This window comes from Camelus ferus, chromosome 4 (genome assembly GCF_009834535.1).
Source record: "Camelus ferus isolate YT-003-E chromosome 4, BCGSAC_Cfer_1.0, whole genome shotgun sequence".
NCBI lineage: Eukaryota > Metazoa > Chordata > Mammalia > Artiodactyla > Camelidae > Camelus > Camelus ferus.
The window spans coordinates 32,612,264-32,684,127 of record NC_045699.1 but is presented as its reverse complement, the minus strand read 5'-3'; the positions used below and the strand labels follow the sequence as shown (position 1 = coordinate 32,684,127).

The 71,864-nt window shown below is 41.7% G+C and overlaps 1 protein-coding gene and 1 long non-coding RNA gene across 4 annotated transcripts; one reads left to right on the top strand and one right to left on the bottom strand.

The window, feature by feature from the left end:
• Nucleotides 1–18,647: 18,647 nt before the first annotated feature.
• LOC116663138 lies at nt 18,648–22,231 on the bottom strand. Its single transcript, XR_004319233.1, has 3 exons — nt 21,349–22,231; nt 19,779–20,535; nt 18,648–19,517 (listed from the first exon to the last, which is right to left on the bottom strand). It is a non-coding gene; the product is annotated as an uncharacterized LOC116663138 (long non-coding RNA).
• Nucleotides 22,232–22,889: 658 nt separating this feature from the next.
• DMRT2 (doublesex and mab-3 related transcription factor 2) lies at nt 22,890–29,779 on the top strand. 3 transcript variants are annotated; one of them, XM_032477772.1, is made up of 6 exons: nt 22,890–23,021; nt 23,200–23,344; nt 24,084–24,652; nt 26,254–26,356; nt 27,971–28,051; nt 28,436–29,779. In XM_032477772.1, the coding sequence occupies exons 3-5, from the start codon at nt 24,128–24,130 to the stop codon at nt 28,024–28,026; spliced, it is 684 nt and encodes a 227-aa protein (XP_032333663.1). In that variant the 5' UTR covers nt 22,890–23,021; nt 23,200–23,344; nt 24,084–24,127; the 3' UTR covers nt 28,027–28,051; nt 28,436–29,779. The 3 variants fall into 3 exon arrangements, with proteins under 3 accessions (XP_032333663.1, XP_032333661.1, XP_032333662.1); XM_032477770.1 differs by lacking the exon at nt 27,971–28,051; XM_032477771.1 differs by lacking the exons at nt 22,890–23,021; nt 23,200–23,344; nt 24,084–24,652; nt 27,971–28,051 and adding an exon at nt 24,768–24,786.
• The last annotated feature ends 42,085 nt before the right edge of the window (nt 29,780–71,864 follow it).

Below are 71,864 nucleotides of genomic sequence, written 5' to 3'. Positions count from 1 at the left end.
CCCATCTCTCAGCTTTAGTTTCTCCAAACTGCTTTCAGGAAGGGCTCTGCATATCAGCCATTTACCCATGTGTACATTTGGGGGGTTAGTCTCTTTCTAAGGAGGCAGGGTGGTGTAGTGGTTCATGTACTAGCGCCAGCCTGCCTAAGTCCAAATCCTTAATAAATGAATACATTTACTTAGCCGTCTTCCCCTTGTTACTCTTCCTAGATTGCTTCCAACTTCTTCCCATGGTACATAAATGCCATCACATATACACTTGTATATGGGATTTTTCCTGTGGATTAGTTTATTCCCAGAAGTGGGCTCGCTGGGTCAGAAGGCATTCCATTAGTGTGTAAACTTGACAAGTTACTCGGTATCTCGGTGCTTACGTTTCCTTGGGTGTAAAGTGGGATCGGTCATATGAGTACTTTCCTCACAGGTTTGTTGTGAGAATTAAATATTACCATACGTAAAACACTTGGAAGAATTATCTGGTATATAGCAAGTATTATACTTAATACTTGATTTATTGTTATTATCTCTGCGGGGGTATCAATTTTAAGCCTTATCTCTAATTGTGAAATGAAGGGTTATCCCCTATTGAAAAAAATCTTAGTTTTTAGGGAATGATGGAAAAGTGGCTTTAGAGGGAGGCATCTTAGCTGATACCTTGATTTGTAGCCAGGGGCTGCCCTCTTTACCAGGGAGATGGGTGCTGCTCACAGAAGAGCTCTCTTTGGCCAGCCCAGGGAGCTGAGCAGCGCATGGTCCCAAGGCAGGTCAGCTTCCTTGACCACATCACACTCAGTGTTCTTGGACTCTCCTGCTGGCCAGTAAGAGGGGCCTCCAGCGACCTGGGGGTGTGTTTGAGAAAAGGAGCCCCATTGGGGAATAAGGCTGTTTCATCACGTGCTTCTGCCTGTCACTTATGCTGCCCCCAAGACCCTGGTGTCACGTAAACATTTATAGGGCTTTTTGAAGACAAGTGGTTGCTCAGGTCTGGGAGCGCCATACACTTAAGTTCAAGTTCTTAAAAAAATTTTTTTTAACTTTATTACATTTTTTTTGTAGGGGGAGGGTGGTAATTAGGTTTATTTATTTATTTATTTTTAATAGAGGTACTGGGGATTGAACCCAGAATCTTGTGCACGCTAAACACGCACTTCTACCACTGAGCCATACCCTCCCCCCTTAAGTTCAGTTTCTTAAAGCAGTGGACTGAGAATTCTGCGCAACTGGGAACCCTTGCGTTGCTGTCTGCCATGATTTTCCCAAGGCTCACATCCAGATGCCCTAAATAGTTGAGTGGACCTCAGGGACAGTTGCCATCAATTTCTTTGATTTCACATTGAGCATTTTATTTAAACTTTCAAAATTTCATTTTATTTTATTTTTATTTATTTTCAGCTTTATTAAGATATATTTACATACAGCACTGTTTAAATTTAAAGTGTACAGTGTATTGATTGAAACAGTTAGTGTGAAATGATTACCACCTTAGCATTAGCTAACACCTCTATCACGTCACATGTCTTTTTTTGTGGTGAGAATATTGAAGATCTACTCTCTTAGCAAATTTCAAGTATATAATACAGTATTATTAACTGTAATCACCATACTGTACATCAGATCCCCAGAACTCAATTCATTTCATAACTAGAAGTTGGCACCCTTTCACCACCATCTCCCCATTTCCCTCACCCACAGCCCCGGATAACCACCATTCTACTATTTCAATGAGTTCGGATTTTTTTTTAGATTCTGCATATAAGTGAGATCATACAGTATTTGGCTTTCTCTGTCTTATTTCACGTAGCATAATGCCCTCAGGGTTTATCCATGTCGTCACAACTGGCAGAATTTCCTGCTTTCTCATGGCTGAATAACATTCCATTGTGTGTATACCACATAATCTTTATCCATTCATCTGCCACTGGACACTTAGGTTGTTTCCATGTCTTGGTTATTGTGAATAATGCTGTAAAGAACAGGGGGGTGCAGATATCTTTTTGAGTTAGCATTTTCATTTTCTTCAGATAAATACCCAAAAGTGGAATTGCTGGATTGGATGGTAGTTCTGTTTTTAATTTTTCGAGGAACCTCCATACTGTATTCCACAGCAGCTGCACGAGCTTCCATTCCCACTAACAGTGCACAGTGGTTCCCTTTTCTCTACCTTCTGGACAGCACTTGTTATTGTTGTCTTTCTGATGATAGCCATTCTAACAGTACCCCGGGCATTTATCTCCCTGATGATTTGGTAGTGATTAATTTACATGCTTATACATGGTCCAGGCTCTGCATGGTCCACCAAAGACTGACATTTCTTGATTTAAAGGGAACAAATCTAAATGTATATTTTATCTCACTTACCTATTACTGATTACCCTTAGAATTCGACACTGGAAAGGATTCACTAGCACATGGAAGGTGATTAATAAATGCGTGTTGAATAAATGATGGATGAACGTACTGTAGTTTACTTGGCTGTTCCTATTGTTGGGCTTTTAGGTTGCTTCCTTTTTAAAAAATTATAGATAATGTTACCTTGAATATATTTGTGTGTATAGCTTTTTTTTCTTTGGGATTATTTCCTCTTTTTTAAGTGGTATTTCTGAATCAAAGGGTATGAATAATTTTATGGCTTTTGATATGTATTTCTAAACTTCTTTGTCCAAGGTTTGTACCAGTTTTCCAGCAGTGCCTGAGTGCGAGTTTCACACGACCCTTACTGACTTTGGGTATTTGCATAAAATTTTTTGCTACTTTTTTAGATGAATAAGAGTATCTCTGTATTTTAATTTTGCATTTTAAAAATTTCCAGTGAGGCTGACTGTTTTTCTGTTTTTGATTACTAGTTGAATTTATTATTCTGTGAATTCTGTTCACTACTGTGTTCTATTATCCAAGAAATAAGATTCATACCTAATAAAGTTACTAGCCCTTTGTCCTATTCACTATAAATGTTTTCCCTAGTCTGTTATTTTTTTCTTTCCTCTTTCTTTCTCCTTCCTTACCCTCCTTTCTTTTTTCCTTCTATTGTTTTAATATTCAAGTCGTCAAATCTGTTGATCTTTTCCTTGACTTCTTTATTTATAAGCCACAAGAATGTGAATACTAGTAGCAGAGGGGAAACATAAGCGCCTAATACACAATGTGGGAAATTTTCTCTAATTTTGTGTTGTGGCTAGTTTATACCTCACTCCATACTTACTTTGGGAATTTTTCAGTTGTATGTTTAGTTCATAGCATGAAGGGGATGATATATTTCCAACACTTTTGGCATCATGCCTTTGTTACATGGGATTTTACTCACTTTCTTCCTCCCTCCACACCCCCTTTGTGAAAACTGGCAGGAGAGGAGAGAGGCAGTTGATTTGAGTGTTGGAGGAGGGGAGATTATCACAGTGAAATGCGCCTCGCGACCTGCTAAGTGAAAAATGTGAAAAGGAGGAAGGCTGGAGTCAGTGTTACTTGGCTCATGCAAAGCGGGCTTTTAGGGTTGAGTTAGGGGGTCTGTGTGTGGTGGGAATGTTTGTGTTGGCACCAGTGTGCAAACGCATTACACAAAGGGAAGAAAATGAGCCATTAAACGAGATGCCATTGCTAGGTCAGGCTTCCCCTGTATCCAAAAATGAGAATATTGAGGCTCCAAAATCCTAGTTCCATGGAAGATCTGTAGAGCTGCCTCCCCAGGGTTTCCCACCTGTGCTTCCCGTGGCGGCCGTGTGTGGGGCGGGGACCGTGCTAGTTGTTACGTAACCAAACAGAGCGCGGGTCCCAGCTCGCCAGTGCCGGGAACTCCTGTCCGGGCAGTTCACGTGGGAATGAGGGGGCCAGAAAAAGTCTCTTTCTCAGTGGGTGAGTCCTACTTTCCCTTGTGTTATTTTAAACATTACACTGCCATTGCCCTATGATCTGACTGCAGCGTGTGGCTTGTGCGATGGATTTTAGCAAAAAACAATTACTTGATAAACCAGCACATTTGACCCAAAAAGCCATTGAGATTGAGCCATTCCCCCTTCTCCTTTCATGCAGCGAATACAGCGCACTTAGAGCAGTTAGTAATTGTGATGAGAGGTGAGTGTGAGAAGTTAAATCATTTTGATGTCAGTGCAGTGTGACACTCAGAATGGGACACAGCAGATGAATTTAGTGCTTCACTTAAGGTTCAGTCATGTCTGACGCCGAGTGGCCCCTGTCGTTACCAATGAATGTTAGTGCTGTCCAGGCATATGTGTATGATTAACTACGGAAAAACAAGCAAATGGGCAAATCTGAATGCCTGATGGAAGGACAGCTGCCCTTCAGGGATTCTCCTTGTGGCTGGAGACCTCAGCAAGTGATCATTTTTGATTCCTGCCTCTTTAATGGATAGTGCCTTTAGCCTACCTGGTCTTTATCTGTTTGAGCTGGTCCACAGTAGGCCCTGGGGTTAGGGGTGCCTTGCTGACTGATAGAGGGAGCAGCAAGGGAAGAATGGATGCTCTCCTGCTCTTCCTTGCTTGAGGGCAGCCTGCTTGTAGATCCTGAGAAGCCCTTCTGAGATTGTTCGTTTAGGAAGGGCCTGGGGTCTTCCTGGTCTGGTCTTTATCTAGAGGCAATGGCTCTGACCTCTTAGAATTGACAATATAACAGCCAACATTTAATGGATTCTAGATGCCATACTGAAGCCCTTAGGGTACTGTTTCTTCTAGTGTGAGCGCTGAACCAACCATATCATCACCATCTGGGAATTTGTTAGAAATGTGCATTCTCTGGCCCCAGCTGAGACCAACTGAATCGGAAGCTTTGGGGGTGAGGCTCAGCTGACTCTGTCTCAGCTGGCTGTGTAGGGGGTCCTGATGCACGCTGAAGTTTGAGTATCTCTGTTTTAGACATTATTTCATCCACACAATATCCCTATGGAGTAGAACCTATTTTTAAAAGTCTTAATTTTGTAGACAGGGAAAGACAAAGGAATTCACCCAAGATTTCACACCAGCAGAGCTGGGATTTGAGCCAGATACGCTGACCTAGGGCCCGAGATCTTAAGCATGACACTGAGATGTGGGGACAATAACAGAAGGGAGAGGAGAAGGACAAACTTGGCAGATAATGAGAAACAGGGATGATTTTCGTTTAGTTTATATCTATCCAGCTTATGACAGGGTGCTGGAGCCTGTTCTGCCAGCTTGTGAGAACCAGTTGTGAACTTCTCTTCCCAGCTCTGAGTTCAGTGAAATCAGATTGGCTGCTCGAAATTTGTTATGGTGGGAATATTTACACCCCAGAAACTATTAGGCATTGCAAATCAGGGCTTCCTCCCACTCTTAGTCAGTTGTTAAACGTTTACCAGCACACCCCTGCCCAAATGTGTGTGTGTGTGTGTGTGTGTGTGTGTATAGTTTATATTCTTAGTCGATACTACATGCCAATTATACAGGCTAATTTAAAGCAAGCACCATTCATGGATTTATTAATATTTGAGCCACAGCTCTGTTTTCTCATGTCTATAAAATTGCTTTGATAGCATTAACACTCTGGAACCTTAGAGTGAAAAGGGAAGTTGGCATTTATCTTCTCAAAGTCCTTGGAGTTTAAAAAAAACCAGTAATATCACCTGCCTCAGAGGAGCTCCAGGATTTGAGACATCTTTTGGGCCTTTTTGGTATCCATCGGGGCTGAGGTGGGGGTAGATACAGCTGGTCCAGGCCTGAGAGGCAGCAGCTGGTGGAAAATCTGGTGAGAAGGAGGGCAGAATGGGAGTTCCCTTCCCTGTGGCCTGGCAAGGGTGTGGGAGAGATGGGGTCGAGGGTTCCCTGCTTCTGGAACAGGGTAATGAATTGAAATGTCAACACAGAGCCTTCTGTGAACTTCTGTCTCAGAGGGATTCATGTAGGAACAACTGAGGATTTGAGATTTCAGGGTTTCCAGGCCAGGGGGCCGGGGCTTTCTGTAGTTTCCCGCCAGCCTATCATTCCATCTTTGTCTTAGGTGACGGCTTACACCACTCACTGGCCGATAGGGTGTCCCTCTCCCCAGACGGTATCAGGAATGAATTAGCATGTTTCCCTCTTGTAAGTGATCCTCTTTTTGAGTAAACATCCCCTGGGTTTCTGTGATGTGTAACTAATGGAGTGCTAAACTCTCAGGGCTGGTTTAAGACTCAGAGCGCACACGTGTTGCCAATCCATCATGCTCCTAATACTAATTAACATAGCAGGGACACAATAAAGCCACAGATCCTACACACATTACCCGGCTCGGGTTACGCTCTCATAACAATCTCGCTATTGACCCAAGGAGAGCACACGTTGGGAAAGGGAGCTCTGGCCCCTTCTCCCCGGGCTAGGCCTGCCCACCAAATACAGAATGCCGCTGTGCATCATTATGACTGTGGTGCCCACCATCCCCTTGGTGTTTCAGCTTCAGGGATGGTGCCCGAGTTCACAGGGCTGGGGGGTGGGGCTCCCCAGCTGTGCCTGACGGGGGGCTGTTTCTCTAACACCCTGGGCTACTGTTCAGACTAGGATTTTGGGCCCCACCTGGTTCACAACTCTTAAGCAGGCCTCTCAGGAAGATTTTCTGAGGACTGAAAACTGGCTTACCTGCACACTGCCAAGAGCACTTATCCCTCACCTCAAAATCAGCCAAACAGATAGGCATCTCGATCTTGATTGGGGTGTTAGTTGCACGGGTGCACACCTCTATCAAAAATCATTGGATTGTACACTTAATGCCAATGCATTTCACTGTAGATAAATTCTCCCTCCTTTAAGAAGTTCTAAAAATTACCCTGCAGCTTCCTGTCTGAATGACTCAGGAGTTTGAGTGTCTCACAGTCCAAACAAGACACAGAGACAGATGCCAAAGTTAGCATAATAGGCGTCTCTAACCTTGTCAAATCTTGCGGTCATTATTCTCTAATAACATTATTCTCATTAATTTAAATGATTTTGGTTGTGAACTTAGAAAATAAATTATTCAAAAAAATAAAAGGAAGGACACGTTCAAAGCCCATCATGATGGAGCCTCATAAAATATTACAAATTCCTGCTTCAGAGGCCTCTCATAAAGGGGGGATTGATCCAAGGGAAACATGATGAAGCATTCGGAGTCTGGTGCTGAAACGCTCAGCAAACACATTCTGTGTGATCTAGCGTCCAGCTAAGCCTCCCTTTCCTCAGTTTCCATGATTTAGGGACCGCTGCGCTGGGCTGGGCTGGGCTGGGCTGGGCTGGGGGAGGTGGAGCCGCTGGAACACACAGGGCCCCTGCCCCTGTTCCAATCAGGGTGGCTCAGAATGTAACCATTTTACCTCCAGGCCTTGTGGGAAGCTTGCTTTTGTTTTTTCCCCTAAATGATAAGTCTTCATTAGAAAATAAATAAATAATTAAAACGCGTGCATTTTTCAACAACGATTTGGGTGAAAACAGTATTCTGGGAAATTTTATTTTATTGTTATTTGTCTATTTTATTTTATTTTTAAAATGTTTTAATTTTTGATATACAATGTTATATTAGTTTTTGGTATATAGCATAGGGATTCAGTTATACACATGCACACACATATATATATACACACACATATTCTTTTTCATTACAGGTTACTACAAGCCATTGAATATAGTTCCCTGTGCTATATAGTAGGACCTTGTTGTTTATCTATTCTGTACATAGTAGTTTGTATCCACCAATCCCAAACTCCTAATTTATCCCTCACTCTCCTCTTCCCCCCATTCTGGGCCCCATAACCATAAGTTTGTTTTCTATGTCTGAGTCTCTTGTAGAAAGGTTCTTAAACTAAAATATGTTTGAAAACCATGAGCAAATGATCCCAGCTCTCAGTTTAATGTTTTTATCATTCTATAAGTGGGCTATATTAGGTAATATTTCCATGATCACACATTATTATGTGAGATGTTCTTTATTATCTTTCCAGAGTCAGCAAATCTTTTCATGTTGAAGTATGCCTGACATGTAATTTACAAAAAGTAATAGTTATGCATACTATAAGATGTTTTTTTTTAAAAGCCACATATACTTAGTTGCATGAGATACATGATAAATATGCATAATCTACAATATTATATTTTAAAAATTATGTATGACAAATTATTCCATAAAAATAGGAGAAAAAGTAAAAATAATTTTGAGTTGTAGTGCATGGAGAGAGAAAGATGACCTAAAAATGGTTTGTTTGTGTCTCTCCCTGCTGAAGTATTTTTAAAGACCAGACTATTGGTAGATGATGGCTTCTTTTTCACATATTCTCAGGCTAGGGATTTGCTTATTTAACTGTGGAACAAGTAGGCAAGTGATGAGAATAATAAGACAAAAACAAACAAACAAACAATGTCACATTGTCAGGTTCAAGAAATATCAGAGGAGGAAGCTAAAAGCTCATAATGGAGACAGTAGACAGTCAAATAAACAAACTATTAGATTAAGGAGAGTGGTGTTAGCACACTGGTCATTTGATAATTAGCTAATTGTTGATGGCTTTGCTCCACCTGTAGGATTACACTAAATTATAATTTCATTACCCATGATATGCTTGCTAAACCGTCTGATAATTAAATCTATTCTTCCTTTTAAATATTAGCATTATTAGGTAAGTTAATACATAATATTATAAAGACTGGGCTTTCTGTTGAGATCTCATTCTGAATACTCTGATGGTTAAGCAGAGAATCGATGATTTTTTACCTACTAAATATCAATTTTGATGTTTCTTGCAATTTCCTTTCCTATTTTGGGTCAGGTAGGACACCTTTCGCTAACGTGATATTCTCCCACGTAACTCATGTAAAGTGTGCTGTGTCATCTGCGCATCCATGGTAGTCATTGATAAGCCATCACTCCGCTCTTTGCTGCTCAGCTTCAGAATCATTTGCACAGTGCAGTGCTCTTGGCAGCCACAAACTGGCAATCTGAGTTAATGCTGGAACCGAAACCCATTTGCCCTCCTGCCTCTGACCACTGCTGCTTTCTGATTCTGGGATCCATTTTCCCAGTGGTTCTCTCTCTTTATAGTGACAACACTCCCTACTCATTTTTTGCTTATTAAAGTACGCCTCACGAACTCCTCCTTTCACATGTGCAGATCCAAATATGGAGCCTAGAAGTGCATCTGATGGACACATGTCTTATGATTCTGAAATGAAATAGAAAAAAAGAGAATTTGTTGGATATTTATTTATCAAGTAAGCCTTTCAGTTACTAAGTCAGAGCTGGACCAAGTTCCTGGATATCATGGCTCTACCAGACTATTTGAGCCCCTAGGTCAGCGATTCTTAATCTTTGATGGCCTTCTAAGTGCCTGGTTTCTACTTGAGATGTGCTGCTTCAGCACCTGCAGGGATGCTGGCCCAGGCACTTCTTTGCAGGAGACGGAAAGCAAAATTTTGCAGGTGGTTACCATCTGTTCTGGAAGTTGAGAGCATCTACCCTCGGGATATGTGCAGTATTTTCCCCTTTGGGTCTTGTTGAGGCCAAAGGAGTAGCTTCAGTAACAGGACACTGGGGCCTGGATGCTGAGGAATTCTAAGTACTGGACTCTTGCTCTCAAGCCTCCACACACCTTAGTTCCACGAGAGAATTGCTAGTAATATGTTAACAGCAGTTAACTTACCATTTATTGACACATAGTGTCACTTGCCAACAGTCGATATCCAGTTCTCAAGCGTTAGCAATACTAAAAGCACTCATATAGGTAACATTGGCCATTTATATATAAGTTGTCTGGACTCAAGTATAATGTATGTTTGAGACTTCTGCAGTTTCCACCAACAGTGGTTGAAGGAATGGACTCCGGAGTTAGATCTACCTAGTTTTGAATTCCAGGCCCACCAATAATCGATCGTATGTGTCTCTGTGGGAAAAACTTTTAAACTCTGTACATCTGCAAAATGGGCATATTGCTCAACTCAGAGAAACAGATAATCTACCAATGCATCTAGCCTAGGTGGGTGCTTATAAATCTAGCAGCAATTTTATTTTACACAGTTAACCCGGGTGTTCATCTAATTTTAGTCACTGGCATTCATGCTAAAGATAGAAATTGCGTTAACGCTTTACACTTCCGTTTACGTTCCCCGTCTTCCTCAGAGTGAAAGCCCAGGTCCTCTAGGTGCTGTGCGATGTGTCCCTCCTGCCTCTCACTCGTTCACCACCATCGTCTCCCTCACTGACTCTGATACAGCTGCATTTGTGCCATTTCTTGTTCATTAAAACACCAAGCACATTTACCTCAGGGCCTTTGCATGTGTCATTTTCTCTGGTTGGAATGTTCTTCCATCAGATATGAACACCTCTTTGGGTCTCTGCTCAAATGTTTCTGATCAGTGAAGCTACTCTATATAAAATAGCACCCATTCCAGACACTTCTTATTCTTCTTACTTAGGTTTTTTGTTTGTTTGTTTGGCACTTACTACCATCTGTCATATTATGTACTTTCCTATTTGTTTGTAATTGTCTGCTTTCCTTCCATAAGGCCAGGAGATTTTGTCTGTTTTGTTCACTGCTGCATCTCCAGAGCTTAGAACTGGTCTTACCACATAAGGACTTAGTAAGTGTCTGTTAAATTAATAAACGAAAGACCTTTATTTGCCACTCAGAAACTAATGACTTAATCATTTAATTAACAAATATCCACTGACCACATACCTTCTGTAAGGTATTGTTCTAGGTGCTGTTGGAAACAAAGAGTTTTAAGATATGGTCCCTCCTCTTAAGGAGCTTACAGCCTAGATTTGGAAATATGAGCTACCAAAATGATAAAAAAGAAATAAAACAATACAAAAGTAACTAAAAACATAAGGTAGAGAATAAAGAGTGTAGATATTGAGATAAATCAGAAGTCAAAGGAGAAAGGCAATCTTTGCATAGGGTAGGCGGAGGTTTCTCATAAAACGTAAACAAATCCTTAAGAAATGGTAGACTGTGATTGGTGGGGTACTGAGGGGCAGGCAGCAGTGGACAGATGTGGAGGAGGAGTCAGTAAAGACCTGCAGGTTCACTAGAAGGCATTGGACAGCCCGGTGTGGGTGGGTTCTCAAAGACAAAAGTGCGGATTGAGATTGTGGACGGCTTTGCAAGCTGTTCAGGAGTTAGGGCTGGTGGCACGGGACTGGAGCACTGAGGAGGGAGTGACAGCATTGGAGGCTGGGCCACAGTGATGTCTTCAGATGATGCATCTGCTCATGTAAAGGAGGACTGGACCTGGAGATGTTTGCCAATAGAGGAGGCTGTGGAGACAGGCCAGGCTCAGGGCATGGGAGATGGAGCCACACATCAGACAGGAAGGCTGGCCTTGAAAATCAACTCTTGATAATACAGAGGCTGGTTAGAGAGCTTGGGGATTATCCAGACCTGTTGTGGCATTTTATCTTTCTTATATTAATAGTTAGTTTTTTGGTCATTTCATGGCTCATTGGCCCCTTTAACCAGATAAGAAGGGTGAAACCTAGTCTTTTAAAACTTTTCTCAACCCCCCATTTCAAAATTGGTTTGCTGGAGACTTGGATCCAGAGCTTTTATAAATATTTAAAAAATAAACATTATGAGCATGAATGTTAATGTTTTATAAACATTAATTACATCAGGCTGCCTATTTGTCAAGATTACTTCATATCGCCTGCCCATCCCCAGAGTGCCCCGAGGACTCTCTCCTGTAAACTGTTTCACTGTCTTACTACAGTGCTCACAAGTGTGTTTTGCTTAGAAACTGCTCCACTGGCAAGGTGTAATACCAGAGTCAAACAAATGTTTGGCTAGTCTCTGAGGTCATGTCAGGTCAACGGACTACTCCTTGCGCCTGTGAGAATGATCTGTTTGTGTCTGTTTTGAGACATGGCCTGCTCCCGCTTCCCCAAACTGAAGTGATCGAGGCAGAGCACTTTGAGTCTGAATTTCTTAGCTTGTTGCCTCAACTTTCTGGGTGTTAACAGCCTATGTGATGGATGTGACTTTAATTTCTCAAACATATTAGAATATTCTACTTATGATTTGGACTCTTGGAGAGCCATCAAATATAGAATTATGGTTCTTATAATTTCATTGACAGTTGAATAAAAAACTCTGCATAAAAAGGAAGGAAGCCCCTTCAACGTTCTGAACCTAAGTAAGAATGAAAAAAATGCATTCACAGAAAAAGCCCATTAAGATCTTCTTTCCAGGAGGCAACGAAAGGTACAGTATTCTATGTAGCTTTCCCTTCCATTCTGATTTTGCTGTAAGTGGCCGTCCCAAACTTCAGAACTTCAGCATGGCTCTCCTGAAGCTTAGTAGGGCTGACTTGGATTGAGATTAATTATCTCTCTGTTGGATGAGGTAGGACTGGGACTCAGGTACCTGGGGATGGTTATCAAATAACATTAGCATAAAGCAAGCAGAATCACATGAAAAAGCTCTTGCCTGTCACTCCTGAATTACTCTATTGCACATGATAAATTGTACTCCCAAATTTCTTTGTTAGAATATTATAATTATTGAGTAATTTAAAGGTAGCCTCTTCTGGCTGTTTTCATTTAAAGTTTTGCAAGCAATTAATAAGAAGTAGAAATGAAATAGGTGGCACCACTGAGTTAAGTCTCTTTCCCCAAACCAAGCACCACCGACTTTGTACTTTTCATAGCAATTTGATTAATTTTATAGGTTTTAGAGAAATTAATTTTACAACAGAAGTAAAAGCTAAATTTTACTTATAGAGAACTTTTCAATTCTATTTCTGTAATTTGTACCAAGTATGAGACATTTGGTTAATAAAACTTTAGTGCTTTACAAACACACAGACACAGACAAACTAGGGGTAATCTCATTATGATGTAAATTGATCAACATTTCTAGATAAAATTCCACACTTAGTATCTTCCCAGAAAATTTATATGTAACGTAGATTTTTAAGTGAATGTTCTAAAATTTCCTGAAACTTATTTTATTTTTCTGTGTACTAAATGGAGTAATTAATTTCTTTTGCTTTTTTTTTTTAATAGAGGAGTTGTTAAAAGCTTTTTGCTTTTTTCCCCCTTTCCTTTGTTTTTTAAATAGAGGAATTGTTAAATCAAATATATATACCTTTATAGCAATAAATGTTCATGGAACTTAGAAAAATGGAAATAATTCTGTCGTGTTGTAGAATCTGTGATCTAAAATGGCTTTAAAAACACTTTTGCTTTTACTAAGTATTTGGTAACTTCCAAAAGACTCGAGTCTTTCTCATCACAGGCTAAATGCATGGATTTTTCTCTTTCACTTTTTAACTATCAACATGCTCAATGCTAGGTTTAAAAACCAGTGTTACGTGTTCTGTCCCTCAAATAACTAAGAATTGGTTTTCTCAAACTTTGTTTGAAAAAAGTCACTGGTTGAGCTGAGTTTATGCTTGAAAAATTTCACCCCAGAAGGATAATATTTTTGGAAAGGAGAGAAAACAGGGCTTTGAATGGAAGCATGTGTGTAACTGAAGAGGAGGGCGAGAAGGTTGTAACTGACAGGTCCCTTCTGTGGTGCAGAAACCACCATTACAGTAACATTAAGCTGCGCTCAGTTAGGCAGTTTCTCTACTTGTGTCTTGACTTGAAAACATTTGAAATTCAGAAACTGTGATCCTGTAACCAGAAAGGAACATTAAAACGTGTTAAGTGAGGAAGTCCATTGATCTTTAAACTGTTTCATCTTTAGTCAGGAACAGACATATTAGGAAGATTTTAAGAAAATGTTTCAAAACACCAACAATCCACAGGGACAAACTGAAAAAAAAAGGAAAACAGTACATTGAAATTCTGCATCTGGTTGACATTTAAATAAAGCTGCCAGAGTACAAACAAATTTCAGGACAACAACTCTAGCGACATATTTTTAAAAGAGAAGTGCAGAAAAAAAAGTTTGGCTGAGCAAATCTTAACACCACATGTAAGGGAACCATCAATATTTATTACATTATAGATTTGCCAAATGATGCGGAGCATCTGGGAATACTAGCAAGAATGCCATAACTGGAACTTGATGATGTGCTTTCATATATTGGACTGTGTACTGAGGCCAGTTCTAGTTCTTTTGGAAAAGATAAGCCAAGTCTACTGACTTGCAGCTCTTAAGTAGATGAAAGTTAAGTGTACAGATGTCTGCATGCACTGGGCAAACTGGGGTGAAGGAAAACCATAGAAAAGGAAACAATGACAACAAAAATCCCTGTTCTTTGAGCTTCTGTTCTTGAGGTCTGTCAATGTAAATAAGAGGTAGGTGAAGAAGTCTTAGGCTGGGCTCAAGATGTTTCCTGGGCAAAGAGTAAAATTCACTGAGTGTGGAGGAGTCCAACAGGGTCATAGATCTAAAACCAAAGCTGAGGTTAAACTCTCTGCTAAAGTAACTAAATCTAGGCCCTTACAGTGCAAGAATTCTAAACCTTTTGTAGCAGTAATTAATTACTGTGTGTTTAAGGTGGTTAATAAAGCAGGCTACACTAGAAAGGCAGGAATTCAGCTTCTAGACTCTAGAATCTAGAGCCATGGTTCACTTCTGCCACTTCTGTCTCTGGTTCCAGTCCTCTGGCATCAAGCCAAGTGCTCAAATAATGAATATTTTGCTGGAATGATTTATCACAAAGTTGTGAATTCTAGAAGATATCAGATCTGAGGCCCAAGAAATACATCCAGTTTGTATAATTAAATCTTACCTACTCAGTCAATGGGGCTGCAGCTTTAATTGACAGAAATGCAGTGGGCTTTTTGGAGTATTCTTCTGAGGAAGGAGGGGCAGAAAGAATGGCCCATGACAACTGTTAAATCCAGCTCATGGATATATAGATATCGTATATCCATATGGATGTATGAATAGCGTGGATATTATACTGTTGGAGTATTCTAATGGATATTATACTATTTGGCCAGATTTTGTGTATTGTTTAACATTTCTATTATTAAAAGTATAAGAAAAAGAAAGAAAGAGAAAAGAGCTCAGCTGGAAACCATCTAACTGAGATAAGAGAGTTAAAGATGAACCTGTTCTTTCCTGCACAATAGCACAAAGTTTCTTTGGAAGAAAAATGAAAAGCCTTTGGGTTAACCTGTTTATTTAGCAAGGTTTTATTCCTTCTGCATCCCTCCTGCTTTTCAAAGTGAGAATAATATTTCCTTCTCAACGCTTCGGCAGGGATAAAGAAATCTACATAAGCATCCCAAAGCTTTGTTCCCTGTTGGCCAACACTGAAGTTTTTATTTGGCTAATGAAGGAACAAAATGGCAGCTTCACTTGAGAGAAGAGTATTGCTTGAACAACCATTAATACAACAGCACAATATTTCCCTCAGTGGCCTTTCACAGCCATCATCTTATTTGATCTTGTCAACTTGCTTCCCAGGGCATGATGTTCCTGATTTGACAAACTAAGACCTCATTAATACCTTATGCTCAAAATACCTTATGATTTTCAAAGAATTCCAGGTTTTTTTTTTTTCCATTTTTAACTTAGAAGTACGAGTCAGAACCCCCTTAAAAGCACAAGACCCCCCAATCTCCCTTTCCTCGGCTGATGACCCTTCAGACTTCCAAATCGATCACTGTTCGCTACGCACCACCGACTCCACCTGGAAAAGAGGGTGGGAGGGCGCGAGGATTTCACTCTGCGGGTGCGCGGTGCTGCTGGGGTTCCCGCGGGGCCCCGCGCCTCTGGGTCTCATTTGGGTCCTTCCCACAGCGCCCCCGCGCGGCCTCTTGCCGAAGGGAGGACGCACCCACTACAAGTTGGAGGAAGCTGGGTCCTTGGGCAGCGGCCCCGCGCAGGGGGTCTTGGCATTTGGCAGTGCAATCCGCTGGGGACCACTAGACGCTGTGGGAGGATCAAAGCATTCTTGCGCGGCCTGAAGCACCGGGGTTGCAGTTTTGTTAGCCTGGCCTTACCTCACCAATAAATTTTCTGCAAAAGAAGGGGCAGGGGTGGAGGGCTAAGGGGCGTTTGGTGGCCAGGAAGTGGGGACAGGAGTTTCTTGGACCTGCGCTCCCGCCCCGCTAAATCAGTGTGAAGCAAGTGGCATCTCCCCTCAGCCTTCCCCTCTTCAAACTGAACTGCTTATCTCCCTTGTTTAGCACACCCGCCTGCTCTCTGGGGTCAGCCTTTTCAAAGAGTATTTCCATTTGGCTCTTAAAGTTTATGTAGCACTTTGTTATAGGCGGCGCGCCCTCAAGTTGGGCTTTCGTCTCTCCCTGTCCCCTCTCTCTCCTCCCCACGCACCTCCGTGGAATAACCTTCACACTAGCCTTTCCCATTTTCTCACTCCACCCCAAGGTATTTAAATAGTATGGGAAGGAACTTCAGAAGTGATCTGATTCAACTTGAAGACTTTCAGTTTGCAGAGTAGACAATCGAAGCCTCAAGGAATGATGGTGAGTAAATTGGCCCAAGGTCGAGGGATACTTTAGTTGGTAAAACCAGGGCTAGAACAGCAGAATCCCTGGAGAGTCTTACTACTTTTTTTCACTACTTATTTCATAGACAGAAAGAATCCCTGAACTGTCTCAAGCAGGTCAAATACTTTATAGAAGTGTCTGTGTTTTTGCCAGTTGGCTTCAAGACCAGAGCTTATACTTCAGTCACTTGGATATATGGATGGGTCACTTACTATCCATATTAAAGTGAAGACAGAGCCAAGTACAGTTTGATCCTCTCTTCTCAGCCACTTCCCTCCCCACCCCCAATCCATCACGACATGCATCTGTACTGTGCATGTCACACTGTTGGAATCTTCTACTAGGTTGGGGTAAAGCTTGACCATAGGGATGCTTCTGGTAGAAATTGGGAGGAATTCCTCCTGCCAACAAGGACACTTTTCAGAGAAACTGCTGTCGGCTAACAGCAAAGGAAATATTTTGTCCTTCCCCAGAGCCCAAACTCAGACCCCAGAGGGACCATATCATACAGGACAGAGCTGGGGAGGCCTGTTTGAGTCCCCTGGGAATTTTTTTTTACTTAAAAATCCAGCCATATAGACCTAATATGGAAGCCACAGGATCAGGGAAACTTGGTGATATATGAGAATCCTCTTTGTCACTTGAATGGATCCCCATTGGGTCTGGGCTCTGGGGAACTGCATCTTTTGTGAAACTACTCCACGTCCCCACCTTTTACTAGTTGACACTTTTTGGTTTTGTTATCACATTTTGGACTAGGATTTTGATAGGATCAATAACAGAAGTATGGGGGAACAGAAATGTCACCAAGATGTCAAAATCAACACCAAAGTTTGTTTCTAATTCTTTTTCCTCCCTCCTCTTTCTGTCCTTCTTGGACTTCTTCATGCCCTTGAACTTACTACCTGAATTACAGGAGTTAACATTTGTTACAGTTGTTAATATTTGAGAGAGAACTTGGACACCACTGAATTTTACTCCTCACTTTAGTCAAAGAACCTGAGGCCCAGAAAGGTGAAAAGATTGCCCAGTGGCTCCTCCACACAGATGAATTAAATTTTCACCATAGTGCCACAACACAAACACATTGCTTTCCTCTTCCTCTCTTAATTCCTCTCTACTTGGTAGTAGGACTATGGGGAAAGTATGGAGAGTGATTTAAGTGTGGATAAAATCTGCCCCCTGGAAATGTTAAGCCCCAATGTGGGATGGGAGTAGGGGTGGACAACTCCCAGGATTAAGGGTTTACTGTCTGGGTTAATCATGAGGCCCTCTGGGGGTTGCAGGGGGGCCCTGAGCAGGAGCTCTGTGTGTGCTTGGCTTCCTGATGTGGCAGCAAGCCACATGCCCTCTGATGGCTGCCTTTCATAGCAAGGACACTATTCCTGGGGTGGAACCCTGGTCCCCCTACAACCCTGAGTCTCTATCTCCCCTGACAGCCATTTGGAATGGGTATTGAGAAGTTAAGGAGGCCTGCAGTTGCCTCATCTCATAGCTGCTACTTGACCCCCAAGTGAATTGAGCCACATTCCCCAGAATGGAGGATGCAAGCTGCCTGGGGTTTGGGGCAGGCCGGCTGGCAGATCCCTCTACGTGCTAGCGCTGTAGGATTGCGTCACAAACCAGGCATCTGACTCCACATTGCGCTGCAAAGGGCACATTTTTGTTTGATGAATTGTGTGAAGACACTGAGGTGGAGGGAGTAGTTACTGTGGCCCCTTGGGTCCCACGCAGTCACTATGGAGCTGTCCCCGTAGCAAGCCCCGTGAACTTCTCTGAGATCCATTTTCCTCTCCATTTGTAAAATGAGGGGGAGTGGACTAAGCGCGTCCCTTTCTGTCACATATGCCTGTGATTTAAAGCCTGCTTCCCACGGAGGCGGGATGAGATCCCAGATCACACTGTCTTTTTTTGTTCAGCTTCTCTTTTTTTTGGACACGCAGAACAGGGAAAGGGAGAATTCTAAAGCCTCTCGAAGACAAGTTATCTTCTGCAAACTGCCTCATCCTCCCCACCCCCTCGTCCCCATTGCTTATGACAGGTCGTATATTTGCTTACGCAAAGCAAATTGGGAAATCGTATCTCCGCAATCCCATCTGGGATTATTTATTTCGCCGCGTCCGCAGCCGGTCAAAATTGTGAGACGATACAATGTTAAAAGGAGTTTACCGCGCGAGGAGGTGGATTGAGTTCTTTTTCTGAAGAAACCAGAGCCATAACCAGCTACAGCTCCAAAAGTCATTCACCAGTGCAGCGCTGCGTCAGGTGATGTAGCGAGGCGACTCAGACTGGCGGTGGAGGGCAGGCCTCATGTCCAGGCCTCCGCAGCTGGAAAGTCGGGCGGGGTCGGAGGAAATTGGTCTCGAAGCTCCCAGCCTCCCGCTCTTTGCAAGCCAGTTCGTTGGGTTAAAATGGTAAAACTAATACTAACAACAACAACAACAACAACAACAACAACAACAACAACAACAACAACACACCCAAATACTGAATGTTCAGTGTGGGCGGGTCACCGAGCCAGCGGGTCTCCGCACATCATATCCTTTAAGGTTAACTCCATTTTGCAGTTGTGGAAAGTGAGGCACCGAGGGAGTAAGGATCCTCCAGCCAAGGAACAGCAGATCGGGCATTTTAAGCCCCCGTGTGCCAGGCCGAAAGGCGGGCGCTCGGCCTCCAAGCCATATTGCACTCGCGGAACCTGGGCCCCAAAACCCGCCCAGGGCCCGCTCCGCGCCGGGCCTCAGTGAACGCGGCGGGAGGTGGCCGGGCTGGGCTGGAGAAGCTAAGCGCCCTGGAGTCGGACCCCAGCCGGCGTGACCACGCGGAGGGAGGCGGAGGGGGCCGACCGGCTGGGATTCTTAGCAAGGAATTGATGGGTCAGCGCGGGCCAACTTGAAACCAGCTCCCCACCACTTTTTTTTTTTTGAGAATAAAAAAGAAAGTCCCACCCTTCCCCCGCCTCATTTAGGGAGAGGAGACAGGAAGAGAAGGAAGGAGGGAAGGAGGGAGGGGGAGAGAGAGACAGAGAGAAACAGAAACTCCTCCCCGGTACCCGTTTTCCTGCCTTTTTTTTTTTCCTTCAGGTTCCCACGCTTGACTCGCTAAATGGGGGGGGGGGGGTCTTCGCACCGCACGTGTCCGAGCTGCACGAGAAAGGGAAGGGGTGTAGAGTGAGAGAGGTTTGGGGGAAAGGGGGAGGGAGGCAGAGGGAGAAAAGGCCCCCCCCCCCCCCCGGCCCCACGCCAGCCTGCTCGGAGAGAAGCAAACCCCGCGGCCGCCCCCATCAAGCGGGACTGGCAGAGTCAACCGTGGCCCCGCTGCCTCGTAATTTACAAGAGGGACGCCGAATTGCACTTTGTAATTTGGTGTAGATTTACAAGCCAAAAGGACTTCTGTTTCCTCACCTAACAGGTCCTCAGTCACCGCCTGACCCCTTTTAGGAGAGGGACCTGGAAAAAGGAGCTGTATTCCTTGCGCCCTCCCAAGCTTTTTGTCAAGCTTGGGAGGCAGAGGTGGCTGTCCGTCTGTCCTGGGGCCGCACGGGCTGCAGCCGCTGTATAAAAGGAACGTTTTTTGAGCTCCTATTATGAGAAGACATTCTATCTTCATTATTACCGAGTCTTCACAACGACAGGCCAAGGAGGGCCATTCTCCCCATTTTGCAGATGAGGCAACTGAGATGCAGGGAAATAATTGTCCAAGATCCAGTAGTGGGTGGAACAACCATCTTGGTGCCCAGGATCTCCGAGACTCCTAATGCCTCTGAATACTTAGTTTACTAACCCGTTTGTGCAGTCGTAGACCCCATCCCCACCCAGATAATTTCTCACCTAGTATTAGAGTTCCTCAGACTTCCTGAAACTTGTCCTGAGATTAAAAACCTCTCTTCCCCCTACCCCCCACCATCTCACCTCTCAGCATTTGGTGGGATCGTGATTTCCTGTGGGAATTCAGGGCCAGAGAATGGAGTGTAGTTCAACTGGATCACTATTACAGCTGCATGTCCCCAAGTATGCAGGTGGTGTGCAGGGAGAATGGGACTAGGGTGGGTGGAACCTGGAGATGGGCAGGGAAGTCTCGAAGAAGCAGTGGAGATGTAGTTTAGATTTCTGATGAGGAGGGCAGGTGTGCAGTGGAAAGAACAGTCCTTGGCTCACCCACCTGGAACCAGGAAGCCCCATACCTCCAGTAAGTTCATGCTTTCTCCACCTTGAGCCATTCACTGCACAGAAGGTGAGCCTGGCTCTGACTTCTGAGGGCCTTGCTGGCTCCTTGTGCTTCTGGGAGCCTCCTCCACCCTTCTCAGGTGCCCACCTCCTCCCAACTCCTATACCCTGTCCTGGCTTCAGCCCCCATGGTTTACTGTACACAAATCCCACTTGTTTCCTCCTTATATAGCAGCTTTACAATTCCAACTAGTTCAAGAGCTGCCTATCTTATTTGTTTTCTGTTTAGGAAACAGCTGCTCCTGCCCCCTTTCTCCTTCTGTTCCCACCTATTTCCCCTTCTCAACCTAGTTACACCAAATTAGCAAACTTATTATTTTTGTGCCCCTCACCCTTCCCTTTTCCTACTGGTAACCACTAGTTTAGCAAACATTTTTTCTTGATCTTGTTTCTTAATATTCAAAATAACTAGCGAGGACTAATGATTTCATGTTTTCTGCTGCCTCCCCACCCCCAAGAAATAAACAGAATAAAAACCCAGTCTGCCAGTGTCTTGCACACGCAGCTGGCAGTGGTGGGGGCTTGTAGTTTGTTTACAAGTCCCTGGGCAGAAGCACTGAAATGTCCATTTGCAAAGGCAGAAATGTAACTAGCACGGGGAGACACAGAGGACAGCTGGAAGCGCCAGGTATTAAAATCAGAAGGAGTGCAGGTAAATAAAATAAAAACCACAAACTTTTATCAGTTTTTCTATCTTGCAAAGTTTGAGACTTAATAGCAGAGGCTGACCTAGGACCAAGGTGCTTACCAGTCTATAGCCCTCCCACTGCGTGACTCAGGCTTCCTCTTTGAACCTCAGTTCCGTCATTGGAAAAACGGGGATAATAACACACTTCTGCTTTGGTCAAGAATTCAAACGCTGTAACATAGATTAACAAGTGCCCATTGATGAGTATAAGAAACTATGCAAAAGGTAAAACTCACTGGTGTTAGGTGGTGCCAAATGGGACAAACGAACAAGTCTGCTTGACTGTCCCGCGTCTGAGCGCGCACAGTTCCTAAGCCGCCCTCAGAGAAGGTCGGAGCAACTCAGCCTCCGACAGGAATAAACAGAACTGTTTCTCTACTTTATTCACTGGACATCGAAAGCAGCTCTGGGGAGAAGAACTCGCACAAAGGGAAATCCCAGTGCCTGGTAACTTAGGGAAGAACTTTCTACGTCGACAAGGCTTTGGAATGTCTTGCGCGTCAGGCAGATTGCGTTACTTTCACAGTAGTAATTCCTAAGCTGCCTTGTTCCCACCTATCTGAGCTTGGTTAACTTCTAACTTTCAGTAATTTCCTTCCTTTAGCAAATATCTATTGCGACCCTACTATGTGCTCAATGCATTGGTACTCAATTTTCTAATCTGACTCCTATACCGATCCTAAGAGGCATTGATTATTTAAATGTGTTAACTAGAAAAGCGTCTGAGTTTAAATTTATTTCAAAAAATGAAATGCGGCATTGAATTAGAAGACTAATTCCTTCTTTCAGTAAGCTGGAAACGTAACTGTTATTAAACATTTACGTTAAGAGATTTTTGAGGGAGATAGTAGGAAGTCCCCCCCCCCCCCTTATAAATACATTGATGCATACTAAAAAATTCTCTTTAAAAAGAGATTCATTTAAAAGATGTGAGTGAATAAATAGCACTTAAGTCTCTTAGTGGCATATATTTCTACTTTCCCCCAGATCAACTCCCAGTAATTCAGATAGCAGAAAAATATGTGACTAGGTGACTTGGTGACCTGCCTGTCTCACGGGCATGGTGAAAGTTAACGGCAACCACTTTGCACTTTGAGGATGAGTGGCGCTTGCTACAAAAGTATCTACAGGTTCTAAATCCGCTAACCCGGTGCCGTGGTGCAAGGTAACCACTGATTTATTCTTGAAAGAGAAAGTAGGATGCCCCCGTGCGCTTCCCTTATTTCCGCACCCAGCTTTGGGTTAATGATTGAGTCGCAGGCCGACTGGTGATGCTGATGACGTTGCCTTTCTGATCTCTGCCTATTCGTCTGCTCCCTTTCTTGAGGACGGCACGATTCGGAAGAATATGTCTCTGCTTTTTTCCTAGCCCGCAAGATAAATGGCGTCTTCGCTCCCGCAAGCGCCGTCACACTTCGGTTTTAACCTCGGGACAGACGACCCGGCTGCACCGAAGGCAGCGCAGGAGGATTCTAGCGGAGCGTAGCGGGAGGGGCGCGGCATGAGGGGCGCGGCCGCCGCCAGGAGGCGGGGAGCGCCGAGCCGAAGCACTCTGGCCAATCAGTGTTCAGACCGCCTGATAACCGGCCAATCAGCGAGTGCAGGGCTCGGGGGCCCGAGCGGATAATACTAGGAAAGGGAGCCGCGACTGGCGACTGCAGCGAGGGGCGCTGCGCCGCACGCAGCTACGTGCGCCTGCCCGTCCTGGGAGCCCAAGATCTGACTTGCTCAAGGTGGCTCAACCTTCCCGCCCAGCTAGGGTCAAAGGAAGCTGTAAACAGCCTCAGGGAGGCGAAGCGCCCGGGGTTGCGGAGAACAGACCGGAATTTTGTAGTCTGGGAATTGCGGAGCGAAGTCGCTGAGGATTTGACTTACCTTTTCCATCCTTCTTCTCCCCTACTCCTCATCCAGTGGGCTCCGGGCCTCCAGCTGCCAGCCCCCGGTTTCGTGGCATGGTGTGACGACCGTGATTTTTGTTTGCAAGCACAGCTAGCAGCAAGGTCCCAGGGCTGGATATCTTTTACCTCGGCTGCTTAGCCCGGGCCTCAGAGTCTTGGTGAGTGCTGTGATGTGTGGAGGTGTCAGGGAGGGCGAAGACCGTGAATCACCTTTCCTTATGTTTTCTATTTAACTTGCATGTCTTGTCTTAAAGTGCAAATCATGACCAATATACACAGAGCTCACGCGGCTTAGCGCTACGTGGCCAGCTGAAGCATTGCTAATGCTGGACGTCAACTGCAACTTTGTGCCTAGTGCCCCTACGGGGCTCCAATGGCAGCAGAACAACTTTGGGTTTTCGTTGATTAAACCCGGGGTGTGCTGGGGTGGTACTTCGCTGGATCTGAAGGGGCCTTTGTGATCAGAAGGAAAAGAATTCTTCCATCGAAATTTTAATATTCATCATGGCCAAACTAGTTGGGTCTGGGGAAGTCCAACGAGTGACCTAGGCCAGTCTAATTGGACACAATACTTTTGTATGGGTGATCATTGCATTACCCAGGGACTTGCCCCCAAAGCGTTTGTAAAGCCAGAAAGGGCTGTAGTTAAAGGTCAGGTGTTCACAGAGCACTTAGAATTAATAGATTAAAAACCTTACTGGGTTGTGGATCCATGGGGGTGGGGGAGGGCAAGATACAAGAAATGGCATGTGTGGTCTGCATGTGAAGGACATGCAAAGAACTGGGCTCCGCAAGGGGTCGGACGGAGGTGGGCAGAACCGGAGCTCTGGGACCAAGGCCTGGGGACGGTGCCTGACGGCGGTCGGTGGCTCTTTGGGTCTTTTCGTGTCTCTCCAGAACGCAGGCGACTTAGCGTAGGCCCGGACGAAGGGTGGTGCGCCATGGCGGGCCGGCAGACAGGTCCCGCCATGGACTGGGAGATCGACGTGGAGAGCCTGGAGCTGGAGGAGGACGGTCGCGGGACGCCGTCGCCAACGCCGCCAGGGCCCACCCCGCCCCCCGCCGATGGGGACGGCGAGGAGGACGACGACGCGGAGGAGGATGACGACGACGATGCGGAGGACGAGGGCGACGGCGAGGAGGCGGGAGCTCCCCTCGGGGTGCCGGGCCGGCCGGAGCAGCCGGGTTTCCTGGCGCAGAGGCCTCCTCCCGCGCCGCAGGCCTTGCAGGCGCCGGCCGGGGCCCCGGAGCGCGGCGCGAACGCGGGCGGCGCTGCGGAGCCACGCAAGCTGAGCCGCACGCCCAAGTGCGCGCGCTGCCGCAACCACGGTGTAGTGTCCTGCCTCAAGGGCCATAAGCGCTTCTGCCGCTGGCGGGATTGCCAGTGCGCCAACTGCCTGCTGGTGGTGGAGCGGCAGCGCGTCATGGCCGCTCAGGTGGCGCTCCGGAGGCAGCAGGCCACCGAGGTGCGTACCCGTCGGCCGGCTCTCGCCCCGCTGAGGTGTCTGGGGCCGCCATGGGGGTCCGGAGTCCGAGGGGCAGGCTCCGCACACACCCGGGGCCCGGGCCTTGAGGTCCCTGGCACGTCCTCGGAAGGATGGTGAGGACACCTCTCTGGCCACGCTGGCCTGCAGAGGTCCAGGGTCCTAGGAGGGAGGAAGCCCTGGCCATCGCTGGGGAACTTGGCAGAAAAGATTGTGTATTGAGAAGCAGGAAGAGAGGCCCTGAAAGTGGTTAGTCTCATTTCGACATCATGAAAAAGATGTTTTATTTCTAGTTTTTATATTTAACATTTATTTTGGTGGTGTTCCGGGGAGGAGGACAGCGGTGGATGAAGTGCACGACGTCCACTGCGATGCTCGTCGCTGTATTGCCCTCGCTGAACGCTAGAAAGAGCCACGCAGCACGTAGTGCTACTCACAGCGCTTCCGCTGTCACGGGCCGTTTAGGAGAGAGAGAACGTGCTGCCTGTTTTACAGATGAGACCGAAAGTGTCGTGGGAAGTTAGCTTCTGGCCGTGAGAACTACCGAAGAACCGGTGGACGGATCTCTGCCGTTTCCCACGGTGGAGCTACTGCTGTGAGGAGAGCCTGGGTTTTCTTTAAGGGAGAGGCTCCTCCTGAACCTCGGACTGTCTCTGCAAAAGAGCGGTCAGAACGAGGAAGGCCGCGCGGGACACCTCCCAGATTCGGGGTGTGGGAGAATTTTTGATTTTAGTTTTAGGTGAGAAGGGGCTCGGGAGTGGGTCACCGTACACACGGGAGGCAGTGACCTTAATGGGAAGCCTCCCAAGGGCTCGGAGAGCGCAGGGCACTGAATGCCTGAGGCGGTCCTGGGCTGGCTTGGGCCTCGGCATCCTCCCATGTGCGGCGTGTCGCACTGTGGGCTCTGCGTTCCCTCAGGCTCCCTGAGGCCTGCTGGTTGGGATGCGGGCGTAGGATGGCGGTGCTGGAGGGAGCAAAGGTGGGGTCCTCTTGTCCTGCGTCACCTGCGGGCTCCGAGGGTTTTGTTTGCCTTCAGGTGCCCCATTGTCTCAGTGAACAATACTGAGTTTTTAGCCAGACCCGAAAAGTTTTGAGTTTTCTCGCTCAACTCCCTGCATCCTGTCCCATCCTTCCTACTGCGTGGAGAAACCAGCCCCAGGTCACAGGCCACTGTCGGATCTCAGGCACCTTGGGCTCTAGCCTGGGCTCTGAGGACGCAGCGGTCCGAGGCACATCTCTCTTTCACGGCTAGGCTCCTACCGTCTCGTCCACTGTGGGTTTCATCTCCCAGGATGTTTCCCCACTTCTGGCTGCAGGCTGGATCTGGGGTAACTCTAGAAAAGCGACCCCAGAGAAAGCTGGGTTGCTGCTCACCAGTTGGAGGCTTTGGACAGGTCGTTGTTCTGGAATTAAGGGATGCTGACGTTAGTTCGTTTAGAATCATTTTCACATGGGATAGGAAAATAAATACATTTAGACCAGGGAGAGTTGCTGATGTCTCTTCCTTCTCCCATCTCTCCTGTTTTTGTTTTTGTTTTCGTTTCTTTTCAGGGCATTATTGATTATGTTTCTTGTATTTACAGGACAAGAAAGGTCTTTCTGGGAAACAGAATAATTTCGAGCGCAAAGCCGTCTATCAGAGGCAAGTCAGGGCACCCAGTTTGCTGGCCAAAAGCATTTTAGAAGGTAAAGCAATGCAAAATTATCCTTTGACCTTTTAAACCATGTTCTGAGGAATTCTCTTTTTTCAGGCATGTGGTGTTTTCACAAACCTGTGAAGGAGCAATCTGAAGGAAAAATACATCTTACTGGAAAGTTTTGCTTTAGGAGGGAAATCAGGATGTGGGAAAATAAATCTTAACCTCCTGAGGTTTTTGTCATAGGTAATTTTGTCTTCTGCTTTGTAGTTAATGGGTTAACATGAAGTGCATGTGAAATTTGCCCTAGTGTGCGGGATGTGCAGATACACTGCCAAGTGATCCCAGAGCAGATGTCCTGGAAGGAAATAAATTAAAAAAAAATCTTTAGTTGTATTTGGAGCTCAGTAGAGTGAGTCAAGTAAGGAGTTTAACAGCTACCCACACTAGTAAAGGCCTCTAGTCTGGGCAATCCAGCCTTTAATCCCACTCTTTTTCATTATACTGTTTTCCTCTCTGGATTATCTTCTTAAATTGCAGTTATTCAGCACTTCATTTTACTATTTTTTAGTTGAGATTGTAGAATCTGGAAAAGGTTTTGAATCACACAAGAGAAGTGGAGGTTGAACTTGAAAAGAATGAAGCCTCTCTCCGTGTGTTTGCTTTCTCTAAAGCCTAGGATGCACTAGTTTTTCTTAAAATATTACTGGTTTTTAAAAGCATCTCTGTATGGGTATGGAATTTATTTATTGACCTAATAAATAATATATTGACTAAATTCCACCATTGAAAGAAAACGAAAGTTAATATTTGTGGTAGTCACTGCTGCTTCATAAGATTCAGGTAGAAAAGCAGTTTTTTTTTTTTTTAAAGTAGACATTTGAATTTTGTTTTCTTGTTTTATGGCTTCTGAATTGAGTATTTTCTAGACAGGTTTTAAAGTTTGTTCATGTCTTACCCTGTGCTGTGTGTACTTCCGAACTGAGGATGGTTTCTTATGCATTCAAAATGAATTTGGTTACAAACTGGGTAAACAGATTTATAACCATAGGGACCACAGTGGTAAATTGAAATTGCGCCAAAGCAGCTTGAGAAGTGGGAGGACTAAATGGAATAGAAAATAAGTAAATAACTTCCTGGCAAAAATTTACCATAGAAATGGGAACATTAATTTTCAAATTTTATTTTATTTGCAAATGAGTATGATGGTTTTGTCACTATGTAAACACAAACATCACAATGGATTCTTCAAACAAATTTGATAGTGCTGAATGCTTGGGGATGATGAAATACTCAAAGTATTTTATGCCACCAGGAATTGTATTTATGTTACACTAATCTTTGTCTTTGACTTTGTCCCTATTCATAAAATGTATGATGATTTAATCTGTGTTCTAGTGATTACTTGTTCAACCATTTTTGTATCTGGCCAACATAATTAGTACTTGTGAAAAATGTTTTAGACCAGTTATTTTCAATGTAGCAGGGTATCTCCCACCTTTGTTGGTTTGTACTAAGAGTCAGAAGTAGGGGTAGGGGCCTGGTTAAATTGTTCACTGCAGAGTCTGACTAGTTAAAGCTCTTTTCAATTTTCTATACTTCTCTGTTTCCTTAAGTCTTTTCTCTTTTTCTCCTCACTAATCTGCTTTCTCTTTTTTCCTAGTTCTCCTTGGATTTTTCTACAACTGTAACAATGTGTACATAATGAGCCATCTTTAGAAAATAAAAGTGACGTCAGCTCTAGGTATAGATGTCTTTTTTAATAATGGAAAAAGATGACATGGATAGTGTTAAACTTGATTGAAATAAGATGAGCAGCCTTACCCCTTAATGTATAGGAGCCTGGGAAGAATATTAAAATTTCAGCCAGTAAACTAATGCCTGTCAAAGAAAACAAACAAATACGTAACAACAACAAAAAAATAACAAAAAGTTACATTATGGATATCCTTCCCTCAAAAGGATCTATTTGAAATTGAACCCATACTTTTGTTCCTGTATGAAAATAACAGTGATATGGAACTGTAAATAACTGTTCTGCCAATCTGCAGTGTTTCTTTTGCCTTCTGGATTTCCAGGTTTTTCCTCATTAGATGTTAATCTCTTTCATGTGCAATGCTTATTTTAGGCTACCGCCCTCTTCCAGCAGAGACTTATATGGGAGGGAGTTTACCGCTCCCTCCCCCAGTAAGTGACCGGATGAGGAAGAGGCGGGCCTTTGCAGATAAAGAGTTGGAGAACATCATGCTGGAGAGAGAATATAAAGAGAGGGAGATGTTGGAAGCATCCCAAGCTGCTGCCTTGTTCCTGCCAAACCGCATGGTACATGGTCCTGAGTACAACTCCTACAAAAGTGCCTACAGTCCCAGCCCAGTGGAACCACCAGGCAAAGACTTCTGCAACTTTTTCCCCACTTGCCTTGATTTAACCATGCAGTATTCGGGGTCTGGGAATATGGAACTAATTTCTTCCAATGTCAGTGTGGCCACGACTTACAGACAATATCCCCTGTCCTCGAGATTTTTAGTTTGGCCCAAGTGTGGCCCCATTAGTGACACCCTCCTCTACCAGCAATGCCTGCTAAATGCTACCACGTCAGTTCAGGCCCTGAAGCCTGGGGCCAGCTGGGACTTGAAGGGAGTACGACTCCAGGATGCACTCGGAGCAGAACACGATCTGATGCCACCAAAATTGGAGGGCTCTCTGGTGCTACCTCACACTCTTGAGGGCCAGACCCCTAGAAATGACCTTCAGGGTCACCTAGCTGTCCCCGAAAGGTCTGCATTCTCCCCACCCCGACGGAATTTCTCGCCGATTGTTGACGCGGACTCCCTGGCAGCTCAAGGGCACGTCTTAACCAAGATCAGCAAAGAAAGCACCAAGCACCCTCTACCACTTAAACATAATCCATTCCACTCATTATTCCAGCAAACTCTTAATGACAAATCAGGTCCTGAATTGAAAACATCATCTGTCAAAGAGGCCTTTGAAGAAGCCCCTAAGAAACCCAGAGAGTGTTTAGTCAAGGAGAACCAGAAGTACACATTTACAATAGATAGATGCGCCAAAGACCTTTTCGTAGCCAAACAAGTTGGAACAAAACTCTCAGTGAATGAACCCCTGTCATTTTCTGTTGAGTCTATTCTTAAGAGGCCTTCATCTGCCATCACTCACGTCTCCCAGTGAAAGGCTGCTTAAATGGAAAGCTGGATTTTCTGCAGTCTCAGAGGATTCTTAACCAGTCACTAATTTTTTTTTAAAGAAAAAAGTTAAGATGTTTGTATAAAGAAATTTCTAATGTAAATGATGGTGATTTAAAAAAATTCTATTTGTATGCATGTACTTTCCCTCAGCACATAAATATATTTAAACTTAAGATGGAAATTGCTTATGTGCAAATTGTAAAGTTTCAGGTTTTACCTAGCATTTCAAAAAGCAATAAAATTGACACTGTCTTCTAAAAGACCCAGTATTTGCTGAAGTAAATAGTTTCTTTGTCTAGGTGAAAAAGCTAGTGTGTTCTTTATTTTTCTATGTTCTGTGTATTTTCAAGGGCTCTTAATGGTTGCTGGGGGCCACAGGAGAATGCGTATAATGCCTTAGTTGTGCATTTTGGAGGCTATTTAAAATTAGCTATTCAAGACTGAGGCAAAAGTAACTCTAAGGAGAACATATGGAAGATTATTATGTTTATAGAATCTTCATTTCATGTGATTGGACAAAGCTGAATTAATTTGAACAGCAATCAAGTGTGATATCATTTATATGATGACGTGGGTTCTTGGAAGGGATCTCTCAACTCTCTGGGTCCCAGTTCCTTCCCCAATGGGGTTGTGTATGCCGGACCTCAGGCTGCCTTTCCAGGTTGAACATTGATTCTATGACTTTCAGGTGGCTGGGGGCCACAGAGCAGGTTCTCTTCTAAGGTGCAGTCAGTTCAAACCATGATGGTACATGGTTGAACCCCCTTTCAGCTCCTTGTTACTTTGCTATTTCCTAGGGACTGGTGACGGCAGGCATTTATGGGAATCTCAGCTTTATGTGCGTCACGTTTTCAGCAGCGTCAAAGGTTTTCAGTGTCACTCTCTTCCAAGAGAAAAGCATTGACTGTTCCAATTGCTTCAGTGGACAGTTGCTGAAACCTGCAGATGTTTTATCAGAGCATAAGGGTGGCTTCTTGATTCTTAAAACTTTCCCCCCGGTTTTAAGTTCATTATCATCCTATTCTGCTCAACAATATGTTAACTGTTGTTCTATATGATTGACAAAGTGAGAGTAAGACATGTATCAAAGTGTGAAATTCATCCCTGAAGATCTCACCTGTGGACCTCGAATCAAATTATAAGATGTTATAGTCATTTCAGCACAGAAGATAATGAGCCAAATTTCCTGCCTTTAAGTTTGCCATGAAGTGAAGTTTTACTTCCAGCTCTCCTCTTGTCTGGGTAACAAGACCAATAGGTGGGCATGTGGAATGTGCCAAGATATTTAGTGGCTTGAAGAGTTTCTTTCTTGCTCTGGAAAACATTACAAATTATTTTAAAATGATCTTTTTGCTACTGATGAGCTCATGTAAGTCTCAAGGGGTTCTCTGAGTTGTTTAAAATTAGCATCAATTTCAAAAACAACAAGCCAAACCGTAGATTGATTTTCAGTTTGTACTTGTAAAGTAACACTTGGTTTTGTTGAGTCAAATTTAGTTATTTTTACTATTGCAAAAGCCAGAGTGAATGGAAATTTGCCAGAGAAAGTGGGCAGAGAGCCCAATAACTGTTGAAGATTATCATTAAGTGGAAAAATATTTTCCAGCCACGAAGCCCTGGGGTCAGAGACAGAACTTCCCTGCAGTTGCCCCTCTGCCCCTACTGCACAGTGCCCCGCCCCAGTCATCTTTGTTTTACCTATATAGTTATTAATTTTTATTTTTCTATCAGGAATTTATTTTTTATGTTAAGTGTAAACTTAGCATTGTACCTAATTACTGCAGAGGTAATGAGGGAAAACGCATTAGAGTAAACCCACATAAAAAATCCCATTGACAAGGCCTTAACAATCCAAACATGGATTTGTCTCTTTTTCTTACTCTATTTTAGTATTTGGAATACATACATTTGTCAACATTTTTACCCTTTTGTGTTCAGTGAACACTTTGAATGTCTTTTCTGTCCTCTATATGTCATTTTAATCTCATTAAGTGAATCCAGTTGGCTGTGGGTGTTAGTGGTTTTTCTCACATTACCAGTGACCAGAGTTTTTATTGTTTTTGAACATTTATGAGGGTCAGTACTTTCCTTGGCAAATTTATTATCATACCGTGCATTAGTTCTGCTCTAATGATGAATTCTTGGAACTGCAGACCTACCAAATCTACCATCAGCCCCTCAGTGAGAGCGTTGTGCTTGCTTCTTTGCTGCTTTTACTTATTCTGCTTTCTTAAAAGCTACTATTTGGCTATTTACAGTCTTCAAAGAACACTGTCAGTGACATACTGGATGAAAATTGTGGTGTAAGAATTTTTTATGTTCAAGACAATAGATATGGATTTGGCTTTAATCGTTCTCAAGAACTTAATAGTAAAACACGGACCTTTCCCTCAGTTTGACTCACAGTACAATAATGCAGCTTTAATAACATGTTTTCCTTCCGTCTCAACTGATCAAGCAGTTCTGAATAGTTTACAACAGTGCGTCTTAACCTTTATGGACAATGAATCACCTGGGAATCTTGGTAAGTGCAGATTCTGATTCCGTAGCTCTGGGATGGGCCCGAGCTTCTGCATTTCTGACAAACTCCCAAGGGGATGCGGCGGCTGCTGCTCTTCAGACCAGGCTTTGAGTAGCAAATGTTTACACCATTTCTGTTACTTTAACTCACATTTAATACACTTGTGGATTTTGGCCTCTAATGCAATAGAGTTATCATGAATAATTTAATATACATAAATAATTTAAAAAACATTTCCCTCCAAACCCATAGAATGTACACCACCAAGAGTGAACCCTAATGTAAACCATGGACTTGGGGTGACTATGATGTGACAAGGAAGATTCATCAATTATAACTTATGTCCCACTCTGGTGGGAATATTGATAATGGGGAGGCTCTGCCTGTTTGGGGTAGGGGAACATGGGAAATCTCTGTACTTTCAATTTTTCCGTGAACCTAAAACTATTCTAAAAAAAGTAAAATCAGTTAAAGAGTTCCCTTTCTCTCTAGCCCTTTGGTGGCGTAAGTAGGAGAAGACCTAGGCAAAGTCATGAAGTCAACAAGTTGCTTCTCTTCTCTCTTATTTTAAACTTAGAAGTTGTTGAGTTTGGTTAAAAATAACATATTTCTCTTTTTTTTAAACTGAAGTATAGTCAGTTACAATGTGTCATTTTCTGGTGTACAGCACAATGTCCCAGTCATGCATATATATATACATATATATTCATTTTCATTAAAGTTCATTGTAAAATATTGAATATAGTTCTCTGTGCTATACAGAAGAAATTTGCTTTTTATCTATTTTTATATATAGTGGTTAACCTTTGCAAATCTCAAACTCCTAAATTTATCCCTTCCCACCCCCTTTCCCCTGGTAACCATAAAATTATTTACTGTGTCTGCAAGTCTGTTTCTATTTTGTAGATTAGTTCATAGTGTCATTTTTTTTCTTTTTCTTTCTTTCTTTCTTTTTTTTTTTTTTTTGGGATTCTACATATGAGTGATGTCATGTGGTATTTTTCTTTCTCTTTCTGGCTTACTTAGAATGACGATCTCCAGGTCCATCCATGTTGCTGCAAATGGCATTATTTTATTCTTTTTTTTATTGCTGAGTAGTATTCCATTGTATAAACATATCACAATTTCTTTATCCAGTCATCTGTTGATGAACATTTAGGTTGTGTCCATCTCTTGGCTATTGTATATAGTGCTGCTATGAATGTTGGGGTGTATGTATCTTTTCAAATTAGAGTTCTCTCTGGGTATATACTTAGGAGTAGGATTGCTGTATCATATGGTAAGTCTGTTTTTAGTTTTTTGAGGAATCTCCATACTGTTTTCCATAATGGCTGCACCAAACTACATCAGAAAAGGTGCTTGAAATAATTTCTATCCTCTTAAATTTGTTGAGGCTTCTTTTGTGCCTGAGTATATGATCTATCCTAGAGAATGTTCCATGTGCACTTGAATAGAATGTATATTCTGTTTTTTGGGGATGTAATGTCCTAAAAATATCAAGTCCAACTGTTTTATTGTGTCATTTAGTATCTCTGTTACCTTATTGATTTTCTTTCTGGATGATGTTAATGAGGTGTAAAAACTCTCTTACTGTGATTGTGTTCCCATCAATTTCTCCCTTTATGTCTGTTAATTGTGATAAAATACACATAACGTAAAATTCACTGTCTTAACTGTTTTCAACTGTTCAGTGGTATTTAAGTATTTTCATATTATGTGCAACCATAAGCACTATCCATTTCTAGAACTCTTTTCATCTTGCAAAACTGAAATTGTTACCCACTAAAGCATAACTTCTTCCCTGAGCCCTTGGCAACCACTATTCTACTTTCTGTTTCTATGAATTTGTACTCTAGGTACCTCACATAAGTGGAATCACACTGTATTTGTCCCTTTGTGCCTGGCTTATTTCACTTAGAATATTGTCTTCAAGGTTCATTCATGTTGTAGCATATATCAGAATTTCCTTCTTTTAAAAAGACAGCAATGTTCCATTGCATGTGTGTTCCACATTTTGTTTATCCCTTCACCTGTTGATGGACACTTGGGTTGCTCCTACCTTTCGGCTGCCGTGAATAATGCTGCTGTGACTCTAGGTGTGCAAGTATCTCTTCACCCGGTTCCTCACTTCCCGATTTCACCTTCTTCCCATGTTCAGGAACTCAGTTTTCTTATGTAACATGCGTCCCATATTGTTTCCCCTTCCCTCAGGGTATGAACCACCTCCATTCCTCACCAAAGCAACACTCCTCTGCCCGGGGGGGCTCCCGTATCAGTTGTGACGTTTGTAATGTGAATTTAAGTGAGTGTCTTAAATCATCATCTTCATTTAAAAGCTTAATTCTAATTCTGGAATGAAAGACTTGCATTAACTTGTATTAAGAAACTTTCTGGAATTCGTTCTGGAAATTCTCAGTAGTGCTGAAGAGCAAAGAAATGGCTGAAGGTCAAGATGAAGTAAGAAGGAAAGTCCACAATTCCCTGTAGAGTAATAGAGACATCACTTTGTATCAAGGCTGGATTTTCAGTCGGGACTAGAACTTTTACTGGCCCTCCTGATTTTATTTATTTTTGGATTAGCTTTCTTTGTGCCTATTCTAGGCCTGTAAACTTATTTCCTTTTGGGGTCCAATTTGTAGGGTGTTAGTTCTTTAGATGGCTGGATTCTGCAATTTATAAACTTTGATTTGTGGTACACAGTTACGTTTATTTTAATTATTGTGCCAAGCTCTTATCATACTCTACTACCCTCAGTTTACTATGTCTAAACACATTTAGAGCATGCTGGACAGAGACACCTGGAAATAGATTGACATCTGGTGCAATGGTAAGTGTGTCATAATAATTAAAATGTGTTCATTGGCTGCTCGTTTACAGAGCAGCACTTTGATGTTTATCTCTTTTGTTCCTCATATGAATTCTATATAAAATTGGCAAGTGGCCATATGAGGAGTTGAATCTACATCTTTGTATGTGTGTGTGTGTGTGTACAGATTTGGGGATTCCCCCCCAATATGCATGACTTGATATGGCTTTATCTCTAAGACTTTGTATGTAAATGCTAAGTGCATCATATGATTATATTATATATGATACACTAGATATGCAGAATGTTGCCTGTATTTTATGTAGAAACATTTGCATATCTGTCCTAATTTCATAAGGTAACACACACACACACATATACACTATCTTAGGGTGTTGTGAGAACAACTGGGAAAAAGAATGAGAAAAAGCCTCCTGGGAAGCACAGCAGACCGACAGTCCCAGCTGTCACTCCTTTGGCTCCACCATTCATACCAAAGTTACATTTTCCCCAGGCTGCTTCCAGCAAATGACTGAGTAGAGCAGGGTTGCTAGAATGGAACCACTTCTGTGCAGGCATCTTTGGCTGGGGAACTCCCCATTCACGTATTTTGTTATGCATGTTTGAGAGGCCTAAAAACTAATACCTCCATTATATGCCTGAGGTTCAAGCAATAAATAAGACAAAGGATTTGGCATTTAGAGATTAGAATATACCTTACTTACCTTTATTACTAATTATGAATGTTTGAAATTGACATATCCAGGAGCAAGGCAACATCTTGGATTGCTCTCTAAAACTAATTCCCAGAATTCATCTCAAATATTAAACTCTAGAATTAAATAGACTTACCCACCAAGAAACAGCACTGGCCGACCATACATCCCCTGCGTGCAGAGAGTGACTGTCTCCATTCTTTGCATGCGAGTTGACTTTTGATAGGGGAGAGGAATATGCAGAGCTATCCCTGCCCCTTTCCCTTTGCCCAAATTTCCAATCAGGTAAGTTACCCTCACTCCTCCCTTTGATTTAATATATATTTTATTATTTTCTTTGTTTTAAATTGAGATCAATCCAAAGACCACCTGTTCGTCGGTTTGGTGAGTGCATTAGTTTAAGTAATTGCTGAAGATGCAAACTAGCAGACGGAATGGTGTGATTGCTTTATGGGTGCCAGCTAGACTGAAGACTGTGAATTTTTTAAAAAAGAATTAAACACTGGAGAAATGACTTCACTTTCTCTAGTTGGAACTAAGACATTAAACATTAAGTATAACAAGCTGACAAGCACAAAAGTATCCTTTCACTGATGAGTAAGTACATCATTTGATACTATTAAGTAGCATGGCCCAGTGGGATTCTCCTTCTTTCAGTCATTACCAGATTGTTTTCATGGAATATTGTCGAAAAAAGTTATTATAGTTAGGTACCTGAGATGTGAAGCTATCAAGCCAAACCAATATCATTTTGGCTTTTGATAGGGTTACTAGAGAGTTATCAGGGAATTGAGACAAGGATGGTGAAATGTCTCAATTCAGCAAGGGATTTAACAAAGGCTTTCAGGGTAGGACATTTTAGTGTGGAAAACAGACGTTAGGTGGGTCTGTGGCTGTCTGAACAGCTGCTTTCAAAAGGCATTGTGTAATAAAATCAGTGCTAATTTTGAGGAAGTTCGTTAGGCTTATGGCTCATCAGTCTTTGTTTTGGACTATATCCTGGTTAGCAAATTAAGACATAAAAGGTGTGTTATCAACCTGCACATGACATTGCAGTGGGAGGTCTGCTCACTATTGTTGGTGGTGGAATAGGCTTATACTGGGGCTATATAGATCAAAGGGAAAATATTATATCTGGATTTTGAAAACAGCTGTCACCCAATTATAAAATAATATGTTGAGGGAGATTTGACGTGACATTAGTTTATGTGAAAGTGATATGGAAGTCAAAGGGGATCAGAAAGCTCAAAAAGAACCAAGAATGAGTCATGGCTATAAGAAATTGCTAATGCAAACTTCCATTCCATTAATAGAGTTTCCAGATCAATGGGAATGCTAATTAACTACAGTATATTTTCTCCTGCCCCTCAACCCCCAATCAGATCACCTCTGGTCACGTTCTGAGCATTGCATTTTTAATGGGGATGTTGATGGACTTAGTTCGATAGGAGGAATGGAACCAAGGATGAGGATGGTGAAAGGTCTTCAGGGCTTGTCTACTCCTGTAGACAATTAAGGGCATTGGAATGATGACCTGGAGAAGAGATGTCTTAAGGGAAGAGGGCTTGATTTGTGTCTTCGTATATTTGTAGTGGTATCGTTTCAAAGAAGGAATTAAGGTCCCTTGGGAGTTTCTAGAAGAAAACAGTCATTGCTAAGAAGGAGATGTTACAGGGGATGAGATACAGCTTGATAAAAGGGGGACCATCTTTCAGTTTGGGTTATCCATAAGTGGACTGATCTGCCTGATGAACAAGTGCATTTGGAGGTTTTCAGGTGGAACATAGAAACCTTACATGGGCATGAGACTGAATTATTAAGCAGAGGCTCTGTTTCTCTTTGCATCCCAGGTCGTAGTACACAACTGTTACCAAGAATCTTTGTTGAGTGAGGAGAATATTTTTCAACTCTAATAATTCCTGATTTTGTGACAGATGACTAGTGGGAAAGATTAGATGAGGTATTTTTTTCCCTCCCATCTACACTCTTAAAAAAATCCCAACACAATTTGCTATTTTAGTTGAAAAGGTACACAATTCACTTAATATCTTAATCAGACAGCACTGTGAATAAGAACATTGCACCTTTATTCTGCATAATCTTAATCTGAGGAGTGAAATTCTCAAAAATGCCTAGATTGCCCAAGTTCCCTAATGTTGTTGGTTTTTCCGATCGTGATGTTTCCTGAGGTTTTGTGGCATGGAAAGTCCTATTGTATATAAGCAACTGGTGTGCTTTTGAATGAAACTAATTTTATATGAAATCTTGGGATTATATTAAGATTATTGTCTATATGCTAATAAATAATGAATTCCAAAAATGGCTTCTCTGTTTTAGCTACCTTAATAGCTGGTCAGTTTTGATTAAAAATTTTACTTAATATGGCTAAAAACCCAAAAAGATTTAATTGAGATTATTGATTTAGATAAAGCCTGAATCTGTTTAAGCAGAGTGAAGTAGAACTTCAATTCTCCTTGCTATTGTTTAGATCAATCCATAATTCTGATCCTTAGACTAGAGTTACATTTGCATTTAATTCAACAAAAATTTATTAAGCACTTACTGTGGGCTGGGCAATATTGAGCTCTGAGTGGTATAGACTACTAAAATATGGATTTCACAAATTCATAATCTGGGAGGTTAACATGGGTTCCTTTTGTCTCTATTATACTTTGTGATTGCAGAGAGCCCTTCTGCTTCCCAATTTCCTCTGCCTCCTTCTTGGAGAGAGTCCATGGTTATTTCCTGTCATTCAGGCATGGATTGTTTGGATGTGAATCAGTTTTCTTTCACTCTCCCTCTCTCTTTTTTATTTCAATCAGAGCTTTTAAAATGAAACTTGTAGGTTCAGGAGTTCCTTTAAGGAAAGTAGTGATTTTGGCCTTCATTACCCTAGTTTGCTTTGAAACCCAGGCTTGGTGACAATAACCATGAAATCAACAAAGGACCATCATTCTCCAACCCATACACTCAAACAATGAAGGATCCAGTGTTATTCACAGGCCAGAAAGCACCTAAACGCTTGCTGTTGCTAAATGATGACTTTGCATGGACTGCTGGTAAAATTCCAGTGAAAAACAGACACAAAGTACCCAGCACTGTCTTCTGAGATAATGCATTTGAAGACTCAGGGCAGGCAGAGAGCAGAGCTGGTACAGCTGCGTGACTGTGTGATTGTCTGATTTTTCATGGAATTCACTTCAGTTTAATTAACATCTACTGAGAACTTTTTGTGTGCCAAATACATACTAGTAAGTGGGCCATGTTATTTAGTTTCTTTTTAGTAGATCCCCTCCACCCCAGGACTACCTAAGTTATTAAAAAAAAAATAAACGTTTATTTTAAGGAGAGATAAGGAAGCGAGGAAGATGGAAACCTCAACACTTAGCAGGTCTCTCAAAGACTGGAAAATGGTCTGGGCACCAGAAGGTGGTTCAGCCCAAGTCTAGCAAACTTACTTCCTTGTTGTGCCCTTGTATGACCTGGGGAAAGTACCAGAAACTGCTAGTTGCTTCTTTAATATCTACTCTCCTCTTCTTTAGTAAGAGCCCTGGTTTTACTTGGACTGGTGACATGCCCAGCTTAAAGACTGCATTTCCAGCCTGGTTGGCATCTAGGTATAGCCACCAAGAGGCACATGGACAGCCATGGGTGGACTTCAGGAAGTCTCTCTAAGGGCAGCTGAAACATCAAGGAGGAGCACATTTGGACTTTTTTCTCTTTTGCCTTCTTTCTTCCTGGGATCTGGAACTCCAGTAGCGTCTTATGACCTTGAAGCTGGCAGCCATGTTCAAAGGAGGTTGGAGTAGAGAAATCAGAAAAGACTAGATGCCTGTTCATTTTGAGGATCTGCTATACCAGCCCTGGATTGTTTTACTTTGGTCGTTCATCCTTTATGGGAGATAATAACTATTTACATGCATGAGCCTTGTCTCTGGCTCTGAGTGTGATTCCTCCTGAGCAAGGGGGGCTCCTCTGTTCTGATGAACCATCTTTTGTTTGTGTCAGCTTTCCCTCTGGTTCCCACTCTTTTCTCTATTTTCCTTCCCATGGTGGCTTCTCTTTACTGTTACCTCTGTGTGCATCTTTTGGCTTCTTTCTCTACCATATTGTTCCCTCATATTGTAAGTAAGTCCTTTCTTCAAACCTAAGAGTGGGGTTTGATGGGTTCAGTTCATTCCTGTGTCTTCTTTCAGCCAAGACTTACAGGCCAGTCCCTGCACTTGGTCTCTGTGGGGAGTCACATGGTGTAAGCTATGGTGAAGCCCCTTCTGAGACCCCTCACTGGAAGCCTGGATGTAGTGGGCCCTTGGAATATAGTAAGTTCTTCTCCCAGATTAGTCTCAAAGAAGAATGAGACATGCTCCCTGCACTCTAAGGGCTCAGCGCCTGCTAAAGGAGAAGCTTCCATATGCTTAGTGCTTATTTTTCCTCAAAAATCCATTTCTAACTGTAAGTCAGATGATAATAATCATAAAAATAGCTAACATATATTATGTTCTTCATTTTTGTCTGACACTGTGCATGCATTATTTCATCTAATCCATGCAAAGTTTAACTTGTGAAATAGGTATGATTGTCATCCTCATTTTACATGTAAGAACATGGGCTTAGAGAAGTGAAGCAACTTGCCCAGGATCATTGCTCTGGGCCCATGACCATGGAGAGAAAAACCCCAGGTCATTGGAATTTCAGAGACTGTACTCCTAACCAGTGTCTTCTGCGACCTCCAGAAATGGAAAACGACTCCTTGTCCTGGCCACATCTTGGTGTAGGAGGAAGGACAGAGAGGTGGGAAATCAGAGTTCTGACCCACTGCTTCCTCTCTCTGTCCTTGTACTTCTCTAGGTCTCAGATTATTTTCCATCTGTAAAACAAGAGTAGATGAAATGGGCCTGAAAGGCAGAGCGGGCTGTTGAAAGACAGCGTTTGAATCCTGGCTGGTCCACATGCTTGTCATGTGGCAGGAAGCACCAACAGAACCACTGAGCTGTAGTAGCTCTGGCCAGTCTATTCAGCATGGGCTCCATCTGTAGCCTTAATCCTCTGGGAAGAGACTCTTTAAAATCCACTTTATGTAGAATAAAGCTAAATTATCCAGGGGGACATCTGAAGCATGAACCAAAGGATGTGTTTTAAGAAGCTTACCCTGATGCCGAAAAGCCTCCAACAGGAAACAGGCATGGCTCGTAGTCACTAAGTCAGCTCTAGTCTACCTTTTATATGGCATTTCCCCTCCTTTCCCCACTCACTTAAATGGCCGATATTCTTAATGTGAACCTGTTCCCTTAGATTACTTCCAGGAGGCAGCATGGTAAACTGGAATGTACATAGGCTTGGAGTCAGGTTAAAGCTGGATTTAAAATTTAGCTCTTCTTTGGGAAGTCATCTCATTTTGAGCTTCCTTTTTTTCTTCTGTGCAATGGAAACAATAAACAGCACCTCTTAACAGAATTGTTAAGAGGATTAAATAATATAATGTCTGTAAAGGGCCTGATCCATAATCAAGTTACTTTCTCCACCTTTGACCCATGGTATTCTCTAGAAGGTACTTCCTTTTCACCAACAGCCTGTAACTTCAAATAGCCTGCAAGGAGAATGGCATGGTTTTAAAGACTAATTATTAAGATGGAAAAATTTAGCCTCAAGACTCCACAGAACTGCAGACTGTGTCATTGAATTTTTAACATTATAATAAACATAAAATTATTATAAAAACAAACTACAGGCAAGTGGAAATAAACTGTAGTAAAAACTAGCCATTTTGTACCCACTTGTAATGTGGGCCTCTTTTTTTTTTTTAACATTTTTTATTGATTTATAATCATTTTACAATGTGTCAAATTCCAGTGTTCAGCACAATTTTTCAGTCATTCATGGACATATACACACTCATTGTCACATTTTTTTCTCTGTGAGTTATCATAACATTTTGTGTATATTTCCCTGTGCTATACAGTGTAATCTTGTTTATATATTCTACAATTTTGAAATCCCAGGCTATCCCTTCCCACCCTCCACCCCCCGGTAACCACAAGTCTGTATTCTCTGTCTGTGAGTCTATTTCTGTCCTGTATTTACACTTTGTTTGTTTGTTTTTGTTTTTGTTTTTTAGATTCCACATATGAGCGGTATTTTTCTTTCTCTTTCTGGCTTACTTCACTTAGAATGACATTCTCCAGGAGCATCCATGTTGCTGCAAATGGCATTATGTTGTTGGTTTTTATGGCTGAGTAGTATTCCATTGTATAAATATACCACATCTTCTTTATCCAGTCACCTGTTGATGGACATTTAGGCTGTTTCCATGTTTTGGCTATTGTAAATAGTGCTGCTATGAACATTGGGGTGTGGGTGTCATCCTGAAGTAGATTTCCTTCTGGATACAAGCCCAGGAGTGGGATTCCAGGGTCATATGGTATGTCTATTCCCAGTCTTTTGAGGAATCTCCACACTGTTTTCCATAGTGGCTTCACCAAACTGCATTCCCACCAGCAGTGTAGGAGGGTTCCCCTTTCTCCACAGCCCCTCCAGCATTTGTCATTTGTGGATTTTTGAATGACGGCCATTCTGACTGGTGTGAGGTGATACCTCATTGTAGTTTTGATTTGCATTTCTCTGATAATTAGTGATATTGAGCATTTTTTCATGTGCTTTTTGATCATTTGTATGTCTTCCTTGGAGAATTGCTTGTTTAGGTCTTCTGCCCATTTTTGGATTGGGTTGTTTATTTTTTTCTTATTGAGTCGTATGAGCTGCTTATATATTCTGGAGACCAAGCCTTTGTCAGTTTCACTTGCAAAAATTTTCTCCCATTCCGTAGGTTTTCTTCTTGTTTTACTTCTGGTTTCCTTTGCTGTGCAGAAGCTTGTAAGTTTCATTAGGTCCCATTTGTTTATTCTTGCTTTTATTTCTTCTAGGAGAAAATTTTTGAGATGTATGTCAGATAATGTTTTGCCTAAGTTTTCCTCTAGGAGGTTTATTGTATCTTGTCTTATGTTTAAGTCTTTAATCCATTTTGAGTTGATTTTTGTATATGGTGTAAGGGAGTGTTCTAGCTTCATTGTTTTACATGCTGCTGTCCAGTTTTCCCAACACCATTTGCTGAAGAGACTGTCTTTATTCCATTGTATATTCTTGCCTCCTTTGTCAAAGATGAGTTGACCAAAAGTTTGTGGGTTCATTTCTGGGCTCTCTATTCTGTTCCATTGGTCTATATGTCTGTTTTGGTACCAATACCATGCTGTCTTGATGACTGTAGCTCTATAGTATTGTCTGAAGTCTGGGAGAGTTATTCCTCCAGCCTCTTTCTTTCTCTTCAGTAATGCTTTGGCAATTCTAGGTCTTTGATGGTTCCATATAAATTTTATTATGATTTGTTCTAGTTCTGTGAAATATGTCCTGGGTAATTGGATAGGGATTGCATTAAATCTGTAGATTGCCTTGGGCAGTGTGACCATTTTAACAATATTGATTCTTCCAATCCAAGAGCATGGAATTTCTTTCCATTTTTTTAAAGTATTCTTTAAATTCCTTCATCAATGGTTTATAGTTTTCTGGGTATAATTCTTTCACCTCCTTGGTTAGATTTATTCCCAGATATTTTATTACTTTGGGTGCTATTTTAAAGGGGATTGTTTCCTTACTTTCTTCTTCTGTTGATTTATCGTTAGTGTAAAGAAATGCAACTGATTTTTGAACGTTAATTTTGTAACCTGCTACTTTGCTGAATTCTTCAATCAGCTCTAGTAGCTTTTGTGTGGACCTTTTAGGGTTTTCTATATATAGTAACATGTCATCAGCATATAGTGACACTTATCTCTTCTTTTCCAATTTGGATCCCTTTTATTTCTTCCTCTTGCCTGACAGCTGTGGCTAGGACTTCCAGGACTATGTTGACTAGGAGTGGTGATAGTGGGCATCCTTGTCTTGTCCCAGATTTTAGTGGGAAGCTTTTGAGTTTTTCACCGTTGAGTACTATGCTGGCTGTAGGTTTGTCATATATAGCTTTTATTATGTTGAGATATGTTCCCTCTATACCCACTTTGGCAAGAGTTTTTATCATAAATGGGTGTTGAATTTTATCAAATGCTTTTTCTGCATCGATTGAGATGATCATGTGGTTTTTGTCCTTTCTCTTGTTGATGTGATGTATTACACTGATTGATTTGCGTATGTTGAACCAGCCTTGTGTCCCTGGGATGAACCCCACTTGGTCATGATGTATAATCTTTTTTATGTGTTGTTGGATTCTATTTGCTAAAATTTTGGTGAGGATTTTGGCGTCTATGTTCATCAGTGATACTGGCCTATAATTCTCTTTTTTTGTAGTGTCTTTGCCTGGTTTTGGTATCAGGGTGATGGTGGCTTCATAGAATGAGTTTGGGAGTATTCCCTCCTTTTCAATTGTCTGGAAGAGTTTGAGAAGGACTGGTATGAGTTCTTCTTTGTATGTTTGGTAGAATTCCCCGGTGAAGCCGTCCGATCCTGGACTCTTTTTTAGATTTTAAATTACTTAAAAAAATAGGTGAAGAAAGCACAAGCTACAAGATTGCAAAACGGCATACAGTAACAAAGTAAGCCCCTGAATCCCCTCTCCAGAGTCAATTACTATTGCTAATTCCTTATATATTGTTCCAGACACAGTCTATGAACACAGATGCACCTTGCCTTTTCGCTCAGTACTGTATCTTGGGACACATCCCATGCTGGTTCATGCTGAGCTGCCTTAATGTGGACTCGGTGTGGACTCTGTCTTGGACAGTCAGCCCTCCTTATTCGTGGATTTTGCATTCGTGGATTTAACCAATGATCTATTTGGCTGAACTCCTGAATGTGAGACCCACAGATACTGAGGGCCAACTGTATTCATTGTACTGCACCATTTTGTATAAAGGACTTGAGCTCCATGGATTTTGTATCCATGGGGACTCCTGGAACCAGTTCTCCCCCACTCCCCACCCCCATGGATACAGAGGGAGGACTGTACAAGATTTCATGGTGCAGATGAAGGCACTGTGGCCCACAGGAGTGTGAATTGTTCAAGGTTGCAGATCCCTTGAATTTCATTCCTGTGAGCTTTCCCTGTCACCAGGCTGTGTATGAGTGTAGGTGTGTGCACACATGTATGTGAGCAGATCGGCCAGTAAATTAGCTAACAGCTACTGCTTACGTATGATGTGCCAACGTTCATTTAAAAGTCCCAACAAACATTACAGACACAAAAGATACAAAAGAGGAGAGTGAGGCTTGAGTAAAGAATTTGCCCAAGGTTTCTAGTTTTTTCCAACTCTGAAATCCACAGCCTCTTCTCTCTCTCTCTGTCTTAGAAGCAACAGAATTAAGAAAGTGGAGACAGAGGATGAGAGGTGGTGTTAAGTGAGTAGATTTTGATTAAGCACAAAATACTTACAGTAAAACAAATGACTGTTGAATCTTGAGGGAAAGGCACGTGGCGTTGTACGGGCAGAGGTGAGTGTGGCTGGGAAGGTTGGTCATTAGGAAGTAAGGGTCAAAGCTGCTTGCAGGTGTGGTGAGGATGTTATAGCATCATGATGCAGGCCCAGTCATGTAGGTGTTCTTGAAATGACACTGCTAACTGACTTGGTGTCCATAAGGACCAAACCCGGCAGCCAACCTGGCCAGCATCTTGCTTCCTTCTCTTAAACCATGGAATGTGCTGCCCGGTTTCATTGTGGCTTCTCAGCTTGTTGTGAAACCTTCCCTCTTTTCCCCAGGACAGTGGGGGACAAAGTCATCTGAGCCATCCTCACTCACAATGAAACACCATGCATTTCTCATCTTTGTTATAGGTTCTGCCTCCTGTAGGGGCTGCTCTGCAACCCTGGATGCACAGTGGATCCTAAGGCTGTGTCCATGACAGAGTGGATTAGGAGCAGTGGATGACGTGGTAATGTGGCCACGGCCACGGTGGCCGGCAACCTCTGGCCGGGCTCTGCCGTTCTCTGACAAGTTGGAAAGCGCTCTCTGCTCACAGGTAGTGTCATGAATATTTCCTCCCTATTTTACAATGAATACGTGTGTGTATAATTTTTTGTTTTCTTCCCTCTCTCATTCCCTTACGTAACATAAAACATATTAATTTTATATCACAGTATTTAAGTACTGTAACTGTATATCATCATCTCTAAGCGCTGGGATATCAAGAAGAGGAACCATCACTTAAGGACTTCACCTCTTCTTCTGAGGAGGGGGTTAGTGTGATTTCAGCGTACACAGGACAGTTATACCCTGTTAGGCAGAATTATGGCCTTCTTATTGTTTCATTTCAAGATTAAGCATGATTTAAGGAGATGCGAGTGGGTGCCAAATTGACAAGAGGTTAATTTTCTGTGTCAACTTGGCTAGGCCACAGGGTGCCCAAATTAAACGTCATTTCTGGGTACGTCTATGAGAGTGTTTGCCAGTGAGATTAGCATTTGAATGGGTGGGCTCAGTAAAGCCTCCAGTCCAATGGGGGCCTGAATTGAACAAAAGGTAGAGGAAGGAGGAAGGTGCTGCCATTTTCCTGCCTCACTGCGGGACCTGGGAGAGCTCATCTTCTCTGGCCCTGGACTGGAATTTACATTGGTTCCCCCGCTTCTCAGGGCTTTGGACTCAGAATAAATGACACTGCTGGTTATACTGAGTCCCTAGCTTGCAGATGGCAGATAGCAGGACTTTTCAACCTCGGTGATCTCATGAACCAATTCCTCATTGCTCACAACTTTTGCTGCTTTCTGCCACCATTGAAAGGTTATTGGGTTGGAGTTTATAAATCTAGCACAGAGCTCTGCTTGCCTTGGTTCGTCTGCTGCCAGGTAGTGATGATCAGCTATGGTCTCACAGATCAGACAGCTGCTAGGGAAACATGGACTGACAGGCTTTTACATTCAACTGAGGGAACTAAGGGGAAATTTTTTCAAAAACCTCTCACTGGGATATACACAGTTTCTGTATAATTTTTGTGCAAGCTACAAGCATTCTATGCCTTTTTTGTTTCTGTCCCTAAAGTGGGAATACTTACATACATGTCACACAGATTTAAATGAGGTCCTATTTTGTGAGCACTCAATAAATATAAATTAGCTTTGAATAATTACTATTTTCCATGTTTGTAGTTTTCCAAAAGTGGATTTCTCTGGTAGCTATATTCTAAGTTCTAACCTGCCTTTTCTATTTATGGAAGAATCTTTTCAGCTTGCAGCCCATCTTTGCGAACAAGGGAGAGTTTTATAATGTGCATGTCCATAACCGACAGGCTCCCCGCTCACTCCCGGACAGACTGATTTTTAAACACGACCTATTTTCCCTAGGCTATACTATTTTAAAACACTTAACCAGAACCCAGCATTCTTTCTGAGAAAACATAGAATGCAGTTTTTCCATAATTCACCACTAGAAAACCCTGGGTGTTTAGGAAACAAAGAACAGCTCCAATTTTTCAGTACCCAACTTTCCACTAATGAATTAATGATTGCAAATGGGTTACAGTCAAGGTGAAGCCTGTTAAGGATGAGAATGCCAGGTAGTAGGTATTGCCAATTCAAGACAGGATAGAAATGTACCTCTTTCCTGACTCCTACTGTAATCTTTAGGTCTTTTATTCATGGGAAACCTAAACCCAAATAATACAGAATAAACTAGGACTCTGAAATGAAGGCAGGGGCAGGGGTATGAGGAAGGCGTATTCATGATTCATTCATGCTTTTTCTCAAAATTCAATCTGTATTGAACAATTCTGAATGTGTATTCTGCAGATTTAGGGCAACTTTACTTACTACCATGGTGTAGATTGGAATTTCAGGTTTGCAGAAATACCACTGCCCTCCGTGATATGAGCCTGGGGGAAGACGATCTGTGGACCAACTCTTGTTTATAGGATTCTGTACTGAGTGATGTTAGAATGCTTGGTGTTGCAAGTCATAGAAATCCAACCCTTAAGCATTTAGTTTAAGCAGAAATGCAGGATTTTTGGAATACAAGGGCTTCTTATATAATTACAAAAGGTAAAATCTCAGAAAAAGCAAGGACACATTCAGGCTTCAGGAACAACTGGAATGAAGACATTTATCTGTATGCAAGATTCTCTCAGGTCAGTCATCTGTCATGGCTTCTTGCTACATTTATCCTCCATTCTCTCTCATTGCAGACCAGGTCCCTCACAAGCATCATACTTCATAGCTTTTACCCCTGAGAATGTGGAATTCTTGCCCTTGCCCCAGTTTAAAGTCCTGGGAAGGAACTCTGATTGGCCAGGCTTGGGTAAAGTACCATCCTTGGACCAGTCAACCCTAGCCAGGCAGATGAGGACACATGGCCTAGGCAAGGCTACTCGAGACCAGAAAAGAGACTCCTGAGTCAAGTGGACCCCCATTTGGTACCTACCATAGTTTGCTGGTCCTTGGTTTCTTTAGGTGACCAGGCATCTCTGCATTTCCTGAAAAAACTCTATACACCTGCTGTGCTCCTGTGTTGATGTCCAGGTACAGGTATCTGGAGGAATTCTGGGTGAAAAGACCCACTTGGCCATAAGATAAACTGTAGGAAATGTGTAGAGAAGTTTCTTGAGTCATGCATCCTAAAGGAACATTTCTTAGAGTGAACATGAGCACTTTGACATTTTCTTTCCCCCATGAAAAGACATGTCAAGCCACTAACTCCTTCGTTTGAAAAGACTCACCCCACCTCTCCATCTTTGAGATACTCAGTAGAGGCACTCACTCACTGGTTTTGATATCACAAATAATTTGTTCTTCTGGATGAAAGTGTTTGCTGAGGCAGTAGATTCCCCTGACTGATTCTTTATTTGTGCATTAAAATATAATAGGTCTGCAGTTCTAATCCTGGACCAGAGAGAACATAAAGAGCGTTTGATCTCTGGTTCATGCTGGAGCTCCTCAGGTCTTGGATACATTATTTCTGAATAGGTGCCCTTTGCCCAGAATTCCAGCGAGTACTCCAGGGTCAAAGATAAACTGTGTATCCAGAGATGAAAGGACAGTTGTTTCCCTACAAAGCCTCATAAATCAGTTTTGATATCGTGACTGTTTGATTTGATTTGATATTTTTCTGGCACAACCTTGGGGCTGTTTGATGCATTTAACTGAAAATATTTGTATAGGTCCCTTGCTTTTCTTTTGTGATGAAAAGTGTTACCTCAGAAAAAGAGCTGATAAATTGAGAGGCAAACTGAAGTGAACATCCACCCAGCATTGGGCTCTGAGAGTCCAACATCTGAATGTACTTAGCGGGGAGGAAACTTTAAAAAAAAAAAAAGTCAACCCAACTTTCATTTCTTGCTTCTTTTATCCTTAAGCTCAGCAATAAACTAGCACTCTTTGGTTAAAAAGTCAAGGGAACAGATGTAAATTTCTGGTGCTTCAGCATGTATATTTTAAACGGAGCTCATGAGTTACCAGAGCGCCTCTCCGGGCTCAGAGGGAAGAGCCTCAAGGGGCATGAGCTGCGCTGCTGTCCGTCATCCGGGGGCATCCGAGAAACAGCCGCCCCTCCAGTTGTCTGGATTGGCTTAAGGAGGCTGGCTGTTCATTTCACGGAGGGGCAGTAACTGGTTGAACTGTGTGGAACTGAAACACCAAGATTTGACAGCTGGTGGGTTTCAGGGCCCGGAAACGATACTGCTGAAAACTGGGGACAAACATCAGCCGCAGCTTAAAAAGGCAATGACACAGCAAGATCTCCAGTTCTGTCCCAGAAGACCTGGGTCTTGCTAGTTATATGACCTTAGGGAAGGTGCTTAGTTTTCTTCTCTGAAAACTAGGCATATCTGTGCCTGCTTCGGAGGGCTTTCGGGAGGATGCGTAGGATAATAATGTGTGTATTTGCTTTTGCTGCAATGTAGTTTATCTTTTTTTTTAATTATTAGATGACTCATTACATATAAGAAAGATGGTAAAGTATTAAAGTTTCATTCAACTTTTTTAATTCAAAAGCTGGAAAGGACCTTTGAAGTAGTCTGGTCCCATTTACTCATTCTGAGATGGGCAGTGGCTTTTCCCAGGAGATGACAGGCAGAGTAGGCCGGAAAAGGCACAGGTACTCCTTCTGCTAACCCACACTTCTGCCAGGCTCTCCAGTGCCACCAGGGCAGATTCCCCAGAGGTGTGTTCAGCACCTGCTACGGTACCTGGCACTCAGTGAGGGTGTGTTCATTGGCAAAGGAAACTTCAGGTTGCCAGGCATGTCACCAGAAGAGATCTTTTTAGCTTTGTGATTCAGTTTCTAGGCCTTTCTGAAGAGTCGGTGAGTGAAATATTGTGAACTGCTTAATGCATGACACAAGTTACTAAACAGCTTAATATGTGAACTGAACAGAAAAAGGGATATTTTAAGGAAAACTGCTAATTGATGGTCAACAATACAGTCCAAACCCTAATTCATTCTTTAGCAGTCAGCAAATATGTTTTTAGTTGCCTCCTTTATACCTTGGTTTCTGTTATGTTAAATTAAGTTGGGAACACAGGCTAAAGATTTATGGTTGGCAAACATCCCTCAGAACATGCTTAAATAAAGAAACAAGCAGATGATCAAACTATTCTCTTGATGTTCCCAAAATGCCTTTAGAAATTAGTAGTGGTCCATCCCCCTTTCCTAAGAATTAGGATCAAATAGAGACACTGATCCCTCTTCTCAAAAATACCCTTCTGTAAGCTCAGGCCAAGATTCTTGGCCTAGTTTTATACACAGCTATGCCAGCTTTGCTCCATCTGCAGATGGAATCCACAGAGACTCCCGGACCACTGTTGGCCACGCACCATCCTCTGCGCCTACCTATTCCTGCTGTGTAAGGAAGGGTGGCCAGACGAGGGCACAGGGAGACTCTGAAGGTCTGGCGCATGATGAGGGTGCCAGTTGGGCTTCGGTGTTTTAAAGTGGAAGAACTTCTGTTGAGTCGGTCCGCCCTGGTTTGGAAGTAGAACCGGACAGAAACAGGTGGCCCCGCAGGCAGTCTGGTAACTTGGTGCCTGGATAGTGTGTAAATGTGCAGCCCCTCTTCATTTAGGCTGTGTGGGGAAGCATGGGGAGGTCCACCGCCAGTGGTGCTCTGCTTGTCCTCTGTTTTCCCAAACGGTTCTGCTCCAGCCCCAGATATGCTTATCTGCTGTGTGAAACAAAAGCCTTGCATTCTGATTGAGTGGAGTTATTTGTTCATCTAAATGATTAAGCAGACCCCCTAAGGAGGCAGTTTAAACAAGGCCACCATGGACAGTCTTGCAGGTCATATGTAAATGACATCTGCTAGAGTTGTGCACAACTCTGCAAGGTGGCCTTGTGGCCCTGAGTTTAAATAACTCCTACTATTATTCGTGTATTTCCCTGGGAGAAGGGCCACACACAGCCCCACCCCACACATTTTATAACTGGATCCTTTCTAACCTTGCAAAGTGCTCTCAGTAACGCAAGTGCTAGGAAAAATAATTTTTTCCATCTTGTTATAATTCTAGCGATATTTTTAGCACCTCTTAAATACTAGCACCCCAGGCAACTCCTGCCTGCCTGACCCACCCCTTACTTAATTTGCCTCAATGTGGAACAGAATGTAAAACAGAGGAAAGAAGAAATTGGTGGTAATGAGAGATCACTGGAGATATTTAAAAGCTCATAAAATACAGATGAACTTCCAATGTGTGATGTTTAGCCAATATGTAAATCACCATTTTTCAGAATTCACCAAGGATCCAAAAAATTAGGAGTCAAATCTATTTTGATTCATTTCACTCCTTTTAAATGAAGGAAATAATAAACTATAAACTGTAGAATTTATATCCTTTCAAAGAGTTTTCATGTGTATGATGTCATTTCTTTTTAAGGTACAAACTTCTCAGTTCATAATACCTTATTGTCATTCATCATTGGTCCATGTAATACCCCTCTTATTTTATTATTTTTTCCCCTTAATCCCCAACCTCTTATTTTATTATTTTTTTCCCCTTAATCCCCAACCTCCATTTCTAGTTCTCTCTCCCCAATAGGTTTCCAAACTAATACGTTGACAGTGAGTCTTTAAAGATGCGTGTGTCCTAGTAAAATATAGAGTGCTGTTTGGAACGTGCTTGTGTTTTTAATTTGTCATTCAATCCTGTATTTAATACCATGTGGCTGAAACTAGTTAGCTCTGTATTTCTAAATCCTGCAAGGTATTGCATAATAAGCATCCATTGTGTTTTTAAGAATATTTTAAAAATTGTGGTAAAATGAACATAACATAAAATTTACTCTCAACTATTTTTAAGCGTACTGTTCTTTGGCATTAGGTACATTCACATTATTCTACAACAGTCATCACTGTCCTTCTGCCAAAGCTTTTTCACTTTACCAAACTGAAACTCTGTAACTATTAACCACTAACTCTGCATTTCCCTTTCCCCTCAGCCCCTGGCAACCACCAATGCATCTACTGTATTTTATTATTCCCCTACTGATGAACACTTAGGTTGTTGTCAAGGTCCAATACCACAAACCACACCACAACCAGTGACCTCATACAGATCCCCTATGAGGCCATGCAAAGACTTCCGTGACATACAACACCGGAAAGGGATTTGAGGGTCATAGAGGATACATTGTTTTCTAGAATGACTGTGCCAGTTTACAGTTTCCCAAAAAAGTATCCCAGAGTTTGCATTTTGCTACATCCTGCCATCTCTGGAATTATCTAGTATTAATTTTTTTCCATTTAAAAAGTCTTATTTTCATTTGAATTTCTTTGTTTACTGAAGAGTCTGATGAGCATTTCTTTATATTGTTATTAGTTACTGGGGCTTGCCTTTTTGAGACTTGCCTGTATAATACTTTGATTATTTTAAAATTGGGTTTCCTACTTTATTCCTTATGGATTTTCAGGAGTTGTTTGCAGATTACAGGTGCTAAGTTCTTGCTGGTTTTGTATATTACAAAATGCTTTCCCCTAAACTCTCGTCTTACTTTGTGGTGGTCTTTATTTTGACAAAATCAAGTTTGTCAATATTTTATCTAGGCATTTGTGTTTCTAGGGTCTTTTTCCAGTAGTCTTCCCTCTACCCCCATATAAATAACATACTGTTGTACATTTTCTTTAATTTTTTCTCTCTGTTCTTTGTTTCCATATTTCTTCTATATTTTATATTTACCTCTCATATTTATGTCTTTAATCCATCTAAAGTGCACCTTTTTAAAATAGTTTCATAAGTTATAAGGTCCAGTCTTATTTTGCGTCATCATAGTCATCCACTTTGCCATCACAATTTACGAACAATTCATCCTTTCCTATTGTTTTGTGGTGCCAATTTGATCTTATAGGAAGTTCCCATATATATGTAGTACTGCATCTAAAAACTTTCCTTCTTTTCCAATGGTCTATTTGCCTGTTCCTGATTCAATACCATGCTGTTTTTATAGTTTTGTAATATCTGGTGGGGGGAGTATGCCCTCATTGCTTATCTGTTTCCAAATGGCCTTAGCTATTTGTGGAATTTTATTTTCCCATATAAAATTTAGAAGGAGTTTATGGAATTCTTTTTAAAAAAAATCCCCTTGGAAACTTGATGAGATTGCCTTTAATGTATAGATTAATTTGGGAAGCAATGACATCATTATAATATTTCTCCATTTATTCAGACTTTATGTACTTTAACAGAATATTTTTAATATTTATTCTATAAAGGTCATATATATTTTTCTTAATTTTGGTTACTATTGCCATTTTTGTTACTATTGTAAATGGTGTCTTATTTTCTAGTTCATCATTGCTAGCATAGAGGAATATTACTGTTTTTGTGCATTTATCTTATAATACAATGACCTTGCTAAACTCTTGTAAGTTCTAATACTTTGCCATGCTCTTGAGTTTTCTATATGGGTAGTATTAGTAACTGAAAACACTAAGTTTTATCTTCTTTATCAAATCCTTAAAATACTTTTGTCTTTTTTTTTCCTTATAGCATTAGTCATTTCTCTTGTTAAATTAAGAAGTGTTTTGTGTCTAATGTTAGTGGAAATGAGTAAAGTATTTCTCTATTATATGTGCTATTTAATATATAGGTTTGTGGTATGTAGTCTGTTTAACGTCAGGGAAATTACCTTATATTCGTAATTCTCTAGAATCATTGAACTTTATTGAATGCTTTGTCTGCATGTTGTAAGATAATCATGTGATTCTTTTCTTCCATACCACATCACCTCTCATTCTAAGGAGCAAAAGGAAGGAAAGAAAAGGGGTAATCATGAAGCATGTGTCCTATGCCAAGGAATCCTGATAGACTAAGGTGAGAGTTGGAGGTTATGGGCAGAGTTTTGAAGCTAATAAACAACACTAGCGGCAGGTAATCTGTGTTTTTTTAGGGCTTCATAGGAAGCAGTTGAAGGGGTTGTGAGGAAAAAACCCATATAATGCTGTGATTAAAAGGGTAAAAAGGAATGTAAATTTCTTGAGTATTTACTATGTGTCAGGATCTGAGTTGACAGTTTTAAAGCTGTTATGTATCTTTAAACCTCATAATAACCCTGTGAGGTAGACATTATTTCTCATGTTTTAAAGGTGAAGAAACAGAGGCTTAAAGAAGTTAAATAACTTGCCCGAGTTCTTGCAGTTAGCAAGTCACAGAGCCAGTGTTCAAATTCAGATCCCTTTCAAAGCTCGGGCTTTTCCCACACACCATATTGTACTCCTTACATGAGCTCTAATGATAATATGACGGAGATTCAAAAATGAAACCGAAGTCAGTCATCAAAAACAAAACAAAATAAGTCAATCTCAGTATGTTATAAACCTGGGAAAAATGGGAATGAACTATGGCTCCTTTGAGAAATGAGCGATTCCAGGACTGGGGCAGTGAAGGTACAAGATGAACTTGGACATGTGTTTATGCCAGAAAGTGAAGAAGTCCTCATGAAAAATGATAGGGACCTGTCAAAAGTGTATAGGAACCAGCTGGAAGAGGGCTCCTGCTGGCCAAATCTGGAAAAATTTGAGCATCAATAAGAAATAAGAACAGTATCTAATTGTAATCTGTTGAATAAAGTAAGAATCTATGAGTCCAAACTAACAAGTAGATAAACCAAAATAAGGGCAAGAAAGAGAATTCTTTCTTTTTAAACACGATAAACGTGGAAGGAGTGGTGTCATTGGGAAGATCACTGTTTTGCAACCATCATGGCAAAGATTGGTTTAGGTGTGAATCATCAACGGATACTAAATTTAGGGTATATATTCTGATGTGAAGCAGAATGTTTGCATGGTCTCAAAAGGTCTCTCCAAAGATTCTTTATTAGATGTAAGGGAGGAAAGAAAGAAATGTACAGTGGAGAAAATGGACAACACCTTGACTTAGTGATAAAAATCATTACCACCGATGGCGGGCGTGTGTGCCTCTCACTATGGTACTGTGAGGACATGGCATCTCGGTAGTGTTCTGGCTGAGCATATGTGACCAGATCTAATCATGGGGAAACATCAGCCAAACCCAGACTGAAGAACAGTCTATATAATAGCTGACCTCAACCGAAGGACTGAGGGACTGTTTCAGATTTAAAGAGATTAAAAGGACATGACATGTAAAATTCAATACTCTATGTGATCCTTAACCATATCCTGTACTGGGGAAGGAAATGTTGTAAAAGGCATTATTGGTACAATTGACAAAACTGGATTATGGACTGTAGATGAGATAAGACTATTGCATGTGTGTTAAGTTTCCTGAATTGGGTAGCATTGTTAAAAAAAATTCCTCCTTCTTAAGAAATATATAATGAAATATTAAGGGGAAATGGGGCATTCTCCAATGGTTCAGGAAAGAAAGAAATAATGAAATGTCTTTAGGTGGAAGAATGAGAAAGTAAGTGTGGCAGTATGATAAAAATTGGTGAATCTGAGTAAAGGGGATATGGAAGTTCTCTGTACAATTTTTGTACCTTTTCAGAAAGTATGAGATTATTTCAGAATTGAAAAAAATGAGGAAAAGTTAGTAAGTCCCTTTGTCAAAAATACTGACAAATTTAGGCAATTGACATTTGACCCAAGCCATCTCCGTTGTCCCACGAGAATGGATTATTAACACACCTGAGGTATCTATTTGTCCCCAAGATAGACTCATTAGAAGCAGAGGCCTCCTGATTGGTTAACCACCTTCTCTTGCTTCTAAGTTTAGTAACATTATTATAAGGAAAGGAGGCGTTTGTTGGTGAACAGGTTTTATCTTTTTCCTTTACTCAAAATGGTGTATGCCCAGCCTAAAGTTTCAACCTTGCCAACATTCTCACATGTCTGTTTCCCAACTTGATATATTTATAAAAATAATCTTTAAGAAATCAGCCCTCAGTGACACCCTGCACCTGAGGGGACTTAAAAAACGAAATTCTGTGTGGGGTCCAGAGTCATTTTGGGGATGCAGTTTGCGTGGTTCCAAGGAAGTCACCCTGATCGTACGACTGCTGATACCTGGCTTATCAGGAGTGAACAGGAGTTCTACAAGATGAGTGCTATTTCTCTTTTTCTTTTCTTTAAAATACATTTAAAGACTGTGGTAAAATACACAGAACATTTAGCACCTTAACCATTTTCAAGTGTACAGCTTGGGGGCATTAAGGACATTCACATTGTTGTGCTGCCATCGTCACCATCCATCCACAGAATTCTTTTCATCTCGAAAAACTGAAACTCTCTACTTATTAAATAGTAACTTCCTACTCCCCTCTCCCCCCAGAGCTTGGCAACCACTATTCTACTTTCTGTCTCTATGAATTTGACTACTCTAGGTACCACATAAAAGTGGAATGATACTGTATTTGTCCTTTTGTGCTGGCTTATTTCACTTAGCATAATGTCCTCAAGGTTCATCCATGCTGTGGCATGTATCAAAGTTCCTTTGCTTTTCAAGGCTGAACTATATTCCACTGTATACATATACCACGTTTTGTTTGTCCATTCATCTACTGGTGGACATTTGGGTTTTGTCCACCTTTTGGCTTTTGTGAATAATGCTCGTGTGAACGTTGGTTTACACTTTTACGTTCAAGTTCCTGTTTGCAATTCTTTTGGGTACATATCCAGAAGTGAAGTTGCTGGATCATACAGTAATTCTATTTTTAATTTTTTGAAGAACCACCATACTTTTTCTATAGTGGCTGCACTATCTTACATTCCCATCTGCAGTACACAGGGGCTCCAGTTTCTCTACATCCTCGGAAACACTTGGTTTTTTTTGGTTTTGTTTTATTTTGCTAGCAGTCATCCTAATGGATGTGAGGCAGTATCTCATTGTGATTTGAGTTGTATTTCTTTTAAATGCAAACTCCCTTGAGAAGGAAAAACAGAATCATTATCAAAGTTGTCAGTATTTTAGAGTGAATTAGTAAGATTTCCTTTTTTTTTTTTTTCCTCAAAATGACAGCTCCCTCTGGAATGACATATATCTGGATGGAAAATACTTGTATGTGGTAAAAACAACCCTGAGCTTAGAGCCAGAAGGCCCTTGTCTTAGCACATTACTGTGAGGCCTTTGATAAGTCAATATAATCCACAAAAGCCTCAATTTCCTTATCTGAAAAATGTGCACAGTCCTCTGTAGGACTGGTTCTCAAGCTTTAGCACACATCTGAATCCCCTCGAGGGCTTGTTAAAGCTCAGATTGTTGCACCCACCCTCACAGTTTTCTGACTCAGTGAGTCTTGAGTGCATCCCAAGAACTTGCAGGTGGTTCTGGTCCAGAGACTACACTTTGAAAATCATGGCTCTAAGGACTAGTTTTAGGAGTGAGATAATATAAGTAAAGTCATTTCCTACAAATTTTAAGCACTGTGACATGCCAGAGATTAGTTTAATCGTGTGAGGATGGAACGTCCCCTAATATAGGCAATGGGAGCTAATAGATACTTTTCAGGATTGCACTAAAATCTGAGACGTGAGCCAATGAGGAGAGGATATGCTGAAAGAGATGGACTTTGGGAGTGAAGCTGGGAAGGTTTCAGACCTCATTTTACCTAAGGTAGGAGTTTGCCCAGGACCAATTCTATCTAGCACCTCTTTGAGGCTTCAGTATCAGTGAAGAATTCTGTTTGGCTGCAAGAAAAAGAAAACTCACTGAATGGGCATAGTAGCCTCTGAGACAGTTAAGCATTTGCTTTTTTCTCATGCAATAAGAAATCTAGAGGTGGGTAGAAAGTTATTTATATTGATTCAGTGGCTCAAGGATTTCAATACTGAGGGCTGCCGACCTTTGGGATACTTCATCCATGTCCTAATCCCTGGAAACCTGTGAATATGCTGCTTTATACTTTGCTGACTTAATTAAGTTAATGAGCTTGGGATGGGGGTAGTATTTCGGGTTATCCAGGTGGGCCCAATGTAATCACAAGAGTCCTTATAAATAAAAGGGGGAGGAGCAATAAAAGGGGGAGGAGCAAGAAGGATTTGAAGATGGCGCTAGCTTTGAAATCAGGGGAAGGAGCCACAAGCCCAGGAAGGCATGCAGCTTCTAGATGCTAAAAAGAAAAGGTCATGGCTTCTCTCCTGCAACCTCCAGAAGGAACGCAGCCCTGATGACACCTCGATGTGGAACCAGGGAAACCCATTTTTGATGACCTCCCGAACTGTAAGGCAATATATGTATATATATTTACTTATAGATTTTTTTTGCTTAAACCCACTAAACCTCTAGTAATTTTCTACCAGCAATAAGAAACTGATACAGTGAGCAAATACTAAATGGTGCTGTGGATTGTGGAATACAAAGATGAATAAGATATTCATGCTAGCCTTTAGATTACTACCAAGTCAGTGATTGTCCAACTTTAATGTGCATGGAAATCACCTGGGGTATATTGCTAAAATGCAGATTCTGATTGTCTAGGTCTGAAGTGACCCTAAGATTCGGCAGTGCTGTTGGCCTGGGGACTACGCTTTGTTTAGTAGGCGCCTAGGCTGTAAGTCTGTTTTGGGGGCTGGGAAATAACAGCACAGCTGTTTAGTTTTTATGATGGAGAAAATGGTTGGAATGATCTTAAAAGTTGAAAGATCTGAAACTTACTAGTGGGACTTGGGGCTTCAAACGCTTGAAGGATTGTCATGATAATCATACAAGAGGATGTATGTGAATGCAGTATAGGTAATTTATAAGGAACTGTGTGCAAACGTTAGTTATCTCTTTAGATGTCAGATGAGAGCAGGTTTGGCAAGGAAGCACAAGTGTCATTCTGGACTCATACTTCCCTTGCTAAACTAAAGTGAAGGGACAAATAGTTGGATAAAAAAAATCCTGGTGTAGTTATCTTGTCAGCTGAAGTGGGCTGAAAGGGATTCGAGGAGGTGAGCTGCCCAACTGGAAAAACGCGCCAGGAGCCAACATGGAGCGAAACAGCACTTTACTGCAGTACAAGCGGCTGGCGCCCGCGGCGGGCGGTAGCGTGGCGCTCAGCACTGTCTTCTAGTTCAGGATGGTGCCGCCCGCATGGCGCCCTTGTCCGACTTTCATCTACTCTGCCCGTCCACGCGCATTGTTCATTTCTTTGTTCCTAAGGCTTACATAGCGCTACTAGCGCATGCGTACCTTTACTTTGTTTATAAGGCTTACATAACTGGCGCATGCGTATAGTTACTCCTTACCGGGTGCAAGCTATTGTGAACTTTGGCCTGAGCCCCACGGCATATTCATTTAAGGCTGGTGACATTATTGTAGTCATTTTTCTTTTATTTCTTTTAAGTCCTTTATTCTGCTAGGATCATAACACATATATGAAATGGAACACTTAAAAAAAAAAACTCCAAAAAAACCCTTAGAGGTGATTATTATTATTCTCTAACTTCATAATTCAGAGATAACCAGGACCTTGATCTTTTCCAGGAGCTTGATTGATTTGACGGTCTTTTAAAGTCTTGGCATACTTCAGTCTTCCCTAGGTATCATAGAAAAGCATAACTGTACTTGTGCACTGTTACTAGTGCCCTATACCGATATTGCCTCTAATAATTTCAGCCACAGCAGGGAACACTTGACCTTAAAGCAGCAGTTCAGTTGGGGGAAATTTTGTCCTTTAGGAACATTTCACAGTGACTGGAGACTTTTTTTTTTTTATCGCCAGGACCAGGGGTAGGTTCCTACTGGCATTTAGCAGGGATTGACCAGGATGCTGCCGCATGTCCTACAATGCGCAAAACAGTACCCCAAACGCTAATTACCTGGCTCAACGTGTCAGTAGTGCCGAGTTTGAGAAACCGAGTTACAGAGCAGTAGGTTCCAAATTTTAGGGGTCATCAGAATCATCTGGAAGTCTTGTTAAGTCAAACTTGCCCCCTACCAAACTTCTGATCTAGCTGGCCTTGGAAGAGGCCAAGAATGTGTTTTCCTAACAATTCTCAGGTGATGCTGCTGCTGTTGGTATGAGAGCCGCACTTGGAGAACAAATGCCAGAGGCCTCAATAGCTACACAGCTTTAATTGGACTCATATGAAGAATTAGCTGCATGATTTGTGTCCTCACTCATACTTAGTGAGGCTCATCATATCAGTGGTCTGTAGCAAACATCTCTTGGGCACAGGCCAGATCTCTTCCTTCCTTTGGCGTGTCCTGGGATGCTGAGAACAGGCCTCTCTGATTACTGGGGACCAGATGGTTTCATTTGGCTGTGTGGACTTGGCACCAAATAAATGGCTCCAAGGACATATGAATGAGTTGTTGGCTTGGGAGAGATTGATGGAGAGGGGAGAGATGGGGCAAATGAATGTGGAAAGAAAAGCAGCCGTTTTTACTGTGCTTAAGACACACACTCAAGGTATCCTGAAAACTCAACACACCTGTGCACCGCTTTGCAGTTTCTTACACAACAGGGTCTTTTAGTCTGAAACGGCATAGACTCCCAGCCTGACACTTGTCTTCCTGGTGTTGCCATCAGGTGAACTTTTCAATGTCATCACATCAGCAGGCTCTGAAGAGGGGAGGTCGATCACCTATATTCCTGGGCTCAAAATTTCTTCTCAAGGACCCTTTCTCCCACCCTGCTTCCTGCCAGCCCTGGTCCATTCAGCATGTGCAGAGCTCACCCACCTCTGATCCACGTCATGCTGAGGCCTTGGAGTGAGGTGGCGACTGAACACAGCGCTGGGGAAACTGAGGCAAGTTGGGACTGAAAGGCTGCAGGTCAGGCATGGGTTGGATCAGCAAGAGCCCAGAAGCTGTAGGTCAGAAACCAAGGGACACAGTAGCCCTTGTGCTCAAAATGAGGTAGTCAGTCAGGAACCAGGTGGAAGGTTAGAAAGACCACTGGGGACAAAGCACTGGGGAATGGGAGAGCTTACAAATGAGGCCTCTTTTTGGAGCCTCTAAATGTTTCTCCTGGGCCAGTGAACAGAACCGGTGCTGGTCTGTGAGGTGCTGAGCTGGTTCATCTGGTTCGTATAGCTGATAATTTTCTCAGCGGAGGATGGAGACGGGCACACGGAGCATTTCAAAGGTACTGCTAGTAGTCTTTGCCTATGCTGTAAAGTCAAGCACTTATTTTATTGCTCTTTTAATACTTATAATAATTGATAGTCTATAATAATCAACAACTGAAGAAGGATAGCAGATAACATTAATTAAGCGTCTACTATTCCTCTGAATAGCGTGAAAGATAATTTTCTCCTCGTTTCAGAAACAAGGAAACAGAAGCTGGGAAGGAGAAAGTTCATTTGCTCGAGGACATGCGGAGCTGGCATTGGTACCCAGTTTCCTGTGTCAAGTTCTGTACTCCCCCACTAAACTGTAAGGCAGTTTGGGTCACAGGCTGTTCTCAGTTTTCTTCTTGATCATTCTGGAGTCCCCCTTCCATGCAGGGGGTTACCCTGTCTCCCAGTAATGGATAACTCACAACTCTCATGTTCCTGCCTGCTAAAACTGAGCTGCCTCTCCAGGAAAGCTTTCTATTGGTTTCCCTTCACATGCTAAACAATTCTCAAATCATGAGGATATCAACTTGTTTCCATTATAACTTGCAAATTGCAGGGAGGGAGAGTGAACTTCCGCAGCACCGAAGTTAAACTAGGTAGTGTGGTAAGTCTCCCTTATATTTGTCAGAACCCTCCCTGAGGAAGCAAGCGACAGTATACTCTGGAGAGCCTCCCGATTCAATGGGCACACATACGGCCACATGGAAGTCCCCTCTTCACCTTTGTAGGTGCTAGTCACGCCGCAGAGTTGCCTGTAAAACGGTGCTGTGTCACCCAAGAACGTCCCGCCCTCGTTCACGTGACTGGAGGAGAGGCTGAGTGGCACCGTAGAAGTGCCTTTGTAGCACTGATGAGTCATGGAGAAGGAGGGCCGGGTGGCAGCTGGAGCCAGCAGCAGAACCAGAGAGCGCGAGGTGGAGACCACGGGTTAGGGGGTCATGGGGGCCTAGGAGTCAGGGATTCATACCCACATCAGGGCACCCACATCAGGAACAAAGCGACAGCCCGATCGGGCCGTTGTTAGAGGACACACCCTGATGGAAAGCCAGGGCTGTGTCATTTCGCTAGAGCCAAGCCAGAGATGCGTGTCTTGATTCTGATAGGCCTTGATTCTGAAACCCCAAAGCTGGGGTGTGGTAAACCTCTCAGATCTTGCTTTCAAATAAGGTATTTTAAATATGTTCACTACACTTTTTCATCTTCCCGGTTGACATGGGAGCAACTTATTAGCCCGGTGTGGTGAGACTCCCCTGACTCCCCTCTGTAGCCAGCCTGGCCTGTCCTCCTTGCCTCAGTTGTCCTGCTGCAAAGTGAGGTCTCAGTGGTTGCAGCCGGGTCTCCAGACGTCAGGCCTGTGGTGAGCGCCTCCAAGGCCACTTCCCTCTCAGCAGTGCCCACTAGGTGACGCCTGTGAATGGAACAGGCTTTCCAGAGTGCAGCTTCCTCGCCGCCTCCTTCCCAGGCTCACATCTTGCCTAGGAGATGCTTACATGGCAAGATCCCGAGGAAATTATTCTGAGCCTAATGCTCAGAGGAGGGCATGTGAGGATCTCAGTTGGCTCCTTCTTTGGAGGGATACTGATAGCTTTGCTTACTGTATGTGATGGTCTAATTATAAAAGCAGGAAAAAACCAAAAACCTTGTATAACCCGAACAGCTTTAAGTTTCTGGGTAGATTCATAACTGCTTTACCAGTGCAGATAAAAATCCCCCAAACTAAGGTGACTGCCGATGGTCCTGGGGTAGTAAGCTTAATTATGAGAGCGTGCTGGAAAGAAGATGGGAGACGGATGTGATTGGAGACAAGTGTGGTTATTTTGTACTATACTGGTGGTTCTCAAGGGGGAGTGTGCATCAGAATCACCTGGAGGGATTGGCAAGCCACAGATTTCTGGGTCCCACTCAGAGTTCTTGAATTAGGAAGTATTGCGTGGGGCCTGAGAATTTGCATTTTGGCATTTCTAACAAGTGCCCAGGTGATGCTGATGATGCTGGTCCAGGGACCTCGCAGAGAGAACCACTGCATGACAGCACCATGTTGTGAGTATGTGAGTATGGCTGGAGAGAGGGAGGGGGGCTAGGAGGGGCAGGGGACTGTGAATCCATGCAAACAGAGATTCCCTCTTAGTTATAGCAAAGGCACTGCTCCCTTTCCTTATACAGCTTTTCAAATGTCCTCCTTATTCCAAAGAATATCAACAACACACTGTGCATTCGTTACGTAAATCATCTGGGCAGGGATAACTTAAATCCAATGGCAAGTCAGGGACAGATAACCAGGCAGCTGGGCCATTGCTAGAGATACATTGAGGTGATTTATTTAAATTTGCTTGATTGTTTTTCTGGTAGGGAAATGAAATGTTCTCTCTGTATTGCAGGTGTTCAAGTGCTTTTTTTAATGGCTAAATATTTAAAGTGACAGTCAAGTCAAGGTTAAGAAGGTTATAAGAAAGCACGTTCATAGCCAATGGGTTTTGAACGTCCCAGTGGAGACTCTTTGGGGTCTTTATAAAGGGTGAGAGTGGGTGTCTAGGTGTATATGAAAATGGTTATTCCCCTACATCCCAAATTCCTCTTGAGGTGTGGTTAGCACTGCTCAAAGCGTCTTCTTGTGACAGTCTCTTTCTACAGATTTTTGGATGTTTATGCTTTTTCTCCTTTTTTCCCCCTAAACTAATGGTTCTGTGCAGCACAACGTAGGTTAGTTTGATGGTCTGATTCTGTAAGTGAGGAATGTGGTCCAAGGCAGCCAAATGATAAGCCAAAAGTTGCTTGGTTTAACATCCAAACTGGAAACAAGAAGTCCTCGGCTTTAGTTTCTAAGCTCCATCTAAATTTTTTGTTTGTCTTTTCACCTGAACTCTCTCTGTTAAAGCACCTCTTGGGAAAATTTCCATGAAGTTTGCTGTAAGTTGTGTCTTGCCTCCAGTTATAATTGGCATCCTTTTAAGATCTGGTGTTTCCCTCCCACAGTGAAATATTTAGCCCTCAGTTTGATAGCAAGGCAGGCAAACTTCTTCCTCTGGATCTTTCATATAATGACAGTGAAATCCCTTTCACAAGAACATAGAGGTTCTTTTCTGGTTCTAATTTCAGAACAATAAGTTTCCAATGCACCACCACCCACCGGAAAAAGAGCACACAGTGACTGACAAGGTGAGGTCTTTGTTTGGTTGTATTTCAAACCTTGCACTTTCTGAAATCCTTAACACTTTGGTTATAAATCACTAAAAGGTGGATGTTCTCTAAAATGAATTTTGCATGAGATGTCAGCCGGAGTCTAGGGGACAGCTCCAGTATTTACGACTGGTGGTATTTCTTAGGAGAGGTCAAAGAAAATGAAGCCAATACAGTTTAGCTTAGTACTGGGGGCAGGGAAGAAAGGGGAGAGAGGGAGTGAATTTCTTTCACTCACCCAGATACTTTGTTTCTGCCATTTTCAGTGCAAATAAAACCCATGGTGCTCAAAGGGCAGGGTTCAGGGGGTGTCGATCCATGTGGTAAAGAATGGGCTGGAAGAATGTGAGCAGCTGTGTGAGGGGAAAATAAACAAACCTGAAACAACTATGGGAATGTACTTGTTAGTTGGGAGATTGTTTTACTAAGTCCTCCATTTCTGAAGGACAGTTTGATCCTAGTCATGGCTCTCGGTGGTTTGCTCCGTTTATTTGGGGGAGGAGATGTTGCAGAGATAATTTAACATCCATGTGTCCCTCTTCATTGTCAGGAAAACAGAGGACGTCTCTGCTTGCCATTGGAGGGCCTCTAAGTCTGACACTAATATTTTCAATATTTCTCCCACAAGTCTTCCTTGCTAATTGCCCTCCAGTCTTGTGGGTCTCTTGAGTATTTCTGTTCTGTGTCTCTGCTTGAAAACTGTGGTACATTCTCCTCCTCTATCTCTTTACCCAAATGGTTCTCCATTTAAAAAAAAAAGCTTCACTAAGGCAACTCACTGTCTTAGCTCAGGCTGCTCTAACCAAATACCACAGACAGGGTGGCTTAAACAGACATTTATACCTCACAGTTCTGGAGGCTTTTAGAAAGTCCAAGATCAAGGTGCCAGCAGATACGGTGTCTGGTGAGAACTCTCTTCCTGGCTGGCAGTGGCACCTTTCTTGCCTGTCCTCACGTAGCAGAGAGCTTTCATGCTCTGGTGTCCCCTCTTGCTAGGACAACAATGCTATCTTGGAGGCTTCACCCTTGTGACCTCATCTGAACCTAATTCCTTCACGAAGTTTCCACCTCCAAATACCATCATATGGGGATTAGGGCTTAAGCATACAAATTTTGAGGGGACACATTCAGTTCATATTATTCACGTACCATGCAACTCACCGATTTAAGATTTGTAATGCAGTGCCTTTTTAGTATACTCAGTGTGTAGCCATCACCACAATTTAAGTTTGGAACATTTTCATCTCCTTTCCCCCTCCAAAAAAAAAAAAAAAATCCCTGTACCCATTAGCAGGCTCCATCTAGATATATCTATATCTAGGTACATAATTCCTCTATAGTTTGGCCTGTTTAGGGTATTTCATAAAAATGGAATCATGTAGTATGTAGCCTTTTGTGACTGGCTTCTCTTTACTGAGCATAATGTTTTCAGTGTTCAAAGTTGTAGCACGTGTCAAAACTTTCATTTTTTATTGCCAATTAATATTCCATTATATAGATATACCACATTTTATTTATCCATCAGGTGATAGACACGGGTTTTTTTCTGTCTTTTGGTGTTATTATGAACACTACTGCTGTAAGTACTCATGTACAAGTTTTTATGTCGGTATGTTTTCATTTCTGTTGAATAAATACCTAGGAGTAAGATGTTGGGCTCATAGGCTAACTGTTTAACTATTTGAAGAATAGCTAGACTTTAAAAATGACTGTGCCATTTTACTTTCCCACCAACAATGATTGGGAGCTCTAATTTCTCTGCATGCATGCCAATGATACTATTGTTGTCTTTTAAATTTTAGCCATCCTAATGGGTGTGAAGTAATTTTAACTTACATTTCCCTTAAAGACTGGTAAAATGACTGAAGAAAGCATTTTCTAATAGGGTATGTTTTATTTATATGGTATGAGGTAAGGGTCCGACTTCCTTTTTTCCCATATTATCCCAGCACCATTTGTTGAAGATTCTCCTTTCTCAGTCAGATTGACTTGGCGTCCTTGTCTAAGAACAGTTGACTGTAAACATAAGCACTCACTTCTGGATTCCCAATTCTATTCCATTGAGCTAATGTCTATCCTTATGCCATTGCCACTCTATTTTGTCTTGAAAGCTTGACTTACTAGCTTTGTAGTTCAGTTTTTCAGTTGCAAAGTGTGAGTCTCCCAACTTTGTTTTTCAAGATTGTTTTGGCTATTCTGGGTACCTTGCATATGAATTTTAGAACTGGTTGTCAATTTCTGCAAAGAAGCCAGCTGGGATTTTGGTAGAGATTGTATTGAGCCTGTACGTCAATTTGTGTCATGTATTGCTATCTTAATGTTATGTCTTCTCAAGTATAATCATGAAATGTCTTCACATCTATTTAGGTCTTCAGTTTTAGCTATGTTGAAGTTTTTGGAACAGAAGTTTTGTGCTTCTTTTATTAAATTCATTACTTTTTTCCATAGATGATATTATATTCTCTGTGAATAGAGATAGTTTTATTTCTTCCTTTCTGATACGGATGCCTTTTATTTCACTTCTTGCCTGATTGCTCTGGTGAGAATCTCCAGTACTGTGCTGCATGGAAGTTGTTTGCCTATTTTTGTCTTATCTCTAATCTTAGGGGGAAAGCATTCAGCCTTTTACCAAAAAGTATGATTTTACTATGATTTGCAGGTTTTTTTGTAGATGCCCTTGATCAGAGTGGGGAAGTTCCCTCATATTCCTAATTTGTTGAATGTTTCTATCATTTTTAAGGCCTCTTGAATTTTGTCAGTGCTTTTTCGCATCTATTGAGATAATAATTGAGTTTTTGTCCTTTTATTCTCTTGGTTGTGGTGTATTGTGCCAATTTTGTGTGTTAAATAACCTTGCATTCATAGATAAATTCCACTTGATCATTGTGTATAATCCTTCTTACGTGTTGCTGAATCCATTTTGCTAGTATTTTGATGATGATTCATGCATCTATATTCATAAGGAATGTTGGTCTGAAGTTTTCTTCTTGGTGACATCTTTGTCTCGTATTGGTTTTGATATCTCAATATTACTGGCCTCAGGTGAGTTGGTAAGTGCCCCTTCCTATTCTGTCTTTTTGGGTGGAATTTTTGTGAAGGATTAGTATAAGTACTTTTTAAAAATTTGATAGAATTTATCAGTGAAGCAATCTGGACCTGGGTTTTTCTCTGGTTTGTCTTAAAGTTAATAGACTTTTACTTGGTGTAAGTTTATTGAGATACTTTAATTCTTGATAGTTATGGTAGTTTGTTTCTCTGTAGGAATTTGTCCATTTCATCTGAATTATCTAGTTCTTTGGCATACAATTGTTTATATTCTCATAAATTTTTTTTATTCTGCCAGTAATGGTTTTTCCTTTTTAATTTATAGTTTTAGTAATTGAAGACTTCATTTTTATCCTGGTCAGTCTAGGTGAAGGTTTGTAAACTTAAGTTCTTTTGAAAGAACCAACTTTTAGTGTCACTGACTTTTTTTCTCTATCATAAATTTTCTTCTGTTCACTTCTACACTATTTTATTTTTACTCATTCTGCTGTATTTGGGTTTGGTTTGCTTTATTTGCACTTTCTTGAGGTGGAAGATTACGTTGTTGAGATCTTTTCTTTCCCAGTATAGACTATTATCACAGCTATCTATTTCCCTCCAAACACAGGTAGTGTCCAATAAAATTTGGTATGTAGTATTTTTTATTCATCTCAAAATACTTTACAATTTTCCTTGTGATTTCTTCTTGGAACCATTGGTGATTTAGGAATGTGTTGTTTAATTTCTACATTTCTGAATTTCTCAAACTTTTTGTTACTGATTTCTAACTGTATTGTGGCTGGAGTGGATACTTCATGGGATTTTTAATACTTTTAAATTTACTGAAGATTGTTTAGCATCCTCTGTCTGTGCTAAAGAGATTAGCACATGTTTCCGGTATGCTTGAGAATAATGTGTGTGCTGCAGTGATTGGGTGTAGTGCTGTAGATGTCTCTAGATGTCAGTCTAGTTGTTTTATAATGACTTTCAAGTCTTCTGTTTGCACGTTAATGTTCTATGACTTGTTCTATTTATTACTGAAAATATAGTATGGAAATCTCCAACTCTTAATGTCTATTTCTCTCTTCATTTCTCTTTTTTGCTTAATGTATTTTTAGGTGTCTGTTAGGTGCATGTATGCTTGTTGTATCTTTCTTATGGATTAACTCCTATCATTATGAGATGTTCTTTATCTCTACTAAAATTTTAAAGTCTTTGTCTGATTAGTACATTATTCCAGTCGTCTTATGGTTTCTGTTTGCACGGTTTGTCTTTTTCCATCATTTTACTTTTATCCTGTTTGTATCTTTGAAAGTAAAGTGTGTCTCCTATACACGTCATAGACTTGGATCTTAGTTTCTTTAAATCAAATCTGGTATTTTCTGCCTTCTGATTTTATTGTTTAATCTAGTTCCATTTCATGTTATTAATAAGGTTAGATTTATACTTGGTTTTTTCCTTTTGTTTTCTGTGAGCCTCATGTTGTCTTTGTTCTTCATCCTTTACTTTTGTATTAAGTGGATTTTTTTCTACTGTAACATTGTAGTTCCTTTATTGTTTAGTTTTTTGAATTGATTTTGTATTTGTGGCTCTATGGCTTACCATACATGTATTATCTAAACCTACTTGATACTAACAATTCCAATAAAATATAAAAACTTTACTTCTAGTACAGTTTCATTCCATCTTTCTCTATACTATTACTGTTATACATACTGTATCTATTTATGTTTATACTATTGTTACACATATCTGTTATAACCCCAATTATACACTGTTAAAATTACTATTTTATATAATCTTAAGTCTTAAAAAAAGCTGAGAGGAAAGCAGATAGATATTTGAGTTTGTTATATATGTACATATACTTTTTTTTTTTTTTTTTACCATTTTTGATTCGCTTCATTTCTGAATTTGAGTTACCATCTGGTATTCCTTGCTACAATACAGCTTTGGTGACATTCACTTTCCTGTGCTATTATTATCTTCAGGAATTCTCAGACTTTTGAATTTCATAGCTTTATTTTGGGATTTATTTTAGGATTTCAAATTTATTTTGGTGATTGACTTAGGGCTCCTAATTTTCACAACTGTAAGTGTGGACATCAAAAACATAGCCAACCAACTATCGTTTATTATCATTATTTTTTAAAGGAAAGGCTATTTTTACCACCACTCCTTTAACCAATTAGGAAAGCTTTAATCTCAGAGACAGAGTAATCCTTCCCAAGTAAAAGGAAGTGAAAATGTTAAACCAACAATTTTGCAGCAGACTGAAACTTTATCACAGGTCAGCATTTGAGAACTTTGGGTTTATATAAGTAATAATATCATCTTCATCAAAATGACTAGTTTCATTAAGTGCATATTATGTGTGAGTCAAGCATTTTTCTAAGCGTTATTTGTATATTGACTTGTTTGCTAAAATAATTTGTGAGATGGGTATGATTATCATCATTTTATAGTGTGGAGAGAACTGAGGTACAAAGACATTGGGTACTCTGCCCAAGGTCCTATAGTGGCAGAGTCAGGATTCAAACCTCAGAGGGCTGGCCCTAGCATCTGTACCCTAAATTGATATAATCTGCTACACTGTGCCATTGCAAGTTGGCTGAATGTGGTACTGGACTGTGATCTTGGTTTTGTTAAGTGCAGTGAAAGTAAATGTGGTTTACTAGTGTGTCCCAGAGAAGGAAATGTGGACCTTGACTGTGTGAGTGATAGGTTGAATTAGGCCCTAGTGATGATCTCTTTATGTGCATTGAACCAGAGAGCATACAAGGCAGGTTTGCCCCCCAGCCAGCTGCAAAACCCGAAAGTTGAAGTTTGGGTTTTGACTCTCTCATTCTTATGACCTGTCAGTCACTGAGTTCTATTATTCAGTCTCCTAGATATATTACATGTTTATCTTGTCAGTTTCTTTGACTCCATCCTATGGCTTGCGTAATTCATTTTAAGCCTTCCAGACTCTAGCCTTGTTTTTCTTAAATTCATTTATTCTCTACACTTGAATGGGTTTTCTAAAACACAAATCTAGTGAGGCCATACCTCTTGTAATGTCTAAATTGTTTTCTTCTGTCTTCAAAACACTCCTAATATACACTACAAGACTTTCTAGTCTTCCTCTTTCTCTGTCCACAATCCTTTTCCAATCTCCAGTTATAATAATTTTTTTTCTCAAAATGCCTTTTTAATAGCTTTTGTTGAATAAGTCAAGAGAAACTCATCTTTACCAAGACTTAAGAAATTTAATCATGAAAGTTATAACAGTTTCCTAGGGTGCGATAACAAAGTACCACAAACTTAGGTGGCTTAGAACAACAGAAATTTATTATCTCACAGTCCTGGAGGCTAGAAGTCCTAAAGATAGTGGCATGGTTGGTTCTTTCTGAGGGCTGTGAGGGAGAACCTGTTCCATGCCCTTTTAGCTCCTGGCAACCTCAGGCATCCCTCGGCTTATAGACGGCATTCTCCCCGTGTCTTCCCATAGCCTTCTCTCTATGCCTGTCTGTGTTCAGATTCCCTGTTTGTATAAGAACACAGTAGTACTGGCTTAAATCCTGCCCTAATGACCTGATCTTAACTACATTACCTACAAAGACCTTATTTCCAAATAAGGTCACACTTAGAGGTACTGGGGGTTAGGACTTCAACATCTTTTCAAAGGACACAATTCAACCCATAAAGTATTTTCTGAGATAGAATTTATTTCAGAAGCTTTGAACATAGATAAAGGCATTATCATGAATAATTATATCATTCTAAATTGTTGTTGTTGGCATTTTGGTGTGTTATCTTTCATTCATTTTGTGAACACTTCAGGAATCTTTATTAGGAAGGTCATGGAACAGATATCCCTTCTGTAGCCAAGCTGTCAAGGGCTTCTGACCTGGTAGTCTTTGCCTCCAGCTCCTGGAACAGTGCTGAGAATCCAGAACACTCGCATCACATAAATGCTCTTTGAACGAATGGCTGCAGACACAACACCAGAGAAGTGGGAGTGTGGCGTCAGTCAGGCGAGGAAATTCTGTGGCAGTGGGCACTAGAGTGGGGGAAAGATGCCTGAGTGACAGGGATACACAGCTTTTCTTTGACATTGTTTCCTCCAGATATGACCTTGATGACTTTTATTAAAAGTTACATTCTTCCAATAAAACAATATTCATAATGTTTCCATAAATTTATCAAGGGGCTGTTATTTTTGACTCTAATTGAAAATGAAAATTGAAGAAAATTTAAAGGCTACTTGGGAAAGGTAGAGGGACAATTAGAGTCTTCTTGGCCCACTTTCTTTTCCAGTGAAACCTTTAGATTCTTTTGCCTCTTTTCTATTTTTTTTTGTTCTTTTTTTCACCTCCTATTCATTCTTTTCTCCTTTCCCTTCTATGTACAGATGAGACGGTGTTTTCTGATCATGCTTTCAAACTCCCCAGGACCAACAGATGAAAATGCAGTAGGAATTGTGAGAGGGCTGGCTTCGCTTGGAGCGAATTGAGGCAGTTACTGAGAGCCCTGGTCTCTGAGATGCGGGAGGCTTCAGCACTGGGGAATAGATGACACTCAGGGAGGAAGCAGGTGTGAGTCAGGGTGGCGGGTGCACGTGGCTTTTCCCATTTCTACTCAAGATGACCTAGAGTGCTTATCTGTGACAGTGCTTTAACTTTGTGTGGCTGATCTTTTAACAAACATATTG

Bases quoted from the DNA above. Each gene is read 5' to 3' on its own strand.
- DMRT2 (XM_032477770.1), top strand. From the start codon at position 24,128: ATGGCGGGCCGGCAGACAGGTCCCGCCATGGACTGGGAGATCGACGTG. The intron at 24,653-26,253 runs GTGCGTACCCGT...TTGTATTTACAG, and splicing joins GGAGGCAGCAGGCCACCGAG to GACAAGAAAGGTCTTTCTGG. The intron at 26,357-28,435 runs GTAAAGCAATGC...TGCTTATTTTAG, and splicing joins GGCCAAAAGCATTTTAGAAG to GCTACCGCCCTCTTCCAGCA.